The sequence below is a fragment of the Arachis stenosperma genome, chromosome 2, assembly GCF_014773155.1.
Source record: "Arachis stenosperma cultivar V10309 chromosome 2, arast.V10309.gnm1.PFL2, whole genome shotgun sequence".
Lineage (NCBI taxonomy): Eukaryota > Viridiplantae > Streptophyta > Magnoliopsida > Fabales > Fabaceae > Arachis > Arachis stenosperma.
Genome location: NC_080378.1, coordinates 119,393,729 through 119,455,186, shown reverse-complemented (window position 1 = coordinate 119,455,186; position 61,458 = coordinate 119,393,729). Strand labels below are relative to the sequence as shown.

The following is a 61,458-nucleotide window of genomic DNA, read 5'->3' as shown; positions in this document are numbered from 1 at the left end:
AAATTGAGTTGTTCGAGTGATCAGCTCATTTGCTCACTTAAATAAATTTAAAGGTATAAATTTTGCGTTGTGTATGCAGCAATTCTAATCATAAAATATTGATTAGATCCTTAAATATAGTTCAGATTTGCGACACTAATTTTTAATCTGTCGAATTAAAAAATAACATAAGAAAACAAATAAATAAAAGCCTAAATTCTAATCCTAAAACTAATGATAAATAAATAAATAAAGGGTATGCAAAAGAAGAAAATTTTAATACGGAATTAATCTAATCCAAATATCACGGTAAATCCGTTTGATTATGAAAAATGTATATACAGTGGTAGACACCATAGCAAAAATGAGGATAAGATTATAATTTCATTATGTGAAGCTTTTTTTTCTTGAAAGGAAATTAAGAATAATGTTAAATAGAATTATAGATTATTCCTCTTTTTAAGCAGTTTTTTTGTTTTTTTATTTTTATTTATTTATTTTATTTAAGCTAAAAAAAATCTAATCCAAAACAGTTATATGGTTTCATTATGTGAAGCTTTTTTTCTTGAAAGGAAATTAAGAATAATGTTAAATAGAATTATAGATTATTCCTCTTTTTAAGCAGTTTTTTTGTTTTTTTATTTTTATTTATTTATTTTATTTAAGCTAAAAAAAATCTAATCCAAAACAGTTATATGGTATACGTAGATCCTTTTCAGTTTTTGTTTTTGGTAACGATGGTTTCCTTCACGATGGAGTGTACTTATTGGGCCGATAAGCTAAGGCTTGGTCCATAACTGAATGGCCCAATAACCATGAGGGTGACATAAAGAAATTATAGGGGTCCATTTTAGTTTATATTTTAGCTTTGTTAAAAAATAAAAAATAAAAATACAAACTAAACAAATTAATAGTGCTACGGCATTCTATCTGATAGTTACTTTAATTTACTTTAAGTTAATCAACTTTTATATGCTTCTTTTAACATAATTGCTCCGAAAGAGGATAAAGATATCATTTTCTAAGATTTTAAATATTATAAAGAAAAAAAGGACTCACAAAGACTTATAGTCAATAGTGATGACAATGAGAGATGTGATTGATTAATTGTTGTGTTCTACTCTTACGTGTGGAAAGGTTTATCTAAGGTAGCTGAATTCGGGTGCTTATAGCATAAATGTTCATCATGCTATGAGTTTTTAACATCAAATTCAATAATAGATATTTAGACCACAAAATTTACAAAATTAAGATGATGTAAATTTCTTGATAGTAATTCATAGAATATAATCTCTAATATGTAATTTTACCTTAAAAATTTAGACTAAAATATTTAGATATAGATATAAATTTAAATTTTTTTTAAAAATAAAATAAAAAAATTCATATTTCTTCAAACACTATTTTTTAATTTTAATTCTCCCCGGCGAACTCTATAAAAATTATATAGTTTGCTTTACTCCCCGCAAACATCCTTTAACTTTTTTGAATTCCACGCTTTTAATCTATTATCATCATCTCTAAATAGTATAGACATCTACAAACAGTATATATAGAAATACACAAAAATATACAGACAATAAGTATGATTTTTTCAAATATTTTTTTAATTATAAATTAAAAAAATAAATCATATTTAACAATGACAATAATTATCATCGTCTCCAAAAATATACAGGTAAACAGATTTTTTTGTATTTTACAAAAAACAGATAATTTATACCGTTGTAAAATTCTCCAAATTTTATTATATTTTAAATTAATTTTTGAAAATTTTATTCATTGAAGAAGAATTTGCTCACCCTAATTAGTAATATCATTGAATTTGAGTGTGTGTGTAGAAAAAAATGAATTAAAGAAGGTTCTGTTTACTTTTGCCAAATCATGACGGTGCTCAACACTGCCAAGCAAAGCCACATGATCCTAATAACTATGTGCTGATGAATTGGGTCATCATCATATCATAATAGACATAATTTTGATTTTGATTAGAGAATAGGAGATAAAGATAAGGACCATTCATGTACACACATAATGCTACGAAAGCAATTTATTAATTATTTCTTTATTTCCACCAATATTTTCAATTTATTAATTATTATTAATTGGCAAAGTAGGTGAGCCTATTTTGAAAAGGACTACCACCACTATATGCCATGTGGATCAACATAACACTATATGTTATTTCAAAAGAAGCCCACAACTTCCTTCAATAATTCATATCCATTCTTATACAGATAGAAATTAACTACTTGTGCTAGTTTCTAGAGGCTTCAATAATAATGTATTTGATGCAACTTTTTATAAATCTTAATAAAATATATAAATTTTCTAAATTTTTTTATCCAACGATTATTCAATAAAAATAATTTCTAATTATTCTAATTGATATATAACTAATTAATCCTAATTTATTATTAATAATAATAGATCTATCTAACCCTAATGGGCTAACTTGGCTTAAATTGTATCAACTAGAATAAAATTAGTAATGATTAAGAAAATTCAAAAAATACATCCATATTAGGTTTTAAAAAAAATTAGATGAGACACTTTAGTTTTTAATAATTTTGTATTATTTTAAAAATATTTGAGACAAATTGATTATTTCACAAAAGATATTAATTTATCTTATATGATAATTTTTTCAGATTTAACTATTTTGTGATAAGATTTTTTACTAATTTATTTATCCAACACATATTAAAAATTTTATTGAAAAACGATAAAAGACTAATCTATGTCTGATGAAATAATTCTTTTAGACTTTTAAAATAATAAAAAATATTAAAATCTAAAATATACACTAACCTAAAATTTAGTGAAAATTAATTTGAGTGGTTAGTTATTACTTTAAAAATTGTTTTTCATTTCATTATATATGTTGATAATAACATGATACAACTACCTTTTCTACTATGTATTTATAAATGTGGAACATCCCTACAAAGTGCCATTTTTATAACATTAGGGTTAGCATGTACATCAAGTATTCAAATGGAACATGTATAGCAGCTACATGGATCTATAAAGGAAGAAAATTCAAAGAAGATAACAAAAGTGGTCCTTGCTATAAAGTGTGGATAAAATAAAACATACCAAGAGGAATATAAACATGTGAATATACACATGTATATACCAATATAAACAAAATAACAGAAAAACCAAAAAATAATAAGCCAAATAAACAAGAATAAAATGTGAGAAATTGAGAATTACTGAGAAAACGAAAGAAAAAGACTCCGAGTGCTCCATCTCACACTCATTTGTTATCCAAATTAATTAACCAAAAATAAATAAAATTGCTATGTAATTATATATATATATTTTTTAATTTTCTACATGATTAAGCTAATAATATAAAACACTTAAATAAACAATAATGTATCAAAAAAGTTATTTCCATTGTAGCTCATTATTATTATATATTGCATGTAATTAAATTATTATTTATTACAACTTGGTAATTTTGCTATTTCATATAGCTATTTCACCTTCCTATAGCAAAATGTACAGTTCGATTTATACCTAACAATTCATACACAAAAGTGACACATTAAATACAACCATACAAAGGTAGAAAAATACATTAAAATAAAAATGTACGTACCACATTAACAAAAAATTTACTAATTAAAAATTGGATTAAATTAAAGGTTTAAACGCTAACGGCACAACGTTGAATCATCATGTATTTCATGGCGCCGTTCTGGCCAATTCTAACGCCGTTGCCCTGCGAACCGAAATTAATGTACGCGGGGCAACGGACATGGATGTGGTAGTGGCCGGAGACGAACACGCCGACCTTCCAACGGACCTTGCCGTCAACTCTGAGGGTGACAAGGATGACATCATTTTCTTCTTGACTGAGACTCTGAAAGTTGAACGGAGCAATCGGAATATTCGTTCCGTAAACAAACGGTGACCATACGTTGACTTCTTTATGTCCCTGTTTGGTTTTAACATATAATTATTATTTACTTGAAAATAAAATTAAGAGTTTATTTAATAGGAAGATTAAAAATTAAAGTTAATTAATTATATGAGTTTATTTTTCTTTTATTCATAATGTAAGAAATTTAATTAAATGATAGTTACAAAATGAAAAATAACTGTCATTCAAAAATTAATAAAAACTTTTTGGGTTTGAAGGACCACTTAATATTATTACACATAAAAAATAGCTACTTTTTTTCATATCAATATATCAGTATAAAATACTTTTATATCGAAAATACATACAACGCCGCCGAAAAAATTAATTACAAAATATTAAAAATATCTCAACAATAAAAAGAATTTAATTTTAATGTATTTTTCGTATAAAATAATTTTGCATGTATATCTAACGTTACTCCAATAAAACAAATATAATTGTATGATGGTATAAAATGTGAATGTATCAAAATTAAACTCATAATAAAATATTTAAAATTCTTCTTAATTTAAAATTTCAACTAACTTAAAATAATATATAATTTACTTTTTAGATATTATTATTTATTAGCAAAAAAAATTAACTAACAATAAATTTATAATTTAAAAATATCTATATAATTAAATAATGGTGTAAAATTTGTATATATTTTTTTCAATTTACTATTATAAAGAGATGAAAATTTAGGTGAGTACGACTTCACTTAGATAAAAATTTAGTTAAATTAGTCAAATTATTTAACGACTCTTAAGCATTAACTTAAAGTTATAAAGTCTTCCATAACCCAAAACGGAAAGTATTAGTTACCTGATAGGTGGGGGGGATGGCGGTCCGGTAAGTAACTTGCTGATTCCGGTAACTAATATAGGCGGCGAGGTGGTCGTAGTAGACGCCGATGTGGTCGTTAGGATTGCGAGAAGTCAAGGTGACCTGAAAATTGGAGGTTAAGAAGTTGGCGACGGTGGCGTTGAAGGCATAAACCGTTATGTCTTGGAGTATGAAGGTCGGTTTCGTCGGTCTTAGTACTGCCCATATTATTAATATTACTAGCAACACCAAGAACACGAATATTAAGATTCCACCGCATATTCTCCTTATTATTACTTGCCTCCTCTTCCTGTGGTGATCGCACTCCTTCACCGACATCGAGGTTGTTACTTCGGAAGATATTTGGAAGAAGAAGAAGCAAAGAGAGTGGTGTGGTTGATGGTTTTAATTTTGAAGAATTGGGGGTGGGGCGTCTTTGGGTTTTCATTTATTTATATTTATAAAGTGGGAATGAATTTCTTGTATTTATTTTTTATTATTAAAGATATGATAAGATCATGGTATATGGTTTGTGTTGGTATGTATGTTATTGAATATGAATGGTGGAGGCTATACTTTGCTAGATATATAGATAGGATTTATAGTTTTATGTACACACACACACTAGCTAGTAGATTATTAGTAGTACTAATTGGAAAATACTGATGAATTATTAGAGATTATATATATACACACACTCTTCATTTATTATTAAAAGAAACAAGTATATATAAACAATGAAAATACTAAACAATATGAATAATAGATATATTAGATGTTCAATTTATTAGGTATGCGAATAATTATTTTAATTTTAATATTAATATTTAAGTAAATAATTTAAGAATGTAATGTATTTTTATTTTATTAGACAAATTTTAAAATTTATTATTCACATTGTTCACAAAAATCATTGTCTACTTAATTATCAAACTCGTTATTAAAAATATGCATTCGTCATTTTTGGAGGAGGTAGATCATGCAAAATAAGAGTTTGGTGACTGCCACCACAGGTTTACCTAACTAAAAGTAAAAGAAGATGAAAACTACTATTACTACTACCATATGGATTATGTGCGAATAGTTTACGTCTCAAACAAAATAAATAAATGTTTTTGTAAGGTAGAAAAAATTAAAATTTTTCGTAAAATTGAAAAAATAAATTATATAAAACATAAAATTAAAAAAAATTTAAATTGTAAAATTATCAGATTTAATATAAATTTTATAAAATTGATTTACTCATTTAAAATCATAATATAAAAAAAATTTAAAAGTTAAATCGAAATTTTAATTACTTTAATTTTTTCAAATCATTTTTAAACATTAAAGGTGATAAAATTACACTATATGATTATATTGTTTTCAAATTATTCTTTTTTGTTAAAGTCATCACACATTTAAAAAATATTATAAAATTTATTATTTTTTTATATTTTTAATACTACATTGAATATATCAAAATTAAAACTTAAAAAAGACTTATACAAGGAAGAGTGCTATATAGTAACAAACATATTATTCCTTTTCATCGGTTTGGTGAGATTTTCATTTTGCCACTACTAGTAATACCAATACGTAGTAAGAGTAAAGTGTATAGAGTAATATAATGTATAATACTTTAATTTATTTATATTTATATGTTAATAGAGCTAGCTATTTGTCACCACTCACCAAACTTAACATCCCACTAACGCTCGTGCATTAATTTCAATGATGGCTTGATTTTCATTGAGGTTATTGCTTTCTAAGTCAAAAAAGGTGTGCTTTACTTTTCGCTAATTAAAGAGACATATAAAGGGCCAAGAAAATATCATCTTAAATAAAGTTGAATCAACATCGTTCATAAATTAGAAACAAGATTCAGTTTGTAAGAGTTTAATTTTAATTTTAATTTATTGATGCTATATTTTAAAATAGTTTACATTGTTGTCTACTAAAATTTATTTATTTATAGATAATTACTCCAGTTGTAGTGTGTAAAAACTAATTTATTATTTTTGCTAATATTATTATGTAATTAAACTATTAAAGTAACCTTTTATATTCATATATTAAGGTTGACCTTTACTTTAAATTTAGAAAAATAATAGTAATTAACATGAGATGTAATTTATTAAAAGAGTAATTATTTCGATATTTTGATAATAATTTTACATTTGAATTTCGAAATTTAAGAATAAAATTCGAATGCTGATAATAACTTAATCAAACGAAAAAACTATTTATGAAAGTTTGTCACTGATTTAAGTGCCTTATTATTAGTGACACGTTTGGGTGCATATTATAGCTAGGCCCCATGTATTAAAAACAAATTACACCAACTTTGTGTGTCTCTTTTTTGTTAATGGAGTTCAAGATTATACTTGGCAGCACCAACCATTTAATAATGGAACAGAGTAAAGGATCAATAAATCACAACTTTTTAATTAAAAAAGAAAAAAGGAAAAGAAAATTTCATTTTCATGAAGCAAACTCTCTTTATTTAACAAGTATGTCAGAGAGTAGAAAGCAAGGTAGAATAGAAAAATGAGAAAAAAAATATAATTGAAATATGAACATTTTCTTAATTTTACTTGAATATTGAAAATATATATATATTTTTAATTAATTTTTGTATTCTGATTATTATTATTATATTGAGTTTGGCCTAACTCGACTGAATTTATAGTTTCACGTTTAGACCCATTTTTATCTTATTCGATCATTATTGTCAACAAACACCATTTAAAACTAATAAAGAAAAGCACAAAAAGATTAAAAAAAGTTACACTTTATTAAGATAAAAGAAACTTAGTATATTCACAAAATTAGAACAAGAATATAACTTATATTATTAACAGAATTATCAATTTATTCTTCGATTTAAATAAATATGTGTAAGAATTTAAATTTTATTTTCATATATATAATAATTTATTAGTCGTTTAAATTTATAGCAAATTAATCTTTAATTTATTTAGTTAAAAGATACCGATAAAAAATTCACACCATTATTATATATGAGAACAAAGATTTTAGAATATTATAAGTTTTCTCTTTATCTTATATATTTTAGTACATATAGGTAAAAAACAAAATAGTATGATGACTTTCATTAATCTTCTCTGTTCATTCAATAAACAATGTAATTATACATAATATTTACATTGGAAACACTTCCCCTTATTTTCTTTCTCAATTCGCTTTCCCTCTAAAGGAACAAATTAAAGGAAACTGAACTCTCACGCAAGAAAGTCTCAATTTTAACCCTTTTCTTTTTTGTTCTCAAATTTCAATTCACAAATTAAAGAAAGAAATTGGTCCAAGAAAATGTATACATTGCATCTTTACCTCTCTTACATTGCTTTCATAATTGACACTTCAACTACTGTCGCCCTGTCTCCAATCTTAGGTTAATTAATTGACAGCTACAACTAAAAATAAACCTTCAATTTATCATTGAGTTATGAGTATATACTTTCTTTAATTCATACTAATATTTGTTAATATCTTACAATATTTTTTTTATAATTATTGACACAATTATTATTCATTAATAAAAATACTAAAAGATTTTAATGATTGAATTCATCTTATAAATACAATAATTTATTAGTCAATAATAAATTTTTAATTAAATAGAGGTTTAATTACATTAATGAACTAATTTTTGAAAATATCATAGAAAATTAAAAAAATTAATGATTAATAATAAATTAAAATATATTCTATTAAAATAAATATTTTTAATAACCATAAAATACAATTTTTTTTCTTGTTATATAGTGAGTAAATTAAGCAAGAGTAGTCAACAAGGTTTAATCTTAGTCTAAAATGAATCACACAGAAAACAAGACAATTGACATCATACCTCATCACAAGTATATTCTCACTTTCACACTAGCTAGGAATGAAGGACCCCATCTTCTATTCACCGCTAGAAAATTCAAAGTCTAGACGCAAATGTAAACAATAATGTCTATCTTCTCTCGACCAATTAAACTTTTTATATATATAATTTTTTTCTTTACTTTTAGTATATTTAATATCGATTATGTTACGTGTACACAAAAATATATATTAAAATATAAATATATATTAAAAATAAATTAAATTATATATATATTTATACATTAATAACTAATTTTAGTAATTAATTTTAGTGTAGCCTGATTTAAAATGGATGTTTGAGTATAATACTTAATTAGATCAATGTTTTTTGGTTATGATGATTAGGCAATATATTAGTATATATTCAATTAATTTAATATAAATCATTAACAACATAATACAATATGCAAAAGAAGAAAAAAAAAGAAAGGAGAGAGAGACAATGACCTAATTAAGGTAGTGTACATATAATTTTCTTAATGTAAGTTAGGTTTTCTATATATACTTACAATCTACATGTATGTGTGGAACGTTTTGATAAGGCCAACAAGATAAACAATAAAACATATAATTAAGGAAATACCCTCTTTTGGGACCTACTTACTTCAATTGCTCTTACCACACGCATTAAAATTTCTTAATTTTTCATTTTATTTTTTTTAATGATAAAAAAAATGGGCGCCGACAGTACCCAATTGAACAGCAAAGTAGGAAAAAGGCAACAAATTGAAATGAAGAAAATTCTGTGGCTATTAGAAACTGAGGTTTGAGGACTTCATAAACACCATTGATTGAGATGAGCCTATAGCTATCTAGACAAAGGAAAATAGGAGTGATATTTTTTTAAAAATATTTAATTTGAAGAAAAATAATATATAGATATTTGATTGGACCTCTTTAGTTCATTATTTCAATAATTTAGAGTTGCTTACTCACCTAGCTAGCTAGGCTAGGTATGTATTAATAAATATAATCAAAAGAATTTTACATAATGAGTTGGTAGAAAATTTTTATTTTTCATAAGAAATTTTTTTATTTTTCATAAGAAAAAAAGTTATACACAATTAAGAATCTTGGCAAAAAGAACACCCTACTCTACAAACACAGCTCTAATAAGAGGAGCCCCACAAATGAAAGCTACTTTTATTACACTTTCCTAACCGAATAATAAAGAGGGGAATAAAAAAGATATTGTGCTTTCTCTTATATGAATAATGACCATATTGATTCCTAAAAATTGAACACTATTTTTTTAACTTTTTGTTATTTTGCATTTTAGTAATCTATTATTTGATTTATTTTTACCTTGTGTGTGTGTGTATATATATATATTATATATATATATATATATATATATATAATATATATATATATATATATATATATATATATATATTCAATTAACATAGTATTATTGGATGGGTTTAGTTATAATAAAGTAGACATTGCTTTCCATCTTATATATATCTATCATGCCTAAGATGTAGCTAGGGTTCTAAATTTATGAACTTCTGATATATTGTTGAATATGTTTGTTAATAACTTAACAGAAATATTTGATAATTAAAAAAATTAATTAAAATCAATTAGAATTTATTTTATTTAATATTTATTAATTATTACAGTAATTAATGAATATTAAATAAAATAAATTTTGAATTAATTTTTTATCTCTCTAATGTTATCGATAACTTAATATATACGTGAATGAAAGAATTAATAACAATTGACTCTTTTTTGAAAAAATAACAAGACACAAATTAAACATCTTAAGCAAAAGTGAACAAAATGTAGTTTTCGTGTAAGTGTCTAAATAGAAATCAAATGCTTTTATTTTTATTTTTATTTTTATTTTGTTGTCAAAAAGATAAAATGTATTGAAGAACCATAAAAAGAGGTGAATTGAGAATTTGAGATCAATATATAAGAGGCTCTGTGCTTTAGTGGCGTGGTGTGCCAAGCAAACAATAAGAGACGTACATGTCTAGAATAACGAAGGTTCAATAATGGTGACTCTCTCCAAAAATAAAATAAAACAAAACAAAACAAAAATAAATAAAATAAAAGCAATGGCACATAGATCAAAAAAGGTATATGTGTTGATGCACTTGCACTGACACCCAGGATGATTCAATGTAGCTTCTTATATCCCTAAATATAGATATACAAGACCCTACACAAATTCTTCTAAGAATTATTGTAGAAACCTCTCACATATTCTTTTACTTTTTTTCACCAACTCCTTCTATATATATTTGTTTTTTTTTTTTTTTTTGGATAAATTCATTTGTGGATATGATCTTCACATGAGAACCTCGTTTGCATGTTAAGGTATAAGATTCAAAGTAAGTACAGAACAATAATATCAAAAAAGGTAAAATGTATGAAGTAGATGTCCAAGGATATATTATAAAATTATGCTTGTACCTTTAATTAATTTTTAGCCTAAATTTTTGAAAGTCAATATTTTTTCTAACCACATAATATTAACATTTAAAATTTAATTAACTTTTATTATTATTTTTTATTTTTCTAAGTAAATTAAACTGACACAAATAAAATAGGATGAGCATGTGCATTATCTTTATTTAAAAAAATAGAGAATTAATTTTAATTAGTTAATATTAATTAATTTTATTTTAAAATTATCTTTTCATTTTTATCTTTTAAAGGATTTAGAATTTAAGATTTACGATTATAATTTAAAACTTAAGATTTAAATTTTAAAATTTAGTTTAAAAAATAATTTTCAAAAAATAACTTATGTTATAATTAATAGGAAAAATCGATTCTTTAATTAAATTATATGTATGCAGAATATTATAAAACAATCATTTATAAAGTTTCATTAGGTTAATTTTTAAGAAAAATGATTTGATTATCTTTATTTATTTATTGGATAAAAATTTTAATTTATAATTTGTCGGCACATGATGTGATGCTATTAGAAAAAAAGAGACAAAATATGAAAAAGTAGAAAGGAAAACGTTAAGGAGCTACTAAGCTAGTGTGAGAGAGGTTTTAATATCATTATTATTGAAGACGTGGATGATAAGAAATTCTCGATTCAAGGAAAACTCCAAACTATAGTGCAGAAAAAAACAAGTAGAAGATAACGAAAGAAAATAGGTCGATTTTTTGGCTTCTTTTTAGTTTTGTATCTTCTTGATAATGATTTCTAATTTGACAAAATCACGTGTAGCAACTCATGAATTAGGCATAATAATAAACATGATGTTATCTTGGCAAAATATAAGAAAGAAGTAAGAACCCTAATAAGATGTTGTTTCAATCAGATTAATAAAGGTTCTATTATATATTTTTAGTAATTTTTTTCAAGTTTAATATAAAATAAAAATTAAATTTTAATTTTGATGCACTGATAATAAAATCGTACAATCACAATTATTTTTTTAAATAACTATTTTCATAATTAATATAAAAAGTAGTTATTTTTATTAATGTAGCGGTATATGATTTGATACACGTATAGAGTAAAACGGTTTTATACTGAGGGTATGTCTAAAATCAGTTCAACTATTTTATGTGCATTAGATGTACCATTTTTTATGAACCATTAGATTTTATTAAATGAAAATCAAAGATATTATGAAAGAAGAGTATTAATAAACTTTATAAATATAGAATATATTAGTATATACATACATAAATACATTTCAATATAGAATATTTTAAAAATGACAAGCATAATCTTTTACTTCAAAATAAATATATATAAAAATATTTTTATTTATTAAAATTAATTATTATACAATACTATTTTTAATTACATAATATAAAATAATTAAATTATTTTAAATTAAATTATTTTATATTACTTGAAAATAATTAAATTATTCTATATTATTAAAAAATAATTTAATAAAAAATATTTATTAATAGTTAACTTTATTAAAAATATATTATTATATAACAATTTTTTATTCAAATTTTTGTAAACATACAATTTACCCAAAATAGTATATATAATATTATTTTAACAAAATTAATTATTATATAATATTTAAAAAAATATGTAATATTTCCATGTGCAATGAAAGGTAGCTGTTCGAAGAAGTAACCTTTAAAGCCAAGCTATTTTGTTGGATTAGCCATTTTTTATATGCATGAAAGAAATTTTTTTTAGTAATCACAAAATACATAAAAAGAATCTTATTTATGATAATTTAATAGAAATATCACTTATCACTCTCTCAGTGTTTATATAATGTTAAAATTAGCAAATTTTGCCCTAATATAAATAAATAAAAATAAAAAATATTTTAAAAATAAAATATGACAATTTTATTAATAAAAAATAATTATTTATCTTTTTATAAAAAAAAAACCAGATGAGACTAATAATGCAAATTTGATTTTAATCTAAATTAGATTTTATTCATATAATTTTATTTTTTTTTTGTTTCTAAAATATATATTTAAATAATATATATTAGTAGTAATTTTTTTATAATGTCATATATGAATTTTTCTATTATATGTTTGCATAATTTGTAAAAAAATAAGAAAATAAAAGTGACAATATGCCTTTCTAATTTAATTTTTAATAATTTAACACATAAAAATTTATTAAAAAATAATTTAATAATTACCCATTAAAAAAATATTTCATCAATCATAATTATTTAAAAATTGTTATCCAAATTATATGTATCAATTTTTTTTAGTCCCTTCCTCTTTTATCTTTTTTTATTATTATTTTAGTCTTAATAGTTAGGCTTGATCTCTAATATTTTAAATACTTTATTTTAGTTCAAAACAATTTTAAACGAATTTAATATTATTTCACTCTTAAATTTGATATAAATTCTGCGTATTAGAAAAACATAATAACCAAAACTTTTTTGTAATATTTTTTTTCTGTACAAAATCTCTCAAACAATTAGCAATCAATAATCAATATTCCAAAATCAATTAAATTGTGATTACAAAATTTGTCAGATATGGAAATATACTTCAAAAACTATTTTCTTTTTGTTTATTTGTACAATTATTATATTTAAAAAATAGATAAGTATACTTTTTTCTCAATATTTTTATTTAGTCACAAATTATTCTAATATTATTTTTGTATTAAATTTGTATTTAGCCGTTTAATTATGTTTTCAATGGGTTAAATATATCAATACACTTGTATAATGATAGACACTTTGTCATGTTCCGTTTTTGGTCAGAAAATACTTGATAATTTTCCAAATATATAATGTGATAGACATATATTTAGATTTATATTATTTATTCTATTTTTTTAAAAAAAACTGAAAAAAATAAAAAAATTAATATTTTTATGTATTATATATTATATTTTGATAAAAAATTATATTATATAATAATATCTTTAACAAAAATAGTTAATTAATAAATTTTGAATATAATAATTTAATTATTTGTAAATATTTTATATTTTTATGTTACAGTTTAAAATATTATTTTAATATAATTTTTTGATATTATAAAACTTTTTGCATAATAATTAATTTTAATAAATAAAAAATACTCATTTTGTATTATATTTTATATTTAATTATTTAAAATAAAAAATTCTGTTACTATTTAAAATATTGTGTATTAAAATATTATTTGACAAAAATAACCAATAATTAAATTTAATATTCATTTTATTAAATATTTAATAAAATTTTTAAAATACCCTTTCTTTTCAATTTCTCCAACCCAATCTTTTACCCTAACAAAATCAACTAGTCCCACTTTAGCTCCTAGTTCTTTTTCACTCACCCGCAATATTCTAAAAAATCGGTTTAAACCACCGGTCGAATCGATTAGACCGCGAACTACCATCGGCTGCCTCCAAACTCTGTTGTCACGCCTCACTCCACTAGGGGTGGAAACAGGCCAGACCAGACTTTCCTCTTAACAAGCCAGGCTTGTAATAGAGTATATTGGCCTTAGCCTGTCCTGTTGTTAAATCTGGCCTAGCCTGAAGCCTGTCAATAGGCTCGTTTTTTTTTTTAAATAATAATTAAATTTAAGATATAATTTAATTTTTAAAATTATAAAATATAAAATAATAAATTTATGAATAATATCGATACAAAATACACATATATAATTAAAGAGACAAATAGCTGAATGGATAAAGTTATTATTATAAGATAAAAGACCCAAGTTCAAATCATTCTAATAGCATTTTTACTAGTATAATAAACTATATATATATATATATATATATATATATATATATATATATATATATATATATATATTTGCAGGCTCAGGTCTTTTAAAAGCCTAGTCTGGTCTTTTAAAGAATATAGACTTTTTTTTAATAGCCTGAGTTTGGGCCTATTTCCTATCAGGCCAGGCTAAGCCAGGCCAGGCTGCAGACCCCTAGCAAGCCGCCTGGCCTATTTCCACCCCTACACTCCACACAGTTTCGTCGTGCCATACTGCTTTAACTGCCTTTCTCCCTCATCGTCCATCTACAGCTAGGTGGAAAATGGAATATAACAATGGTGTTTAGGTTAATTTTGACACTTTGGCATATACTGATTCATCTCTAGTTTAAAACTGATTTTGTTATTTGGCTGATATTATTTGAACATAAATTTGACTGTAAATTGAGTTGTATTATAGTAGTTAATAATATGTTTTATATTTTTATTCTTTTTCTTTTCTTAAATATATTCAGATCTTCGATCCCTCAATTAAATATTCTGATTTTTTTTCTCAATAAAAACAAATTTTTAGTTATACTAGGATAAGTTTATGCATTCATTATAGTGTCACTTTTATGAAATTGCACAGTATTTATGGCATTTTCATTTGATTCCAAGATGTGATTTTGGAGGCAGTTGTTTCATTTACATGACATTCTTGAAAAATGTTCATATTTGTGGCAATCTTTTTGATTCATAAATATTGGCTGTTTATATCGTAAAAGTCAAGGGAGTTTTTGTTATATTTGAGTGCATACACAGTAAACTGTCACACTATTAGTTAAGTAGGAATAAAGGTAGGATTAAATAATAAAAATATAAAATAAGAAATAAAATGACAAATTTTATTAGTTTTGAACTCTCTGCTGTCCTCTTTTCTTGACAATCTCTTGTACTATTTCAAACAAGTAAAAATTCTCATTATTGTCCTCAAACCTCTTGATCACTTTCCAATAGAAAGAATTTTAATTTTTCAGACATTATTTTCTCTTTAGTTTTTGAACTCTACTCACTCTCAAGTGAATAGCTGAGTTTCTTATTTTATTGCTTCTTTGATACGGTCTTAATTTTCTTTTAGTTTTGCTTCGATATTATCTTTTTACTTCTTTTATTTCATTCTCTATCATTAAAGCAATACCATGATTAGTTATATTAAGTTACAATTTTATAAACTATTTTATTTATTTATTTTGTTGTCTACATCAGATGAGATAAGTTTTGCCGTACAAAGTAATACTTTATACAAGAAAGTAAACTCAAAAGACAATAAGTGGAGTTACAAAGTATTTAGTTTAACGGTAAAGTTAAGAGATCCATTAAAAGTAAAAGAAATTGTGAACGATTCTTCCATAAATCCTATTGAGATTAACGCATATCATTTTTCTTTCTAACCAGATAAAGATTTAGTACCGGAATATGAATTTTGTTCTATTCAGGTTATGAATTATTTTGTTTATGAAGATTTTGAATTTTTAAAATTAAAATAAAATAGTAAAAATTTAGATGAAAACAAATTAGGAGTCTATGTATTAGACTATATGACTGCCATCGAAGATTTTCATAATCCAAATATGTATATAGGAGAATTTAGATGAGATAATTTTGCCGTATATAATAATAGAAGCCATTTGTTGGATGTTGTGGAAAAAACATTAGAAGTCGACACTATAAGGGACGAGAAGAAACGATTTGATTTGTATTTTTCTGTTAAAGTCATTCAAAAGTGTGCACCTCCTAAAAGATTGAAATCTTTCCTTAAATACATCAACAGAAGAAAGTCATGGTAAATTTCTTTTTGTATTTTAATATTTTATTTCTATTTTTTTCGTTTAGAAGTCGACACTATAAGGGACGAGAAACGATTGATTTTTTTTTCTGTTAAAGTCATTCAAAAGTGTGCACCTCCTAAAAGATTGAAATCTTTCCTTAAATACATCAACAGAAGAAAGTCATGGTAAATTTCTTTTTGTATTTTAATATTTTATTTCTATTTTTTTCGTTTAATTGCTGTTTTATATATATATTTTTTAATTTTACAAGGATACACTTTAACATCATCCATATATATCAAATTATATGAAAAAATTAGAGTGTTTCATTTCTACATGGAATACTATGGAATATTTATCACAAGATATTTAACTGCTGTAATAACTATTGAATATTTGACAAATACTCCATAGTAGTTGAATATCTTGTGGCAAATACTCCATAACATTCCATGTAGAAAAAAAACACTCTAATTTTTTCATATAATTTGATACATATGGATGATACTAAAATTTTTTTCCTGTAAAATGAAAATATATATATGAAACAAAAAATAAAAATAAAATATTAAAATACAGAAAAAAATTACATGACTTTCTTCTGTCGATGTATCCAAAAAAAGATTACAATCTTTTAGAAGGTCGATTAACACATTTTTGAATGGCTTGAGCAGTAAAATATAGATCAAATCGCTTCTTTATTGCCTTTTGTCTTATAATACCGGCCTCTAACGATTTTCCCACGACCCCCAACAAATAGCTTCTATCATTATATATGACAAAATTATTCTATCTAAGTTCTCCTATATACATATTTGCATTATGAAAATCTTCGATAGTAGCCATATAGTCTAATACATTGACTCATATTTTGTTTTCATCTAAATTTTTACTATCCCATTTTAATTTTAAAAATTCAAAATCTTGGTAAACAAAATAATTCATATCCCGAATGGAACAAAATCCTGTCTTATTACTAAATCTTTATCCGATTGGAGAGAGAAAAATTATATGCGTCAACTTCAATAGCATTTATGGGAGAATCATTCGCAATTTCTTTTACTTTTAATGGACTTCTTGACTTTACGGTTAAATTAAATACTTTATAACTCCACCCGTTGTCTTCTGAATTTACCTCTTTGTATAAAATATTATATTATACAACAAGAATTATCTCATCTGACGTAGACAATAAAATAAATAAATAAATAAATAAAACAGTTCATAATATTATAACTTAATATAACTAATCAAAGTAAATTTACATCCATGGTAATGCTTTTATGATAGAGAATGAAATAAAGAAAGTAACAATTCAATCCATTAGAATTTTAAGGTTACCAAATTAACCCAGGTAAAAAGATAATATCGAAGCAAAATTAAAAAAAAATTAAGACCATATCAAAGAAGCAATAAAATAAAAAACTTAGCTATTCACTTGAAAGTGAGTAGAGTGCAAAAGCTAAAGAGAAAATAATGGCTGAAAAATTAGAATTCGTTCGGTTGGGTTTGAGGACAATAATGAGAATTTTTACTTATTTGAAATAGTACAAGATGTTGTCAAGAAAAGAGGAATACAGAGTGGAAGGTGATCCTTTGGGATTAAGAGTTCAAAAATAATAAAAATTGTCATTTAATTTCTTATTTTCTGTTTGGGATTAAGAGTTCAAAAATAATAAAAATTGTCATTTAATTTCTTATTTTCTGTTTTTATTATTTAATCTTACACTTATTCCTTTCATAGCTTGAGTTTACAAGAACCGTTCACAGGACCGTTCACTGTATATGCACTCAAATATAACAAAAATCCTAACATAATCAATACTTGACTTACTAAGTTTACAATGTAAACAACCAATATTTATCAATCAAAGCCACAAAGATGAACATTTTTAAATGATGTCATGTAAACAAAACAACTGCCTCCAAAATCACATCTTATAATCAAAGAAAAATGCCATAAATACTATGCAGTTACATGAAAATGACACTACAGTGAATGCATAAACTTGCCCTAGTATAACTAGAAATTTGCTTTTATTTGAAAAAAATCAGAATATTTAATTGAGGGACCAAATATCACTGAATATATCTAAGAAAAGAAAAAGAACAAAAATATAATACAACTCAAATTACAGTCAAATTTATGTCCAAACAATAGTAAATATCAGCCAAATAGCAAAATCAATTTTTAAAAATCAGTGAAATAAACTAAAACTGAATCAGAATATAAACAGCCAAACAGCCAAAGTATCAAAATATCCAAATCATTGTCAAAAAATAAACCTAAACACCAATATTATATTCCATTTTCCATCCAAAAAAATAACAAGAAAAAGAAGAAATAACCTACCTGTAGATGGACGGTGAGGGAGGGAGGCAGTTAGAACAGAATGGCACGACGAGACTGTGTGCAGTGAGGCGTGACGGCAGAGTTTAGAAGCGGCGGGTGGCAGTGGCGAGGAGGCACTGCCAAACTAATGGAGGCCAGAGACAGAGCGAGTGAAAGCTGCCGGCGGAAGCAGACTGGCGGGGGATAAAGTGAGCCAAATATGTATCATGACTTGAAACAAAATCATATATTCAAATTTTAAACCGACGGGATGATTTGAGAGTGGTGACTGGTGAGCAAGGTTCTAAAAATCGAACCGGTCATCGAACCGCTTTAACTACTGATTCACTGATTTATTGATCCAACCGATTCAATCGAAAAACTGTTTTATAAGAAAAAATAAATTATAAATAACCACCATAAAACATAAATATAGTCTATATAAACCTTAAAATGTCTTTCAAATTAAAAGCATTATATGAATATCATCAACCAGAGTATTATAATCTTATCAATATACAAACTCAAAAGTTAAATAACAAAAAAAATATGCTAATTTATAAAGAACAAATATGCTAATAATCACATATCCTAGAGAGATACCCACCAACATACATAAGAATTTAATTTACAAAGAATAAATATGCTAATAATCACATTCTATTTGATCTACACAATTTCATTTATGCAAGTGTTTTTAATAAGAAAGCAATAATAATCCATCATATGTAAGTCCAAACAAGCAGCAAATCAAAAGAGTAAATAAATGAAAAAAATATAAAAGCAAGTATATATACCTCAAAAAACCCCTCATGTAAACAATGGGAACCATGTTTATTTAGGATAAGTTGCTTGCAAGAAATTAAAATGTGCAGATACACAGATAGAGTAGGTAGAAAGAGATATAGAGAGTAGACTAAAAAAAGTCTAATTTGGTGATTAAACTGCAGCATTCAACAAAGTAACAAGACCTCTTCTGCAATTAAACTCAACCTAATCACTGAGCCAAACCTTCTCAAAACATAACAATTATCAAAATTTGTCACAATCTAAACTCATATCTAACAAACAGCTCAAAATTTCAGGCCATTAACAATACAGGCAACAAAGATCAAACAAATCATCAAGTGTAATAATAACAATGCATGTTGCAATTGCTCAGATACATTCTTTTAATTTTAACAAAAACTTCATTCAACCCAAGAGAGGGATACTGAATCTTGAATCTTCCTTAGCAAATCCAAATCAGCCATAATACTATATTGTACCTTCTGATTCGGCAACTAATAAAAAATAAGAAATAATCAGCAACAGGACAAATAAATTAGAAAAAATTCATTGAATTCACCATAAACACCACGAATTCACCATAAACTCTTCTGTCTTGCTTAGCAACAGAAATGAACTACAACAATTTCTACTAAATACGATAGATTCCATGACAAATAGATCCTACTACATGAACATGCAGAACCAAATAGATTCACTAAAATAGAAAGGAAACAGTGAGGCTATACGCTATGCAACAAATTCACAAAATTAGACAGTTAAACCTGGATCAACCAATGCCAAATTTTATTGAAAAAAAAGAACCACGAAAAAATAAATGGAAGATGCAATGAGTTTAGAAAGCAACAACAGAACAAAGATAAAGGAGAAGGGGAAAATTGAAAGGAAGTAGAAGAACCAACCTGACTTAGGCTCCATTCTTGGTGCTGTCCAGAGGCAGGCCGGCAGCAATGGCGGAGGCGCGGAGCAGAGGGAGGACGAGGAAGGGAGAGGGAGAGCAAAAGGCGCTGAGAGTTGAGATGATTGGAGGCAAAGGGGCAAGAAGAGTTAGGGGCTGAGAGGGGCTGCTGGGAGGGGCTAGGAGACACTGTTCGGCGGGGCTGGAAGGGGTGGGAGGTGCTGCTGGGAGGGTTAGGGTAATGGGATTTCTTTGAGGGTTTTGGCTGCGTGGGAACGTGGGGGTGGGGTAATGGGGAAGCTAGGTTTTCTCATGGAGGTGGGGAGGTGGGCCGTGGGGTAATGGGCTGCCTAATGGGTTGGGTTAACTGAAGGGTTTTTTAGGATTTTTTATTTACTGATTCGGTTTGGTTCGGTTAAGATTTTTAGTGTTAGTACTAAAAACTGAACCGAACCGCATAAAAAAATAAAACATAAATTTTTCGATTTTTAATTTATTCGGTTCTTAATTTTTCTGGTTCGATTGATCGATTTTATTTGATCCAAATCAATAAAACATAAATTTTACACGTTTTTTCAAATTTTATATAATAATTAATTTTGTTAAAATAATATTATATATACTATTTTGAATAAAAAATTATGTTATATAATAATATATTTTTAATAAAGTTAACTATTAATAAATATTTTTTAATAAATAATCTAATTATTTTTTAATAATATAAAATAATTTAATTATTTTTAAGTAATATAAAATAATTTAATTTTTTATATTATGTAATTAAGAATGGTACTGTATAATAATTAATTTTAATAAATAAAAATATTTTTATTTATATTTATATGTTTCATATTTATTTTAAAGTAAAAAATTATACTTGTCATTTTTAAAATATTCTGTATTAAAATGTATTTATGTATGTATATATTAATATATTCTATATTTATAAAATCTATCAATACTCCTCTTTTATAATATCCTTTGATTTTTATTTAATAAAATCTAATGATTCATAAAAGATAGTACATTTAATGCATACAAAATGGTTGAGCTAATTTTAGATATATCCTTATACTGATAGTATATCAAAATTAAATTTATAAATTATTAATCAAAAGATTAGCAATATGATAATTTGAGAATATTCTAAAACATTTAATAATCTAAAATTTTTTTTATTATATTCTTTAATCTAATAAATTAAGCATTAATTTATCATAAATCTAAATTTTATTTAAAAAATTTATTTAAATAAACAAATAAATTAACTATTTAATTATCTGTTAGTATTTAATATAGTAGGATGATACTTTTCGGTTTTCTATTTTCAACATCCATTATTTCATTTAAAAAGATTCCCTTGTTTTTTTTTTTTTTTTTGCTTTTGAATATCCACTAGTTTGGTTGAATTAAAAGGAACCAATCAACCAAGACTACAACATTAGAAGATAATGATTCTGATGTGATGAAAAAGAAAGGATGAATTTAATTTTTCCAATGACCATTATATTTTCCTTGTATTGAAAGACAGACATTAACGAAAGGAAGCACTAAACCTCAACCAACTAACCATACCTAACGATTTATATTGGACAATGACCTTAAATGTTGTTCCAACATTAGTCTCTCTTCTCATTATTAATTCCCCTTGTCGTGGGTATGTCCGCCAAATTAGTTAACGAATTATGAAAATAGGGATGAAAGAAGTTTTTTAATGAATAATTATTGTGTTATTTATTTATATGAGGATGTAGCTTTGCTAAGCAATTTTATTTCATACTTAAACATGATTGTAAAGGAACCTTATTAGGAAGCTAATGTTTTGTTTTTGAAGGATAAATGATCTAATACATTAATGTCAAAATGTGAAATCATTTGTTTATGACTTGTACCGGGTGGACCGTCTAATGGATTTGGATCTTCTAAATTTTGAATTTCACGTTAAAGAGTAAAGTGTGATCACTCACTATTTATTTCATAAATAGGACCAAAAATAAATATGAGAGAGAAACCATTTAAGAATAGAAGATCACATTTTACCTTCTAAAGTTCAAATTCAAAATTTAAAGGATCCAAATTTCCGTCTAATTGGTTCAGAATTACAGGATATAAACTAAATTATGGCAAATATTAGTTCAACCGTTCACCAATAAAAAATATTTTAGTGCACAAACATCTCGTATTAACGCATAATTAGAAGAAGACTGGATCTAGAGGTATAATATTTATGGTGAATAAAGTATCATTTTTATTCTCAATGTTTGGAGTAAATTTTTTGTGTGTTCGTCCTATTTGTATTTTTAACGTTTGTAAAGACGATTCAAGGTTATCATGTCGTCAATTATATATTATGAGCTTTAGTTGGAGTTTTGGAAATCTTTTTTGAAGTTAGAATATAAATGTTTGGGATAAAATCGTCCTAATAATAACTCATCAAAAGTTGAAACTAATTATTACAACATTTACATAATTCACTTTTTTAGGAACATAATTGAACCCGAATACAAATAGTGGATATAATATTAAAATTTTACATATTCAAGTGAGATCGAATTGAGAATGAATACATTTAAGTGAGAACAATTGAAAATATAATATGATCTGTTGGTATAATTGATTGCAGGATAACATCAAATCACTTTTATAAACATTAAGGATATAAATAGGACGATTTAAAGGTTAAAAACACAAATAAAACTTACCCAAAATATTGGGGATAAAAACATACTTTACTCTATATGCAGTCTAACTTGATAATTATATCAGTGCATAAACAACTCAATATTTGCTAAAATACTTTTTTTTTATTTCAACCGTTCAACAATATACACAAATAAAAGAATACTTATAAAAATTTAATTATTTTAGTAAAATATTCTTTCTACTTATCAAAGTAACATATTTAGAAGTATTCTTTACTATAAAAAAATAACATTCAGAGTATTTTTTGTGACCATTAATGTTCGATTGATTAGTGTGGCTTTTTTTTTTTTTTTTTTTACATTAGCTAAAAAAGAAAACAGCAAAAAAAGAAAGGGAAAAAATACAAGGATAAAAAGATATTCTCTAATCTAGTTCTCTAACATTCAAAATCTCTTTCTAACAAAACTCTCTGTGTCCTCTTAATAACACCAATGATTAATCAAGAAAAAAAATTTATTGAATCAGTCTCACAGATCACACAATTAGCTCTAACCTCTAAGGTCATCATCAATCCACGCCAAATCGTCCAAATTTCTGCGCGCAATACACTCATCCCAGGAACTTTACCGGAGCTACTATGAATCCACTTTTCATCAGTTTGATCACGTGTGACACATCCAAAACCAACTAACTTTTCCTCTTTAAAGATGCTTCCATCACAATTCAACTTTAAAAACCCCGATTCCGGACAGGCCCAAGAGCTGCAAGATAGTTAAATTATGTTAGGTAGCGTTTGTAGCGTTTATTTTGAGGTACTCAAATAGAGACTAAGAGACTGAGACTCAGTATCATGTTTGTTGGTGGTACTAAAATTTCTGTTTTTTTTTTTTTTTCCAAAATTTCAATATTTCAGTATATTCAAAAAATGGGGACACAAATGACTAAAATTTTTAGAGATGAAAATTAAAATTTTAATAATATTTTATATCTAAAATATCTTTATTTCAATTAATTAATTCCAAATTTATTCTTTATACAAATTAAATTAAAATTTTATTTTTATTTCAATTTCTATATCCCACTTTACACCAAATAGAATACTAAAATTTATTTCAATCTCTGTCTCTTAATCTCTTAGTCTCGATCTTTCTCTGTCTCTCCACCATATGTTTGATAGCTTAGCCTCTTAGAGTTTTCGTCATTACACGAGCTTTGTATTCAACTGATTGAGTCGAAGAACTCTCTTGAGTGTTTCAACATTCATTTAGTTATGTATAAATTGTGTGAAAAAATTTTTTGGAAAGAATTTTGCCTCTTTAAAATATATAAATGGTCGAAATACAGCTTAGATACTAATTAAGGACTTAAATAAAAATAATACTGATTTAATTATAACATTGACTCATTTCTTAATCCGTAACACATGCCCAAAGCCAGAAAAAAATTGAAATCTTTTTTTTTTCTTGTAGTTGTTTTTATTTTTGAGTCTTTCCAAATTGGTATCTGGTTAACATTGATTATCATGCATCCCATCCATAGGGATTAAGTCTGAGTTGTCAAAGAATTTTATATATGCCACAGGGGAATTGATTGTCAAAAATAAAAATTCTATACGAACTCTGTTATATATTCATTCACTATTGAAAAAGAAGAAATTGTAACAAATAAAGTCATGTAAAAATTTCACATAGGCTTCATTTTTATTAAAGATTCGATGCATATTACAAAGAATTTAATTTTGTGCATTGACAGTATAAAGCATAAAGCATTTTACACAGTCGAACAATCACACTCGTTCTTTTGAATAATATAAACGGTAGTTATTTTTACTAATTTGATATTGCGTAATTAGATATACGTGTAAAACTACTTTATACTGACAATATATCAAAATTAAATTCTATTATAAAATGAAAAATGAGTAAAAGTACTAAACAATCCTTCTAATTGTTTACTTTAATTATTGTTAGACATGTTATTAGGACTTCAGATGATTCTCTCTTGTGAAATGACTTGAATCTAAAGTAAATACTCAAAACCATACTTCTATTATGTAAATCAGGACTTCAATTATATACCTCTATGCTTCAAGTGAAGCAAATTTTCCATGATAAGGAGCCCTTGGATTGCCATTTCATTTTCATTGGTTTCTATTGTAAGGATTTTGTAGGGAAAAAACATTAAAAATAATAGAATTTTGTTTTCTATTTTAACTTTTACAGAATTATAAAAAATGAAAATATTAAAAATAAAAATATAAAGCAAACACATGCTAAAAATTTCACTCTTATACATTCTCAAAGACAGCAAAAACTATGAAAAAGAAAAATCACCACAACCATGCATTTGTGAAGTCAAATGTGAACTTATAATATGAAATGTGGCAACAAAAACTGAGAGTCAACTAAACTTGCATTTTCGAGATCTTTCAAACCGCATACTCACCGGAGCATCCTTCTCAATCGATGCACCCCACCGCCGGTAACCTGTTACCTGAACCAACTAATTTCTTGTAGATCAAGGCACATAACATATATGACAGTATCATTAACCTTCAATCATAAAAGTCAATCAATAATCAAATAAGACCATTTGGGAAACATTTTCCACTGTGGAGAAGAAACAGTGACTTCTATCACACACGCCATGACGACATGGGAGACCATAATAACTCAGAAAATGCATGGTGTATCGAAAAAAATGGTAAACTTACCCGACCAAAGATGTTGTTACCGTGATTTGGATCCACGATCTCTGAGTCAGTAAGCGACAACCTTACAATTGCAACAAGGCTCATCTACTAAGAAAATAAATTAACAAGAAGATATCTCAAATTGAATGAAGTTTACTACAAACATTGAAGATTATTCAACAACCACCTAAGTTACAAAGACGTAAAATAGCCTCGCATCACAACAGCATGCGTCAAATAGTTCGACATGAAGATTATTCTGACAAGCTGACAAAATAGCATCAAATTGTTTGATAATCCTATCAGTTAACTCATGCAGATATGAACAAATTGATTTCAAGGAACAAGAGGAAATACTCGAATCTCCCAGAGATTATTGTTGTAAGCAGAGATCCAAGCAAAGTAGCAGTTTTATGCACTGAACATCAGAATTTTTTATATTGCTTAGCATTAAACTTAAAGGGAATGAACCGACCGTGTACCACAAACTTTATGATAAATAGAGAAGGTACGAATTGTTTAAGACATTAACTGTATGGAAAGTACAAAATATAAGGCTGCATTTACCAAGTGTTTTTTTAAGACACAAAATACAGAGATACGGTGGCTATAAAATCGAGTTACAAAACAGCAGAATAGACAGCACGCCGTAAAATGAGTACTTCCAGATTAGCCAGCATTCTGGAATCCCCCAAACTACTACATCTACATCAAATTTCAAATAAATTGATGAGTTATGGTCAAGCATTGACCTGAGAAAGAATACAACTGCTGCTCTTGAGTAGTCAAGAATTTAAAGTGAGACAGAACTGTCATTAGATTTGCACAAAATTTCTTCATCTGAATTCTGCAAAGAACAAGGTAAGACAGAAAATGCAATCAAAACTCACTAATAACCAAAGAAAACAAGATTTTGAAGACACATTGTAAAAGTAATTTCCTCAATTGATTACTTACCACTCTGCAGTGCGTTCTCCAATGCCGACTTCTTTTACAAGTCTCTGTCAAACTCCGTGGCCATGGACTATGACGCACTCATAATCAATCGCATATCTGTCAAAAATACACATACTATACAACACTACAGCTACCATAGTTTAGGCACAGTGCAAAAAGTATAAGATAGTTAGATGAATTTTCTGTAGTCTTTTCCATAGCAAAGTTATTGATACAAGGGGGAAGTATTATGAATGATCATGAGTTACTGCATTAGGAAAGATCATGAATCATGAACCATTATTAAAATATGAAAATATAAATTTTCCGTACACAATCCATACGGCTTTTAAAACTTGGCCGTATCGATAACATCACATTGCATACGTACTTGAACCAGCCTCCGAGATCTCCGAAGCATTTTAATATGTGTGCTAAAAAGTAGCCAACTTGTCGCGATGTTTGATACACATTAATTTTCATTCTTGCCAAAGTTTGTCGCGACTTGTGAAGGATCCAACCTAAATATTAAATGTAAATTGACTGGATTTCAAGTCAACCCAGCACATTGAATCTTATTTAGATTCCGCAGACAATAATTGATCCGAATGCCGGAGTTTACGCACTAGGGTTTTGGCCAAGACCAGCAAAACACATGCAGATACATTTCAAGTCAATTCACTTCTTACATTCTCATTGATATTAAAATCTGCTGAGAACAACACAAGAGAGAGTGCAACACAGCAAGATTATGCAACTTAACAAATTCAGTTGTTAAGAACAACACATTACAATACAAAAATTTCGAAATAAAGCACATAAACAAAATGCATAGTATGCATACAGCATTACCATAATTGCCAAAGTAGCTGCAAAAATGTACTGCAATGATGCAGAAAACATCACCCTACACTCCCACATCAACCTAAATTCTCCAACAGAGCACCCCAAAATCACATTAGTTCTTAATGCAGATCCATCGCAGGGTAACAGCTCATAGCAGCAATACAACAAACAAAACACAAACACATTCCAAAAAGCTAAAACTAGAGTTTTGATGTACCACCCATCAGAGACCACCATCATATATCAACATATCAGCTTGTATTATATGATTCAAGTACCATAAAAAATTTTAATTCTATTGCTAAAGCATTGGCATAGTAAGCAACTGCTAGATCAAACACTTAGCTATCTTTTCTTCCTGAATGAACCACCAACATCAAGACCCTGTTATAAGGAATTTGACCATCTCAGCTCAACCCAATGATGCGGCATGCACCTTCCAATTAGTAATCTTTTAGCACCTGCCACCTTAATCAACCCCACAGTGAAATATGAATATCTAATTGCAATGGCATGATTTTAGCATTAGAAAATTAGCACACACACTGACACACGCACCCCAATTAAAAAATAACAAAAAGTACAGCACAATTGTCTCAATATATCATGAACTTTTTTTTTTTGTATTATATCATTTCTTATTATTGTTATTCAGTTATTCATATCATGAACAAGGGTGAATAACATATATTACTACACTGGAAGATCACTCCTTTTCCATTATATCATTTTTTCAATATAACAAACTATCATCAAACAGAGCACCAATCCGAAGGATCATGCATGACAGCAGTTACATTTCCAGTTCCATTGTTATTGTTATTATTATTATTACGAGCACCAAACACAACCTTCAAAGGGTAACACGCAGCTTTCAACTCACGATGCCCAGCACGGAAAACCCCATAATTAAACTTCACCGAAGTAATCAACTTTATACCAAATTCCAGTGACCCGTTATTACTAACATTGTTATTTATAACAAAGGTTCCATCTTGACCCAGATCGAACTGCGCGGTGACACGTGTCCACTCGCGCCTCGACTGAGAGAACGGTGGAAGGCTCGTCATGGCCACGTCACCGTCAGAACTGTTACGGAGGAACGCGTCGATGACAGAGTAAGAGACAGACACCTTGGTGTTAGGGTTCACGAAGAGGAACGTAAGCGAGAACTGAGTCGGAGACGAGTTTGACTCCATGAGTACAGCTGAGTCGACTCGGAGAGTTGGGAGTTTGGGGTGGAGAATGAGGAAGAGAATGAGGGCGACGAGTGAGCAGACGAGGATGGATATGGCGGCGGCGGTGAAGAGGCGGCAGAGGAAGACGGTTATTGCGGCGGAGGAAGGGGAGTCGGGGACGGTGTTGGCGGCAGTGATTGGAGGGTTGCTATAGAAGAGAACCGGGTAACCGGCTGAAGAGGTGACTCGGTGGAGAGAATGGGAGGATGGTGAACCGGTTTTGTAGGGTAAGGCCATGGGCATTGCCGGTGAAAGAAAAACAAAGAAGAGAGAAAAGTTGGAAGTGAGAAGAGTGAAGAAAGAAGAAGCAGAAATAGAGAAGTGTTGGCGACTTTTATGGAGGGAAATGAGGAATGTGTGCTGTCGTTATCAAAGATTTTTATTCAAAGTGTTGTATGAAATTTATGAACTTCAACTGCGTAGTACGTTGTACTTGTGTATGCATCCATTTAGATTGAGATTGAGATTGATACAAGTATGATTATGATTGGGGGTGTGTTTGTGTTTCAAAATGTTAACAGATTAAATTTTATTTGGTGATGCTACATCGTCAAATAAATCCACATCAAGTAAATTAATTCAATCACTTATTACCACAATAAAAATTAGTTAAAAAAATACATAAAAAATATTTAATTAATTATGTATAAAAATAATTTGCTTATTAGGTATTTTTCTTTCGAGTTATACTATACATATAAGTCTTTTTATCTTACAAATTTTACAAGTTGGATCCAACCCATTTGATTTGTAACATTATATTTTTTTTTCTTCTTTGTTTGATTTTTTCCTTCCAAAAAGAATTATGAGAATATGAAATAAGAAGATGAAAAAAAAGAAACAGCATAAAATAAGGAGGATGAAGATGAAGAGTTCTGAATTATGCAGAACTTATCAGAATAAAAATACATTCAAATATCTTCGTTTTACACCCAAATATCTTTGTTTTACACTCAAATTTGGTGCAAATACAGAAATGAGTTATGCTACGTGTACACTAAAATCAGCCACCAAAATATACTGGAATATAAATATACATTGAAAATAAATCAAAGTACACATGTATTTATACACAAATACATTAGTGGCTGATTTTAGTAGCTGATTTTAGTGTACAAATAGTATTTTTGTATAGAAAAATATTTCCCTAATACTGCATTTTTTCCTTCTTCTTCTTTCCTTATTTCTTTCTTTCTTTTAGTTAAATGAATGTGCGTTCATCTTCTTCCAAGTAATTTTGCAGCATTATGTATTTCTTCTTCTTTATTGATTTTTTTTGTTTTTATTTTTGTTAAAAGAATAAAACAAGAAGAAACTTGAGAAGGTAAAACAAAAAGAGAAAGATGAATAAGAAAAGAAGAAGAAGAAGAAGATGCTAATGATGATGATGGAAAAACAAAGAAGCAGTAGAAGATGAGTAGGAGGAAGATGAAGAGTTATGAATTATGCAGAATAAAAATACACCCAAATATCTTTGTGTTACACCCAAATATCTTCGTTTTACACCTAAATTTGCTGCAAATACAGAAATGAGTTATGCTACGTTTACACTAAAATCAGCCACCAAAGTCATCCATCGGTATAAAATTTTAAAATACATACTAGAATACAAATATACATTGAAAATAAATTAAAGCACACATGTATTTATACAAAAATACATTACTGCTGATTTTAGTGGTTGATTTTAGTGTACAGATAGCATTTTTATACAAACAAATATTTCCTCTAATGCTGTATTTTTTCTTCTTCTTCTTTTCCTTATTTCTTTTTTTCTTTTAGTTAAATAAATGTAAATTCATCATCTTTCGAGTATTTTGCAGCATTATGTGTTTCTTCTTCTTCTTTGTTTGATTTTTTTGTTTTTATTCTTGTTAAGAGAGTAAAACAAGAAGAAATTTGAGAAGGTAAAAGAAAAAGAAAAAGATGAATAAGAAAAAAAGAAGAAGAAGATGGTGATGATAATGAAAAAAAGAAGCAGCATCAAAAGATGAGAAGGATGAAGAGGAAGAGTTCTGAATTATGTAAAACTTATCAGAATAAAAATACACCCAAATATCTTCATTTTACACCCAAATTTGCTGCAAATACAGAAATGAGTTATGCTACTGTACAGTAAAATCAGCCACCAGTATAAAATACATACTTGAATACAAATATACATTGAAAATAAATTAAAGCTACATGTATTTATACACAAATATATTAGTGGCTGATTTTTGTAACTGATTTTAGTGTACAAATAGCATTTTTATACAGAAAAATATTTTCTCTAATGTTGTATTTTTTTCTTCTTCTTCTTTTCCTTATTTCTTTCTTTCTTTTAGTTAAATGAATGTAAGTTTATCCTCTTATAAGTAATTTTACAGCATTATGTGTTTCTTCTTCTTCTTTGTTTGATTTTTTTGTTTTTATTCTTGTTAAGAGAGTAAAACAAGAATAAATTTGAGAAAGTAAAATAAAAAGGAAAAGATGAATAAAAGAAGAAGAAGATAGTGATGATGATGAAAAAAAAAGAAACAAAAGATGAATAAGAGGAGACGAGTTTTAAGTTATGCAGAATTTATCAGAATAAAAATACACCCAAAATTCTTACAAATACACCCAAATATCTTCGTCTTACACCCAAATTTGCTGTAAATACAGAAAAATGTTTCCTCTAATACTACATTTTTTTCTTCTGAATTGAACCACATCTCAATCACTTGATTGGATTCAAAACAATAAAAAAAATTTCGATTTCCCTACTTCAAATTCAGCTGAGGGATTTGTCTTCTCGGTCGGAGATATTTTCAATTTCCATTTTCCCTATATGCTAGATGTAATCAATTGATTATTAATTTCGTTTCCCTTTTTATTTGTGCTCCGAACTCTTGTAGAAAAATCTGCAGCTTTCGCATAATCTTTGTAGAATTTTGCAACATCTTCAAAGGTGTTAAAGGCCATCCCAACCTTGGATACAAAATGCTCATCAACACCACAGATTTACTGTAAAATACACCCAAAATATACCATATTAAAACAAGTATAAACTATAGAATGCAAATACAACTATAAAATCATCATAAAAAATAACAAAAATCAGATTCATAAATCATTAATAAACAGAAACTAAAACAATAAGACAATTCACCCTCAGTGAGATGAAAAGTTATAAAATGTAAATACACCCAAACTTTTCTGAAATACACCTAAATATTATTGATTTACACCCCTGATATAAAATGCAGAAAATTTATTAGAACTAGTACATTAGATTCAATTCAAACAAAAAACAATGAACAACAAATTTCACAGGCAATGTTCACGCATTATTCAGCTACACAATCATAAACTACTAACTGAATTCAAATTCAGATTCAATTATTAACTGGAATTAAACCACACCTCAGGAACTTCATTAAATTCAAATTTAAAATCCATTTCGCTCTGATTCAGCTAATAATCTGAAGTTGAATCATCCATTATCTTCAAAACGATTTTAGAACTTGATTTCAGAAACAATGAAAAACGAGAAAAACGAAGAAAGAGAATAGAGAGAGAAACTTACATAAATAGCGAAGTAGAAGGGAGAGAGAAACGCACAAAAGAGATTGAAGAGAGAAGGCAAGAAAATGCAGAAGGAATTCAAAAAAGGAAACAAAATTCTTTCGAAAAAGGAAGTTATATATTCGCGCGTTGAATGATTGGAAAATTTGTTAAGGAGGCGTGTGAAATATAAGTGCCATAAGAAATGCATTTTAGAGATTAGAAATTTTCAAGACTTGTATGTCTTATATAGTGAAAATGCTTGTATATAGAGATTAATTCTTTTTCTTATTTTAATAATTTTTATTTGTATAATTAATTAATATTTAGAATTTAGATACTTTAATTAAAATATAAGAGTTAACTATTAATTCGTTATCCAAAATATTAGATACTAATAAATAAAATTTTAAAAGACGTTATCTGACAAAAAAAAGTTTTGATTAATTTTATAATTTAACAAAGCGTATATATTATTTTGTTGAAGGTTATTTTTTATTAGCATAATGCTTAAGTGACCACCCAAATTGGATGACCGGATTAATTTTAAAGATAAATTACTAATCTTATCATTAGAATTGGATATTGATTAAGTTAATTCAAAATGTCTTTTACTTTTAGAATTAGTTAGATTATCAAATTTTGGTGACCACATAAGGATTATAATTATTAAAAATAGACTCTGACAAAATAATAAACATACTTATCAAAAGTTAAAAATGATTTAAAACTTTTTGTTGATAATATTTTTTAAAATTTTTTTATCAGCATTTAAATTTTTTTTATATTAAATTAATAGTTAACTCTAAAATAAAATTTTAATATTTGAATTTAAATAAATAAATTCGTTACTATTAAAAAATATAATAATCTTTTTCTTATAATCATAAATGTCAAAACATTACTTTTTTTCATTCATATTATTTGTCATTTTGAATCAATATAATTTATTATTTTTTATTAGTATTTTTAATTATTAGTCTAATTTTTTAGTTTAATAATTCAATAATATATTTTTAGTTTATATTTTTTAAAATTATTAATTAAATAATAGCTAAAAAAATAAATTTTATTAGTCATTTAACATTTTTTTTGAATAAAGGAAAAAGTTATTCTCTTTTCATCTTTTTAATTAATGATTAATTTATAAAATATAATATTTTTATAGATAGTTATTCCATTAGTAAATTTGTTCAATATTAATTTTCTTTAGTCGTATTTCTCGTTTAAATATTCTGATCAATATTGATAATAATTTCTTACCATTATTGATAAAGAAGAATGATAAATGCTAGTATCAATGTATTAGTTGTTGACTTTTGTACGTTTGATATACTCTAATAATAAAGTTAACCCAAAATGGTTTCTGAAATTGGCATCGTGCATTAAAATTATTTATGAGATTTTAATTGTACTAATTATGTTCTGAGATTGAGAAAAATGCACCATATTAGTTCCTGACCCATTTTTCATTAACGACGTGATGACATGGCTTGATGACGTGGACGGTAAGAGACACGTGTCACTTTATGATTTAGCCACATATAATGATACGATGATGTGGTGACCAGTGACACGTGGCATGCTTATGCGGATAGTTGTGTCACGTGTCACAATGTTATTTGGCCACGTGTCCGTTTGTGCCACGTGTCGCAACAGTATTTATCCACGTGTCATCCATTATGTCATCGTCAAGGTTCTGAAAACCGAACCAATCATCAAACCGTTTTAACTACTGGTTCACTGGTTTATAGGTTCAACCGATTCGACCGTGGTTGAACCGAAAAAACCGTTTTATAATACAATAATAAACAAAATATAAATAAACACATTAAAACATAATTATATTCTAATATAAACTTAAAAATATCATCCAACATTCAACTGATCAAGTTTGTCATTTAATCTTATTAGTTATTTGGGATTTTCATGAGATCAGCTTGACTTATTCCGTTGGATAACTTTTAGTAAGGTATAAATCCAAGTCAATATATGGAAATGCAAACCAAAAACTGAATGTTTGGAAAACATTTCATTGATCAAATCTGAAATGCGGTGAGATCAAATAACAACCAGCAAGCATCACAAAGCAAAACAATCGCATTCATCTTGGAACGACACAACACAACCCTACCCTAATCAATTAATCAATCAATGCTTTAAAAATTAATCATGCTTCAAGCAATCAACAAGAAGATTTAGAACCAACAATTAATCAATGTTTCAACAATTATTATTACAAAAAACAAGATTCATACCTAGGGTTGAAGAATCACAAGAACTTGAGGTTAAATCTAAACAACTTGAAAATGTGCAAAGGCAAAAGGATGAAAAGGATCACGCATTATCAAAGCAAATTCAGGTTTATAGGATTGAAATTAAGAAGCTGATGATAGAAAAGCACGCATTTTCTAAAGCAAAGCCAATAGAGCAAATGATCGAGGTGGTATTGCAAGGGAACCAAGATGTGGATAAGATACTTGGTACCCTGATGACAGAAGTGGAAATCTTGAAGAACCATCACAATGAATTGACAAATATCCTGCAGAAAGAACATGCTGAGAAAGAAAATATGTGCAAAACAATATCTCAACTAGAAGGAGAGCTTAAGAAGAAAGAAGCAGAATTAAGCATTATGGAAAAGAAGCAGACGAATAACAAAAGACAACCATCAGCAAAGCAACCCAATAATCTCAAGTGCAAGAATGACAACAACTATTTAACGAACTAACAAGTCCAAAATCAGCAGGTTCACAAGAACCCACAGCAAATTACTCCAACCCAATAATCTCATAAGTCAAAATTATTCGATAGTAATTCAACCTAGTAACAAGTTACAACAACAAAATTCACAACTTAACTAACAATAATTATTCATAATTATTCAACAATCATTCACCATAGTTCCCAGTTCAGTTTACAGTTCACATAAAAACAAAAAAGCTAAATCATAGACATAGCTCACAGTTCATGGTTCACAATTCACATAACTTCACAGTAACAACAAATTATTCAATTATAGTTAAAAAAATTACCTAGAAGCTAGAAGCCTTGAACAAAGCACGCAAGAGGCTAGAATGGTTCAGTAAATCAATTCACACTTCAGTGACTTCACAGTTCACAGAGCTTCACAGAATCAAACAATGGTTCAATCATAGTTAATAAAAAAATTTACCTAGAAGCTAGAAGAAGCCTTCAACAGAGCATGCAAGAGGGAGACAGAAACACCAAGTGACCAAGACAAGGAAGCGTGGCTTCGAACGGGCTTCGAACGTTGCAGAGGAACAGAGCTAGTGCCGGCGGTAGGGTGGCTGCGCGACGGAGGAAGGTTGCGATGGCTGTGCGATGGGAGGGTGAGCAACCAGACGGTGGCTGCTCGAAGGAACGACGGCGGCGAAACGAGGCGGTGGCTGGATGCAGGTGAGGGACGGCCAGGAGCTCGATTGAGAAGAGCCATGCCTTGGACTGAGTGTGAGAGAGGCAGAGCGTTTTGGAATCTGGATGTAGTTAGGGCATTTGGCACGAATGAGAGGATGGAGTTAGGAAAAGCTAAGTGCTGAAACGGCGACGTTTGGCTCCCCGCTCAAAAAACCGGCCGGGTCACGGTTCGGTTCGACCGACCGGTTCCCGGCCGGTTCACCGGTTCATCTCCGATTTTTAAAATTCTCGGTTTTGCTATTTGTCCGAACCGTATTTCTTCACGGTTCACAGTTCAACCGGTTCGACCGGCCGGTCCGAACCGGTTTTCAGAACCTTGGTCATCGTTGTAGATGCACCAAATTAGTCCCTCACTTTACATTAAATGACTCATTTTAGTCCCTGAAATTGAAATTGAATGTCGTGTACCAAACTAGTCCCTTTATCATTTTTTTCTCATTTTTTTAAATTTAAAATTTTTAATATCTTAGATGCACTAATTTCAATTCTATTTTTTCATATATCGTTTAAATACAAGTGCTTTGATAAAAAATTTTAAGATTTTAGATTTAATCATATAATTTTTTTTAATAATTTAATATTAGTAAATTTTGTAATATATAAGTATGTTATTATAAAAAAATAATTATATGATTGATTAGACATATTTTTTTATAAAAAAACATGTGCTTTTAACAAGAAATCAATAATTAAAATATATATTTTTTATTCTTATGAAATACACGTTTTTGTTATGTGTAAATGAGTTAGGTTGAAGGTACTTCAAATATTTTCACTATCATTTTCGACCTCTGCAGTCTAGACGAAAGAGGTCGGAGATGGTAATGAGGGAAGCTTGAAATGCCTACACGTCAACTCCAAGACGGCAGTCAGAGGTATCCGCAAGAGAAAAAAATATTTTATAAAAGCACTGAAAGAGGTCGGAGATAGTAGTGAAGGTGCTTGAAATGCCTTCACGCCAACTCCAAGTCGGCGGTTAGAGTATTCGCAAGAGAAAAAATATTTTATAAAAGCACTTTTATTTGAATAACATGTGAAAAAATAGAATTGAAATTAATACATTAAAAAATATTGAGAATTTTGAATTTATAGAAAAAAATGAGAAAAAATTTGTGAAGGGACTAGTTTGGTGCACGACATTCAATTTTAGGGACAAAAATGAGTCACTTAATGCGAAGTGAGGGACTAATGTAACACCCTACCACGCTAAGCTTTACGCTTAAGCCGTAAAACAGAGGTGGTGTGGTATTACGACCTCTAAAATAAAATATATATTTATAATAGCAGAAGAATTATAATATGCTAGGAGCCGTGAAGAAAAGAGGAAACAAAATCGCAAAATAAAAGCGCAACGCTCAAGGAACGGGTTAACCTGCGTGCTAAGGAAGCCATAACTATTAAACATATGATAACAGAAGTAGGAATAGAGTGCCAAAGATACAAAATAACAAGCTCCTAACTCAGCCTGCGAAGTCAAGACTGGCCGGAGAATATTTATATATATATACATACATATCCATAACCCAAAAGTGCATATACAATCCTACCTCTCCCAAACCTCTAGGAGGATCAAAAGAACAAGTTATGCGGAGAGAAAACCAAGTATATATATACACATCATAGCATAACAAAATAACCCTGTAACCACTCCGTTTCAAGGGTCCAGATGCCTAACGAGATGCCTCTCGACCTGCATCTGAAAAATAACAACATAGTATGAAATGAGAACCGGAGGTTCTCAGTATGGTAAAGGTGCCACACACATAATATATAAGGTCCTGGGAATGCCAGAGGCAATCCTAGAACGCCGACACTCAGATTATAGAGCTTAAAGTATTAAATAGAAGCCATAAAAGGTGGTTTACTAAGGATATTTAAACCTAACTTAACTTAACCTTAAATCTAAATCCCATTCTGCCATTCCTCCTTACCTCCAACCATCATCATATTTTTACAGACAACTAAACAGACAAAGGCAAACACAAGAAGGTTACAAGTACTGCAAATAACAAATATACATTTAACATGGCAAGTACATTTAAGCACACCCAGTTAATACACAAGCAAGTAATTCAAGTAATATGCATATGATGCATGCCTGTCCTATGGCTGATGAGGCTCATCTGTCGGTTATCCAGCCAACCCGACAAGTCTGAATTGTATCCAGCCAACCCGACAAGTCTGAATTGTACTTAGACTGTCCCCCGACGTGCATCCCCAAGAGTCTATGCATAGTTTTTCTCAAATAATCAATAATACTCAATGGGGGTAACATTCCGGAATTTATATAGGCCCGGTCACACACTTACGTCGTAGGGTCAACAGAGTATCGAGTTTTCAACCTGGTACGTGGTGGCAAGCCACGACACTTAATCCAGGAATCTCGTATCTCAGATTATTCAAATTCATAAGCCATATAAATAATTCAATTATAATTCACCAACATCAACATCATTCTCAATCGCATTTCATTCATCATCATACATCAATCATATTCAATCCTTTCCTTCACTATCGCACTCCCATTCCGTCCTCAATAGTTCCAATTCAAAACATAATTCATTCTTTTCTAAATGAATCAAACTTAAAACATGCTCATTTTCTTAATAACTCTAAATCAACCATATACCCTTTGAATCTAAATCTTTTTAGATATCATATAAACAAATCTCTAATTTCTATAAAATTTCGGCAGCATCTCCTCTAAAACTCGGATTTTGCCACCCTTTTCGGGTCCAACCTGCATTCTTTCAATTCAACATACCCTTCCTTATCATCATAACAATCACCACAATAAATCTACCTCAGAACAATTAACTCATACAATATTCGAATCCAACAACCAAAAATTCAATTAAGGATCATAGTCACTAATCCTAGGCTTCTAACACAAGATACCTCAAATCAATAATTCACCAAATTATTAATTAATCAACAAGCACCAAACTAACCATGTTCATCAATAAAACATTCACCATCCAAAATTAATAACTAATTATCCATAAACTTCAACTAAATATATTCATCGAAAATTACCAAACATTAAACATACACCGCATTCCAACTTATCCTATGGTCATCTAGCCTAAGTTTCACAGAACATTATATATTAAATGCAAGAAACCTAAACCACACCTTAGCCGATTCCCAAGTATTATTCCAAGAAATTTTCCTAAAAGAACACAGCCCTCAAACCTCAAATAATCCGCTTCCTCCAAGTTCCAGTATTCACAATTTCAAGCTCCAATTATCTATTTTCAACCTAATACACATTCATAACACATATATACCCAATTAATACTCAAAGCTCAAATTTAATGAAAATAAAATAATTATCGTATCCTCACCTTACCCAAGCTTCACATAAGCAAGAGTGAACGTTTTCCTCAAGCTAATTGGATCCTAAAACATCAAAAATCAAAGAAATTCACACCCTTTCTCAAAACTCAAAAATTGGGGAAATGAGAGACTGAGTGGAATATCAAGTACCTATGAAATTGTTCCGTAGAAATGTAGAGCTCAACGCGATGAACGCGTGGCCACAAACGGTGCGGCGATCGGAGCTCAAACGAGGAAGTTACGGGAAATTGAATTCACCGTAAACGAATTCTCTCTTCTCTTTCCCTGGGAGGCTGCTGCATCGTTGAGGGAAATGAGAGAATAAGAGCCCGTGGCTCTTTTTAATTGTTGGACTAATTGGGCCCACAGCCCGGTTTAACCGGTTCGGTCTGTTCGGTCCAATCTTGGACCGTTTTCTTCGAAATTGGTGTCAAAATTCTCGTTTCGATGAGCTCTATCCTAATTTAATATAATATTCACATTTCTAATCTTCCTTATTAAAAATTAATTTATTGACTAATTATCTACTAATTTAACCGGGGTTTACATCCTACCCACCTAATAAAGAATTTTGCCCTCAAAATTCAAATCTAGTTACCTGAAAAGAGATGTGGATAGTCCTTTCGCATATCTGATTCGAGCTCCCAGGTATGTTCCTCGATACCAGCTCGACTCCAAGCCACTTTTACCAATGATACTTCCCTTCCTCGTAATCGTTTAACACTGGTGTCATCAATCCTCACCGGAATTACTGGGAGTGTTAGATCTTCTCTCACTTGGATTGGTTCTGGTTCTAAAACATGACTTGCGTCAGGGGTGTACTTCCTAAGCTGAGACACATGAAACACGTCGTGCAAATTCGAAAGATATGGCGGTAAGGCAATTCTATAAGCCACTGGCCCAATCCTCTTCAGAATCTCAAAGGGTCCAATATAACGGGGATTCAGTTTCTTAGTCTTAATAGTTCTTCCCACTCCAGTGGTTGGTGTAACTTTCAAAAAGACATGTTCTCCTTCTTCAAACTCAAGGCTTTCGCCTCTGATCAGCATAGCTCTTCTGGCGGCTTTGGGCTATAAGCATTCGACTACGAATCTTCTTTATCAGTTCAGTTGTTTCAGCTATCATTTCAGGCCCTAATAAACTTCTTTCTCCAGTTTCATACCAACATAGTGGAGACTGACATTTCTGCCATACAGAGCCTCATATGGAGCCATTCCGATGCTCGCATGATAGTTATTATAAGCAAATTCTATTATTGGCATATACCGATCCCAGCTCGTCGGCTGGTCTAAAAACAAGCCCTTAACATATCCTCCAAGGTCTGAATAGTTCTTTCTGACTGACCATCTGTCTGAGGGTGATACGCAGTACTCAAGCTTAACTGAGTCCCAAATGCACGCTGAAAAGCTTCCCAGAACCTTGATGTGAAACGAGGATCTCTATCAGATATGATAGTAGAAGGCACGCCATGCAACCTGACAATCTCTTTAATATACATTCGAGCCAATTCCTCCATTGTGCAACTTATTCGGATAGGAAGAAAGTGAGCTGATTTTGTTAGTCGATCCACAACCACCCAAATAGCGTCACAACCAGATCGGGTTTTAGGCAAACCTATCACAAAATCCATTGCGATACTCTCCCATTTCCACTGTGGAATCTCCAAAGGCTGAAGGGTTCCTGATGGTCTCTGATGCTCAATCTTAACCTTCTGACACGTTAAACATTTAGATACATGCAATGCCACATCATTCTTCATCCCTGGCCACCAGAACATCGCTTTCAGATCCTGATACATTTTAGTACTCCCTGGATGAATTGAGAACCCACTCTTATGAGCTTCCTTCAAGATACTTTGTCGCAGGTCTCCAACATTAGGCACAATAATCCGGTTCTTGAACCTCCATAAACCATCCTAACCTTCTGACACTCTCCACTGTTTTCCCTGTTCAACTGCTGGTAATACCTTACGTAACGCTTCACTATCTCGATGGGCCTTCAGAAGTTCTAATTTAAAATCACTTGAAATCTGCAACTGACTCAAACACAGGATTCCATATTCTTCTCTAATTCCCAAATTCAAACCTTGAAATGCCCTTAGTAATTCTTCCTCCCGTAGCATCATCCAAGCTGCATATAAAGACTTCCGACTCAAAGCGTCCGCCACAACGTTCGCTTTTCCTGGATGATAATTCAATTCAAAATCATAATCTTTTAGAAGCTCCATCCATCTCCTCTGACGCATATTCAACTCTTTCTGCTAAAAAAGATACTTCAAACTCTTATGGTCTGAGAAAACATGAAACTTAACACCATAGAGATAATGCCTCCAAATCTTTAAAGCAAACACAACAGCAGCAAGTTCCAAATCGTGTGTCAGATAGTTCATTTCATGCGGCCTTAACTGCCGTGAGGCGTATGCCACAACATTCTGGTGCTGCATCATAACGCACCCTAAACCTTTCAGAGATGCATCACAACCACAACATTCTGGTGCTGCATCATAACGCACCCTAAACCTTCAGAGATGCATCACAATACACTTCAAACGGTTCACTTGGTTCAGGTAATACCAATACAGGTGCAGTAGTCAACCTGTGCTTCAATGCTTGGAAACTCTCTTCACATCCGGAGTCCAGATAAAAGGGTATCCTTTCCTAGTCAACTTAGTTAAAGGTAAGGCGAGCTGTGAAAATCCTTAATGAATCTGCGATAATACCCCCGCCAAACCTAAGAAACTCCTAATCTCTGTCACTGAAGTTGGTCGCTCCCAATTCATCACTGCCTCCACCTTAGCAGGATCCACAGCTATTCCCTGCTTACTCACCACGTGGCCGAGAAACTTCACTTCACTCTTCCAGAACTCACATTTAGATAACTTAGCTATAACTTTATGTCTCTCAAATTTGCAGCACAGTTCGCAGTGTTCAGCAGTTCTCTTCAGTCTTAGAATAAACAGAATGTCATCAATGAAGACAATAACAAACTTATCCAGATACGGTCGAAAATCCTGTATAAATCCATAAATACTGCCGGGCATTAGTTAACCCAAAAGACATTACTGTGTATTCATAATGACCATAACCGTCTGAAAGCAGTCTTCGAAATATCCTCATCTCTAACCCTTATCTGATGATATCCGGATCGCAGATCAATCTTAGAAAACACACCGGCTCCCTGTAATTGATCCATTAGATCATCGATTCTAGGCAACGGATATTGTTCTTCACAATGATCTTATTCAACTGCCGATAGTCGATACACAAACGCATACTCCCATCCTTCTCTTTACTAGTAACACTGGTGCTCCCCACGGGAGAAACACTTGGTCGGATGAAATGCTTACCCAACAAATCTTCCAGCTGAGCTTTCAGTTCAGCCATTCTAAAGGTGACATCCTATAAGGAGTAATTGAAATGGACCGGATGGTACCAACTCAATTGCAAATTCAACCTCTCGGTTAGGTGGGAATTCATTAATATCATCGGAAACACATCTGGAAATTCACATATACCGGAATTTGCTCTAAACTCTGATCATCACCTGATACTCCCGCAGTTAATAACATAATACCCTGACATTCAGTTCCAGAACAGGTTACTATCATAGAATTTAAATAGTAACTATTCACCACAACCGGTGCTTCTGACCCTTCCGGCATAAACTGTACTGACTTCTCAGAACAATCAAGCAAAACATGATTCTTGGATAACCAATCCAATCCCAAAATGAGATCAAGACCAGTCATAGGCAAACAAATCAAATCATGCACAAATTCACGCTGTTGTACTCGAAAGGAAACTTGTGGACATCCTATCTTAGTCACCATAGCTTCATGAGTAGCATTATATACTTTCAAATCATAACCTAAAACCACCATTCTCAATCCTAATTCATGGGCCTTTTCACATGCAATAAATGAATGACTTGCTCCTGAATCAAATAAAGCATTTAAGATTTTACCAGCCATTTCACAATTACCTCTAATCAGTGTCTCAGATCCCTCAGCACCTATGGTAGAAGTGGTGTTACTCTCCCTGCTGCTGCACCCTACCAGTCTCATACTTCTTCTTCTCGGACAATTGGTGGCCATATGCCCGGGCTGTCCACAAGAATAGCATACTCCAAGTCCGAATGCACGGAACTCCAGGATGATACTTTCCGCACCTCTGACAATTCAGATCCTGCTGTGGCTGCTTCCCAAATCTTCTTCCCTGATTAACATTGGTATTCAGCCTTCTGTAATTACCTTGACCCTGAGTCTGCTGCGGAATAGAGCCTCCACGCTTGAAATTCCTACCTCTCGGATCAGCCACCCTACTCTTATTCACCAATTCAGAAAACACCCTGATCTCCATTGGGGCAACGAAGCTCAGAATATCACTCCGAAGACCTCCTTCATATTTAATACACTTCCATTCAGCAAAATCTTCAGGCGCACCTTGACAGATACGAGAAAAGTGACACAACTCCTCAAACTTACTAGTACTCAGCAACAGTCATCTGTCCTTGTTTAACTGCATTAATTCAAGTTCCTTGGCATTTCTGACTGAATTAGGAAAGTATTCTTATAGAACTCTGTCCGAAAAACCTCCCAAGGAATCGCAGCACCATCAGGCTGCAGGATACGTCGTGTCCCCTGCCAATACTGAGCTTCACCTTGCAACTGATAGGTTCCAAATTCAACCCATTGCTCTTCAGGAACCTGTTGGGCCTGTAACGCCCTTTCCATAGCCTGAATCCAATTATCTGCATCAGGGATTTGAGGTTCCCCTGAAGGTTGGAGGATGAAATTTTAGAATGTAGCAAGTGTCATAGGACCATCTCATCATTATTTCCATGATAGCCCTGATTATCTGATTACCCAGTGCCTCAGCTGTCGCCTGCATAGCTGCAGCCATATTTCCCAGGGCAGCCATAAAGTCTACTGGATCAGTCCCTATGGGGGTAGGAGTAACGGTGCCTGTCCTACCTCTACCTCGCCCGCGACCGCGTCCGCGAGTTGACATCTGGTCCCTATATACACCAAACAAGTGATATTAAGTTGATCAGTCTCAATATCGCAGGTCTAATGCTTTAAGTTCCAAATGCATGCTCACAAACGTTTATGCCATATATATCAGTTAGATATCCTAATAGCACATAAACACATATACAGAGAATGCACTGAAGTACAATCAGTCCGTCTTTCAGGCTCTATCGAAACGAACTGCTCTGATACCATAATGTAACACCCTACCACGCTAAGCTTTACGCTTAAGCCGTAAAACAGAGGTGGTGTGGTATACGACCTCTAAAATAAATATATATTTAATAGCAGAAGAATTATAATATGCTAGGAGCCGTGAAGAAAAGAGGAAACAAAATCGCAAAATAAAAGCGCAACGCTCAAGGAACGGGTTAACCTGCGTGCTAAGGAAGCCATAACTATTAAACATATGATAACAGAAGTAGGAATAGAGTGCCAAAGATACAAAATAACAAGCTCCTAACTCAGCCTGCGAAGTCAAGACTGGCCGGAGAATATTTATATATATATATACATACATATCCATAACCTAAAAGTGCATATACACAATCCTACCTCTCCATAAACCTCTAGGAGGATCAAAAGAACAAGTTATCGGAGAGAAAACCAAGTATATATACACCATAGCATAACAAAATAACCCTATAACCACTCCGCTTCAAGGGTCCAGATGCCTAACGAGATGCTCTCGACCTGCATCTGAAAAACAACAACATAGTATGGAATGAGAACCGGAGGTTCTCAGTATGGTAAAGGTGCCACACACATATAAGGTCCTGGGAATGCAGAGGCAATCCTAGACGCCGACACTCAGATTATAGAGCTTAAAGTATTAAATAGAAGCCATAAAAGTGTTTACTAAGGATATTTAAACCTAACTTAACTTAACCTTAAATCTAAATCCCATTCTGCCATTCCTCCTTACCCTCCAACTCCATCATGTATTTTCACAGACAACTAAACAGACAAAGGCAAACACAAGAAGGTTACAAGTACTGCAAATAACAAATATACATTTAACATGGCAAGTACATTAAGCACACCCAGTTAATACACAAGCAAGTAATTCAAGTATATACATATGATGCATGCCTGTCCTATGGCTGATGAGGCTCATCTGTCGGTTATCCAGCCAACCCGACAAGTCTGAATTGTACTTAGACTGTCCCCGACGTGCATCCCCAAGAGTCTATGCATAGTTTTTTCTCAAATAATCAATAATACTCAATGGGGGTAACATTCCCGGGAATTTATATAGTGCCCGGTCACACACTTACGTCGTAGGGTCAACAGAGTATCGAGTTTTCAACCTGGTACACGTGGTGGCAAGCCACGACACTTAATCCAGGAATCTCGTATCTCAGATTATTCAAATTCATAAGCCATATAAATAATTCAATTATAATTCACCAACATCACATCATTCTCAATCGCATTTCATTCATCATCATACATCAATCATATTCAATCCTTATCCTTCACTATCGCACCTCCCATTCCGTCCATCAATAGTTCCAATTCAAAACATAATTCATTCTTTTCTAAATGAATCAAACTTAAAACATGCTCATTTCTTAATAACTCTAAATCAAACCATATACCCTTTGAATCTAAATCTTTTTAGATAATCATATAAACAAACTCTAATTTCTATAAAATTTCGGCAGCATCTCCTCTAAAACTCGGATTTTGCCACCCTTTTCGGGTCCAAACCTGCATTCTTTCATTCAACATACCCTTCCTTATCATCATAACAATCACCACAATAAATCTACCTCAGATCAACAATTAAACTCATACAATATTCGAATCCAACAACCAAAAATTCAATTAAGGATCATAGTTCACTAATCCTAGGCTTCTAACACAAGATACCTCAAATCAATAATTCACCAAATTATTAATTAATCAACAAGCACCAACCATGTTCATCAATAATAACATTCACCATCCAAAATTAATAACTAATTATCCAATAAACTTCAACTAAATATATTCATCGAAAAATTACCAAACATTAAACATACACCCGCATTCCAACTTATCCTATGGTCATCTAGCCTAAGTTTTCACAGAACATTATATATTAAATGCAAGAAACCTAAACCACACCTTAGCCGATTCCCAAGTATTATTCCAAGAAAATTTTCCTAAAAGAACACAGCCCTCAAAACCTCAACTAATCCGCTTCCTCCAAGTTCCAGTATTCACAATTTCAAGCTCCAATTATCTATTTCAACCTAATACACATTCAAACACATATATACCCAATTAATACTCAAAGCTCAAATTTAATGAAAATAAAATATAATTATCGTATCCTCACCTTACCCAAGCTTCACATAAGCAAGAGTGAACGTTTTTCTCAAGCTAATTGGATCCTAAAACATCAAAAATCAAAGAAATTCAACACCCTTTCTCAAAACTCAAAAATTGGGGGAAATGAGAGACTGAAGTGGAATATCAAGTTACCTATAAAATTGTTCCGGTAGAAATGTAGAGCTCAACGCGGTGAACGCGTGGCCACAAACGGTGCGGCGATCGGAGCTCAAACGAGGAAGTTACGGGAAATTGAATTCACCGTAAACGAATTTCTCTTCTTCTCTTCCCTGGGAGGCTGCTGCATCGTTGAGGGAAATGAAGAGAATAAGAGCCCGTGGCTCTTTTTAATTGTTGGACTAATTGGGCCCACAGCCCGGTTTAACCGGTTCGGCCCGGTTTATCCAGTTCGGCCCGGTTTAACCGGTTCGGTCTGTTCGGTCCAATCTTAGACCGTTTTTTTCGAAATTGGTGTCAAAATTCTCGTTTCGATGAGCTCTATCCTAATTTAATATAATATTCACATTTCTAATCTTCCTTATTAAAAATTAATTTATTGACTAATTATCTACTAATTTAACCGGGGTTTACAACTAATTTGGTGCATCTACAACGATGACATAATGGATGACACGTGGACGAATACTATTGCGACACGTGGCACAAACGAACATGTGCGGAAATAACATTGTGACACGTGACACAACCATCCATGTCAGCATGCCACGTGTCATTGGTCACCACATCATCATATCATTACACGTGGCCAAATTATGGAGTGACTCGTGTCACTTACCATCCACGTCATCCAGCCATGTCATCACGCCGTTAAAGAAAAATGGGTCACGGATTAATATGGTGCACTTTTCTCAATCTCAGGGACGTAATTGGTGCAATTGAAATCTCAGGGACGATTTTAGTGTACGACGTCAATCTCAAAAACTATTTTGGGGTTTAACTCCTAATAATATTATTAATATATGTAAATAATTAAAATTGATCGGTCTATTTTATTAAAAAAAGATAAAATATTTATTGTTTTTATATGTTAATGTAATATATTATAATGGGAAATATAATAAACAATAAAGTATTTATATAAAACAAGTGGAATAAAAATGTAATGATAAAATTATATTCGTCATAAACAAAATGAAATAATAAAATTGTGTATGTGAAAATATTAATAATTTTTCAATTGATATAACTTTTGTGATAACATTATGAAATACTAATATCAGTTACTTTGAATAATATTTTTTATTTTTTACAGTATCTTATATAATCTAATATGTCAAAAACTAATGATTAATATATTATAGATTTAAGTTCTATTTACTATTTATCACAATTTTATGAGATTAATTGTTATTTTATATACAAGATAAAATTTAATTTTTTAACATATATTTAAGCGGATAAATAAGTTAATTAATCTACCAATCTAACATGGTTATTTTGAATAATATTATAACGCTATGGATATTTCAATTTGGGATAGATAAATGGGTTTCACTAACATGTATTTATATTTGTAGGACACATGATAAAACTACTATTAGTAAAATATTTTAAATATTTTTATTTAATAAATATAAAATAAATATATTAAAAATTTAAAAATTTTTATATTTTTAATAAAAAAATTTTTCCATTTATAATTTTAATATTTGCCTTTAAAACATAACATGTTATTCAATAGAAGATGACAATGAATCTAACGTAATTTTTGTTCTTATTTGACTTTCTCGAAAATCTTACGGAGTGATTCAACCTTTGTAGTTAATGATACAATTCAATTCTCTCGCTCTATTTAATATACTCCTTTCATTTTAAAATATAGCAAATTTAGTCAAATTGTACTCAAGTGAGCAAACCAACCACTCATTCAATAATAAAAATGAGGATGGCTAGGGCAGTAATTTTTGTAATTTGTAGTCATTAAAATAACTATAATGATATTTTTAATGGTATGAAATTTCATCCAATAGTGTAAAATTACTCATTTTTCTTTTGTTGGTTACATGCTGACCAGAATTTAATAAAATTGCTAATCTCCTAAACTTTTTCAATAAAAATAATAGTGTATCAAAACGAAAATATTTGATAACCAACAAAATTTAGTCAAAATCAACAAAAACTTACTTTATTTAGTATTAGATAAATTCTAACTTTTTTTTTTGTTTAACACTTAATAAAATTGAAGATAATAATGGAGGTTGAGTTTATGCCATTGGAGATGGTCAATTGCGCATTACAACTTCCAAGTGGCTGAAAAATTGCATGATTTTGAAGTACCATATGAATTAGTTTGCAATGTAGCGCGCTGAAGTTTACGTGCTTGTCAAAAATTGTGGAATTGAGAACATAACTTGTGATGCTATATTCTGATAATGTTTGCATTCTTATATATGTTCTTCTCTATGCTGTACTTGTTCAATCTCTCTATGCTATACTCTAGTGCCAAAACTTTCATCTTCAACATTATCAATCAGAACAGATGAACAAATATATATTACACGTTAACTTTTATCATTAATGAAATCCACAAAAACATGCATGGAGCATGCATTAACTCTTCAATAATGGAATTATATTGTATTCATGTTAGTGGAGTGACTAATAAGTTTCTATAACTATTTTTCTAATCACCGCTTCTGATCATTCCACGACTTGCTCTCGAAAAAGCCATTCAACATTTCTTCAATTTGTTCTGGTGTGTATCTTATGTACTTCTGAGGATTTTTCCCATTCTCAAGCATGGGCCTAAGAGATTCAAATTTTTTATAAATACATGAAAAGGATGTATATACATATATAGAGTTAGATAATTAAAGAGAAAAGCAAAAAAGGGTTAAAATTTGCTTACCCAAAACGTTTGAGGAAAGATCTATAAGCAGGTAAAAGTACTTCGATTATAGCCAGTTTGAGAGATTCACGCAACTCACTGTCAGGAACAGTCCATTGAGATTGCCTCCAATAAAGCTCCTCAATTTGAGAGTTGAAACTCTTGAACCTATCTTTAATCATATTTCTTGAAACTCCAGCGGTGCTGTCAGCCCCGCCTGATGATTGCACAGTGAGGCACTGAGCAATCTGCACCATCATATATCGCACCATTAGTTAATACAAACAAGAACAGACGGAGACTCACACGACATATTTGACTAAATTGTCGTCTAACTGTTTTTAACTATCAACTTATATGAACACAACTTAAAGTAGATACCTTTAATTTGTGTTCTTATTTGAATTCAAAGACAAACCTTTGCCCATGAGATCCTTTTATACTGATTTGCATGCTGTTGCACAACTCTTCTATGTATTTGCACCCAGTCCTCTCCCAACATATCCTTTGCATCTGACCTGTGAGAGATAAACAATGCGTAAATCTTCCATCAATGAATCCATATAAAATGGTAAGTTCACGATAACCAACCTTCTCACGGATCTCACTATGTAATGGATATTATTCATAAGGAACAATTGGGTTAAAGCTGGATCTTTATATTGTTTTGATTTTCCATCCAGGTTATTCTGGAGAGCCTGCATAATCCTTGTTGTCAGGTTTGCTAACTGACCTTCTGGGTCATTGGGATCAAACTCGCGAAAAATTTGCTTCAATGTTGATTGATAACTGTCCACATTCAGCACCAACAATGAAACAGAGATTAACTGAATTGGGAGTAGTAGCATAGAATGTGAATGGTATATAAGTGATGAATACTTATTCATGTAGTTTTATTTATATTTTGTGAAAAGGGATACACGAAAGGTAGAAGAACACTTACTCAAAGAGAAACTTAACATAATTGATCACATAGCTAGTTAGTGGATGGACAGTTCCATCAAGCACAGCAGTTTTAGTAGCATCATTTTCAATAAGTTCCTCAAAGTCACAGAAGGTTTCCATGGCTGTCTGACCTAGTCTCTTGGTCAAGGACAGAGAAGCTTCGCGCAATTCCGTGCAGGCTTTACCTTCAAAAATTGTCTCAAGCTGCATCATATACACCCCCAAGGTGATAAGAAGAAAACAATACATAAAGAATATAGAAAGGAAAGAAAAGTGCTGTCTGAAATATAAACTTGAACAATACCTCAGGTTGAAGTTCTCTCATTGTCTCATACATGTCTAGAGTAACAAATAGTTTTTCAGATGACCTCTTGCTTTTGGCAACAGCCTCTCCGAAACTAAGAAGCATGACAAAACTGCTAGCAGTGACTTCAGAAAAGCATTGAGTTCTCATATTTTCAAAACCATCAAATATTTGATCACATATTTGCTTTTCCACAGTCAGCAACAATTTAACCTGTCAAAGAAAATTTAGAAAGATGCATGCAAGGGACATAAATAGTACAGATCAGAAAGAGATTTGATATTCATATCTTACAGCAATCCTCATGAAATGAGTCCAGTTCCCAATCTTAGACTCCAAAACCTCCCACTGCATTTTTTGAACATCATCTTTACTCAGCCTCTCTACACCTAACTTCCTAAGACTCTGTTCCAAGACAGGGGCACGAGTGTCTCTACAAATTTGCAACATACAGTTAAATTCGATCTGAAGTTGAAAGAAGTTTTCTGTGCAGACATGTTCCTTAAACAGAAAGAAACACAGCTACCTGTAGAGTCGAAAGAGCTGTTGTTGATGGCCAGCTTCGACCATTTGTTGTGCTAAGTCATGTAGCAAAGGAATAACTCTGGGTGGTATCAGGGTTGGAAGTGTGTAAACAGCCGGTTCTGTTTGCTTCTCAGACTCGCTTTGCTTATCAAGATCGAGTTTGCTTGCATCACTTTGCCTTCCAGAAGTTGACGATCGTCGACGGTGTGGTATGCAGTCAAATAGGCGGTCAGGTTCCACCGGTTTGCTGAAATTGAAATCAGTTTGGTAAAATTTAGATCATCAAGAATGATATAAATGTGTGGAATCAGGTTAGCTTTCACTAAGTTGCATGTGAAAAAATGATAATCTTTTCCCATCACGAAATCATAGAATTCACCTTCAATGCTTACTGAACAAACTAAATCAACAAGAAACAAAACACTAAGATATGCTCCTCCTTTAAGAACATGGACAGAGAGAATAACAACAATCAAGCTAGCAAATATGGTTAAAAAAAATCAGATTATGAGAGGACCAACCTGTAATTTGTTAACAGAAGTCTGAACTCGTCTTCCAGCTTTGCGATAGCTTTGGCAAGCAAGCCGTTGGTATGGTTGATGATACCATCACTGCCTTTGAAACTCTTTTTGCTGTTGAAGAATTTCAAATTGTTTCTCAATTGATCAACTGCTTCTAAATAGCTTTCCAGATCCTCTTGAGGCCCTCTGAGTATTTTAGCCTCCGCCTAATAATAATTAACTTTGAACATTAAAAGTGCCTTGGGATTTCAGTTATAGACATAATTTAAAGAAGACCAACATGATAGAAAGTAGAAACATTAGTTGTAAATCAATGTGTATCAATTTTAATCACTGAACACAATCAAATTACAACTTAGTCTTTGGGGGTTAACATCTAAATTATGAATTGACCAATTTTCAATCAAGAAACTCATCTACCCTGCTACATGGTCTTGCCTGAATGAACTGAAAACAAAGGCAAAATAGTGAGACCTACCTTGCGAGTTTGCTCGAATTGCACCAAAAACACCTCTGCTGCCTTCAGAGTCTTGTCAATGTTATCATGTGCGCTTCGAATTGAATGCGTTTTAATCTAACAAACAAATAATCAAACAAGAAAAAAAAAACATATGATTAAAAGATCCTGAACAATACTTTATCAAGCTATAAAAAAAGGAAAAAGAAAATAATCACATTCACTTCTCAACAAATGTAAAAAAAAAAAAGTTAGCAATAAACCTATGCAAAAATTAAAAAAAAAAAGAAAAAAAAAACCTAAGCATCACTTCATCAAGCTAAGAAAAAAAGCTCCAGCTGAAGAATCACGTTTGCACCAACACAAAAAAATAAATAAATAAAATAAGAAATTAAAAGAAAAGAAAAAACACTGAAGCTGAATAAAAATCACGAAAAATTGGAGCTAATAATCCAATATCGCATTGTTTCCGTGAACTTCTAGATTGAGATTTCAGCTGCATTGCAATTTGAATTCAGCGATAGCAGATGAAAACAAGAAAGCGGTTACCTGAGTGGGACGCATGGCGGTTTCGAGGGCGGAGAGGCGGTGGTCGAAGGAGCCGAGGATGGAGACCATGTTGTCGGTGATGATCTGGCTCTTGTGGAGAGATTCCTTGACGAGCGTGGCTCTCTGGCGTAGAGCCTCCATTGTTTGAGGTATCGTCGTCATTGTTACGTAGCAATTTTATTTGACACACGACGCAGCAGAGAGAATGCATCAAAGAAAAATTTGTTACGTACAGAGAGTGAAACAAATAAAGAAAGAAAGAGAAAAAATGAAGAACGCGAGATAGAATGCGTTTGATCCAAAAATTGGAAATGGAAATGCGGCAGTTGTTGTTGTTAGTTCGTTATTGTTATTGTGATTTGCATCTCTTTCGTTCTCTAGTCTCTTTTGTTGATTTTTTTTAAACTCTTATTTATTTATTTTTAATCATTTTCATGTATGTTGCATGTGTATACATATTTTCTTTTTATACCATAAAAAATGTATACAAGTAGAATGAGCTAAATCAAGAAGCAATAGTGTATATATATACCTGAGCATAATTCTGGTTGCCATGATGCTTTTTCTTGAGTTAAGCGCTACTTTAATTTTTTAGATTTGCGCGTTATACTAATTTAATTTCTGACTTTTTAATTATTATATATAATTTAATTTTAAATTTAAAAAAGTATATTAATGTAATTTTTTGTGCATTGTCTGTTGTCAAAATTTAACGCTGTTAATAACGTGATTCAAGTCTTATCATGCTGAATATATTAAAATAACGTTATATACGTTTTGACGTTTAAAAAATCCTAAATGACGTTTTAGAATTTGAACAATACTAAAAAGTTATGCTCTTTCTTTTTAAATAAGAGCAATGTTAGGGGGCCAACAATTTTTGTGATTGTTAGTCATCAACTAGCCATCAATGATGATTTGATGGTATGAGATTGGTATAAAATTTCATCCAATGGCTCACCTTCCTCTGCTGATTACATGCTGGCCAAAATTCAATAAAACTACTGGCCCCTAGACTTTTCCTTTAAATAATACTAATTGTTCAAACTCTCAAACAACACAGTTTAGTACATTTTTTTTAGCACAAAAGTGCTTAGGACGTCATTTTAATAACGTTACTAACGACGTTGAGCTCTGACAACAGAAAATATACAAGAGACTATATTAATGTATTTTTTTAATCTAAAAGATTAAATTTTAACAATTAAAAAATTAAAAATTAAATGAGTACAACTTGTTAATATTAAAGACTAAAGTGGGCTTAACTCACCTTTTTTTTTCCTTCTTCGTTCTTTATTCTTCTACCTTTTATTTAAATTAAGATTTATTTTATAGTTGATGATTTTACTCCGTAATGTTGAGTTTGATAAATGCTGATTCCATATAAAAGATTTTACAAATGATAATTTGAAAATTAGCTAGTCACAAAAAAGAATTTGAAAATTAGTTTATTTCGTCGATGTGACGTACGTAAAATTCTTTTATATTAATAGTGTATAAAAATTAATTTTTTATTAATAATAATAAATCATTGCAAAAATTCTATTATTAAGAATATAGTTCGATAAACTTATTTTCTCCTACAAAAATCTTTGGTCATTTTTATTTTTATTTTTATTTTTATTTTTGATAAGAATAAAAATAAAAATAAAATACAAAAATAAATTTGATTGAATATTTTAATAATATTTTCAATAAAAATATTTTTAAAAAGTAATACAAACTTAAAAATAATATTTTTAATTTTTAATTTTTTCAATTAAATAAAAATGATAAAAATATTTTTAATCTCTTTAATTTCAAACTTTCTTTTGCTGTTTGTTTAAAAATTTTTGTTATTTTTTTTAATTGATTTTGAATATTAAATGTGTTACGGTGGGTAACCGGAGATTAATAAGATGGATGGCTTTGGTTGGCCCAATCGTCCGCGGATGGTGGCTTCCGAGCTGGTTTGCACGTTGGAGCCTCCTCCCGACTTGTGTTCGTGAGTGAATGGGGGGTGGTACCTGCAAAGACACTCCGATGCCTAAGTTAGCAAGGGTGTGAGCAAGTCTAGAGAGTATTGGGCTTAGAGATACCTGAGGGGTGTCAGGGTATTTGTAGTGGTGAGCCAATAACCACCGTTGGAGTAGTGCCATATTTTTAGGGTGTTAACCGTCCCATTATCTTAGGGAGGTTAAGATATGGCTTGACTAAAGTAGTTGGAGAGATTTTAGGGGCAGTTACATTTGAATGAGTGCTTATCTGCCAGCTATTTTCCGTCCCGACTTCTTGGGAGTAAGTCGGGTTTGGCACCGACTTCTAAGTGTGAAGGTTGGCGTTTAGTAAGGCTCGATCCTCTGGACTGGACCTCTTATTTGGACCTGGGCCCTTATTATTGGGCCAGGGGGAACAGTGCCCCTACTTGAGCCCAAGATCTTTATAGGACTTGGGTTCAAGTATTTTACTCGGGATCGTAGTCGACTTGTTGGAGGACCGACGTGATTTTCTGAAACCGACGTGACTTTCCGTGTCTCTTTAGTTCTGACGGTTACATCTAATCAAGCGTCGTCCGTTAGGAATGTGCGTAGACTTTGGTAACGGTGCATTCTCATTAATGATGCCCGCTTTACCATTATGCCCCTTAGTATTTATAAATACTTTCCCTCTCTTTCATTTTTTCGTTTCTGCAATTTTTCAAATTTCTTCTTGCTTTATTCGTGCTTCCTTCTTGCATTCGGAGACCTCTGCTTTTTCGACCTTTGGTTTCGGATAAAGGTTAGCGTTTACTTTTATGACATGCTTGTGATTGCATGCTTTTATTTTCTTTGGAGAGGGAGAAGTGACGTTGTAGGCTTTCGTATCCCCTTAGGGACTTTCGTTTTTGATTTCTTTTCCTTTTTCCTTTGTAGGTTTTCGTCGTGTTTTTAGAAAATGTCTTCTGTAGAGGCTCTTTCTCAATGGGTTGATGTCACAGTCCTAGGAGAGGAACCTTTGGTTGATGCGGATTTATTACTCATCTTCGTACTCACCACAGGATTTGTGTTTCTGAGGATGACGAGCCGAAGTATGAGTTGGTAGTCCCGGGTCCAGAAGACCGGGTTTGCTTTGGGAGGGCTAATGAGACGTCTTCTCATTTCTTCTTTATGTATGAATGTATGATCACCCGTCTGGGTGTCCTCCTTCCTTTTTCGGATTTTGAAATGTCTGTTTTGCACCACTGTCGAGTTGCCCCTACCCAACTTCACCCCAACTCTTGGGGTTTTCTGAAAATTTATCAATTTATTAGTCAAGCTTTGGACTTCCCGACTTCTTTGAGGATTTTCTTTTTTCTTTTCCACATGACTAAGCCCTTTAGTGGGCTAAACAACAAACAGCAATGGGTGTCCTTCCGAGCCATACAAGGTCGGAGGATTTTCACCCTCTTGATGAATTCCATGACTTCAAAAATTATTTTTTCAAAGTGCAAGCTGTAGAGGGTCACCACCCCTTTTTTCTGGATGATAATTCTTCTCCTCGCTTTCCCTTATATTGGCTGGAGGCCCCCCTTGTGAGAAATATGGTCTGGACGACCTGGATGAAGTAGAGTTGCCATTGTGGGGTTCCTCCGAGAAGTGTGGGGGAGGGCCCCATATTTGGATACTAAGAAGTTTCTCCAAGGTCTCCGACCTTTGTCCAGGCGCAGTAGGTAGCTTTTTCTTGTTTTTTAAATTTCCGACTTATCAACTGATCATTCCGACTTGTTTGATTCTTTAGCTATTGTTTTTCTTTTTTCAGAAATGGCTAAAACAAATGCTCAAGAATCTTTTCAAGAGTCCAGGAGGCCAAGGCCAAGTCTCGCGCTCGGGGCGTGGTGTGCCAGGGTTATCTCTCCTCCTCCTCCTCCTCCTCCTCGGAATGTTGGAACTCTTTCCAAGCCTATCGTAATCTCTTCTTCAGCTCCCCCTCAGTCGCTCCCCGTCGTCCGACCTTCCCCTGATCCAAAGAAGCGCAAGACTTTAGAGTCTGGTGCTTCTGGTGAGGTTAAGGCGGATGCTATTGAGTTTGTCCGAAAGAATATCTATCCCCATGTTCGTATAGGCATGGATGATATGTCTATTCGGAGCCACCTTACCACTATGGTCGAGGAGAGTCTTAAGGCGGCGGGGGTTTGTGGCAAGCTCTTGGATATCTTTGAGAAGGCTCTCCTCAGCTCTTTAGGAACGACCTCGAAGGTCGAGGAGCTAGAGGGAAGGCTTCGCTCGTATCAGGAGCATGAGGGAGAGTTGAAGAAGGAGATTGCTAAGCTGAGGGAGGAGAGAGATACCTTCCGGGAGAAAGGGAAGGCTTTGCAGGCCCAGTACAACATGGAGATGGAGTTGAGGAAAACGGCGCAGGCCAGCTATCAAAGCTTATTCAAGGATCTTGTGTCCGTGAAGGATGATCTGCTGAATTCTCGGAAGGCATATGATGAGTTGGAGGACTCAATCGCTGATGGTGCCGAGGAGTCTTGGAGGATTTTCTTGGAGCAAGTCAGGGTGATTGCTCCCGACTTGGATCTTTCTCCTTTACATCCTGATAAAGTTGTTATTGATGGTGCCATCGTGGATCCTCCTGCCCCCGTAATTGTTTCCGAGTCAGAATTGAAGACTCGGGGGCAGAGGATTATTGAGTCTCCTCCTCATTCCAAAGATGCTCCGGGTTCTTCAGCAGTTCCTCCTATTTCTTCCTCTCCCATGGATACCTCTGGTGGCGCTCCTCCTGATTCCGGTGGTGGTGATCTTCCTAAAAAATGACTTGTGGCTATTTGGGGTCCGGCCTGTGGGCCCCCGTTTTTTAAACTCTTTATTTATTTCTGGTTTGAACAATTTTCTTTGGCCCTTTGAGGCCGTAAACAAAATATTTTATGCGTGCCCTTTTTTTATAAGGGTTTTAACTTAACAAAATAAATACCCTTTTTTGGATAAGGGTTTAAGTTACCTTATGCGTGTATTTCCGAATTCCCTTGACCTTTTCTTGAAAAACCTTTCTTTTTGCTTGTTTGTTTTTCTGAGCTTTTTTGTTTAAGGGCTTTTGGGACAGCCTTTAAACTTCTTCCTAGGTTTTCCTATCTCTTTTCGTTATCCCTCATACTCAACTTAGTTTTGGTGAGTTCTTATGACTTAGGTTATTTTTGCGATGCGTTTTTCTTCTACTCGGTCCTTCATTCCGATTTATGGATCGAAGTATTTCCGAGCTTTTCTACTCGGGATCTCGTTTCGACTTATGAGTCGGGTTTGTTCCCGAGTTTCTACGATCGACTTCTTATAACCTCTTTACATCGACTTGTACCTCGTCGTTTTATCCTGACGACCTTTTAGGTCGGTTTATGGGATTTTCACGTTTTGTCGAGCTTAAGTCGGCGCGTTTCGTAGAAAGACTTAAAAAATAAAAAATGAAAAGGATTTCATAAGAGATATCGTAGATGAAAAAGATCTTTATTAATCGGGGAGGTACCTTTTTTGCTACTAAGGATTTTGATAATCTATTTCCCTTAGTCTCTACTATGATGCCTCGTTAAAAACCCTTCTCCAGAAAAAACCCTTTTGGGAAAAAATCATGAAGTTGGGAAAAGAGTACATCAGGGAGTAGAGTTCGCTTTTAGCTATAGTACCTTTTCATGTTACAAGCATGCCACGACCTCAGGAGCTCAGTGCCGTTCAGGTCGATTATTTTATAATAACCTTTTCCTAAAACTTCATTGACTTTGTATGGTCCCTTCCAATTTGCGGCGAGCTTTCCTTCTCCTGATTTGTTGACTCCAATGTCGTTTCTGATTAGGACCAAATCATCTGGAGTAAATATTCTTCGAATGACTTTTTTGTTGTACCTTGTAGTCATCCTCTGCTTTAACGCTGCTTCTCTTATCTGGGCATCTTCTCAGACTTCAGGGAGCAGGTCGAGCTCCTCTTTGTGCCCCTGTATGTTTCCGATCTCGTCGTGGAGAATTACCCTTGGGCTTTGCTCACTGATTTCTATTGGTATCATTGCCTCCACACCATAGACTAGTCGGAAGGGTGTTTCTCTAGTGGCGGATTGGGGTGTTGTCCTGTAAGCCCATAGCACTTGAGGGAGCTCTTCAACCCAAGCCCCTTTTGCTTCTTGCAGTCTCTTCTTTAGTCCTGCCAGTATGATTTTGTTGGCTGCCTCGGCTTGCCCATTGGCTTGTGGGTGCTCCACCGAGGTAAACTGATATTTGATTTTCATACTGGCCACTAAGCTTCTGAAGGTAGCATCGGTGAACTGGGTTCCATTATCCGTAGTGATGGAATAGGGTATCCCATATCTTGTGATGATATTTTTGTAGAGGAACCTCCGACTTCTTTGAGCGGTGATGGTGGCCAATGTTTCTGCTTCTATCCACTTTGTGAAATAATATTCCCACGATCAGGTATTTGACTTGTCCAGGCGCTTGGGGAAAAGGACCTAACAAATCCATTCCCCATTTTGCAAAAGGCCATGGAGAAGTGATACTGATAAGCTCTTCTGGTGGAGCCACGTGGAAATTTGCATGTATTTGACATGGTTTACATTTTTTCACAAATTCTGTGGCATCTTTCTGCAAGGTCGGCCAATAGAATCCAGCTCGGATTACTTTCCTGGCTAGTGACCTTGCTCCGAGATGGTTTCCGCAGATTCCACTATGTACTTCCTCCAATACCTCGGTGGTTCTCGAGGTCGGTACACACTTTAACAATGGTGTTGATATCCCCCTTTTGTAGAGGATATTTCTCACCAAGGTGTAGTGTTGTGCTTCCCTTCGGATCTTTTTAGCTTCTTTCTCCTCGTTAGGGAGGATGTCGAATTTCATGTATTCAACTAAGGGGTTCATCCATCCGAGGTTTAAACCGACTACCTCAAGTACTTCTTGTTTATCTTTTATTACTGAGGGTTCTTGGAGGGTTTCCTGGATCAGACTTCTGTTGTTCCCTCCTGGTTTGGTACTTGCTAACTTGGATAGGGCGTCTGCTCTGCAGTTCAGATCCCGAGTTATGTGTTTGATCTCGGTTTCTGCAAAGCGCCCAAGGTATTCCAAAGTTTTTTTCAAGTACCTCTTCATATTTGGGTCCTTTGCCTGATACTCTCCACTTATTTGGGAGGTCACCACTTGCGAGTCGCTATATATCATCACCTTTGTAGCACCGACTTCTTCTGCTAGTTTTAGCCCAGCAATCAAGGCTTCATATTCTGCCTGATTATTTGAGGCTGGGAATTCAAACTTTAGAGAAACCTCTATCTGGGTTCCTCTTTCGTCTACCAATATTATGCCTGCGCCGCTTCCCGTTTTGTTGGAGGATCCATCTACATAGAGTTCCCATGTAGTTGGTTTTTCCTCTTGTTCCCCTGCGTATTCTGCAACGAAGTCGGCGAGGCATTGGGCTTTGATCGCTGTCCGAGTTTCATATCTTAAGTCGAACTCGGAGAGCTCTATTGCCCATTGAACCATTCTCCCTGCAACATCCGTTTTTTGGAGGATTTGCTTCATGGGTTGGTTCGTACGGACTCTTATGGTGTGAGCTTGAAAGTAAGGCCGTAACCTTCGCGAGGCTACTACTAAGGAGTAAGCAAACTTTTCTAGTTTGTGGTACCTTAGTTCGGGGCCTTGTAGAACTTTACTGATGAAGTAGACTGGATGTTGTCCGACCTCGTCTTCTTTTATCAGGGCTGACGAGACAGCCTTGTTTGCTACGGACAAGTATAGGACAAGGTCTCTCCCAGGTACGGGTCGGGTTAGAATAGGAGGTTGGCTTAAAAACTTTTTGAACTCCTGGAATGCCTCCTCGCATTCAGGAGTCCATTCGAACTGGCATCCTTTCCTTAATAAGGAAAATAGTGGAAGGGATTTCAGTGCCGATCCTGACAGAAATCTGGAGAGGGCTGCAAGTCGGCCATTTAGCTGCTGGACTTCTCTTAAACAAGTCGGACTTTTCATTTCTAGGATGGCTCTACACTTGTCGGGATTGACTTCGATCCCTCTTTGTGTTAGCGTAAATCCTAGGAATTTCCCTGCTTCCATTGTGAAGGCGCACTTTGCGGGATTTAGTCTCATCCCGTGCAGCCTTATAGTGTCGAAGACTTGCGAGAGGTCTGTCAAGAGGTCGTCTTCTTTCTTTGTTTTTACCAGCATGTCGTCGACGTATACTTCCATTAGACTCCCAGGTGAGGGGAAAACACTTTATTCATCAACCTTTGATATGTGGCCCCTGCATTCTTTAATCCGAATGGCATGACCACGTAGCAGAAATTAGCTCTGGGTGTGATGAATGATGTTTTCTCCTGGTCGAGTTCGTGCATCGGGATTTGATTGTATCCCGAGTAGGCGTCCATAAATGATAAGTATTGGTACCCGGAGCTAGAGTCTACTAGGGTATCAATACTTGGTAAGGGATAAGGGTCCTTAGGACATGCCTTATTTAAGTCGGTGTAGTCGACACACATTCTCCATTTGCCGTTCTGTTTTTTGACTAGCACTACATTGGCTAGCCATGTTGGGTACTTGACTTCTCTGATGAAGCCAGCTTCCAGGAGCGCCTGTACTTGTTCTTCCACTATTAGGGCTCGTTCTGGGTCGAGCTTGCGTCTGGCTCCTATATGAGTGTTCTTCCCTTCCTCTTTACCAACCTGTATCTCCTCGGTTTTTCCTCCTGGTTGTGGTCGTAGCTCTTCTCTGGCCCTTGCGCCACCGAGTTCTATTGTGTTAACTTCTCTGCCCTTTCCCC

At 31.8% G+C, this 61,458-nt stretch overlaps 7 protein-coding genes across 7 annotated transcripts; 1 reads left to right on the top strand and 6 right to left on the bottom strand.

The window, feature by feature from the left end:
- Positions 1-3,364: 3,364 nt before the first annotated feature.
- On the bottom strand, positions 3,365-5,274 carry LOC130962112 (NDR1/HIN1-like protein 1). The gene is made up of 2 exons (XM_057888204.1): positions 4,724-5,274; positions 3,365-3,928 (listed from the first exon to the last, which is right to left on the bottom strand). Exons 1-2 carry the CDS (start codon positions 5,060-5,062, stop codon positions 3,638-3,640), a joined length of 630 nt encoding a protein of 209 aa, XP_057744187.1. The 5' UTR covers positions 5,063-5,274; the 3' UTR covers positions 3,365-3,637.
- A 14,418-nt stretch (positions 5,275-19,692) lies between these two features.
- On the bottom strand, positions 19,693-26,024 carry LOC130963620 (uncharacterized). Its single transcript, XM_057889723.1, has 4 exons — positions 25,941-26,024; positions 25,673-25,720; positions 20,586-20,846; positions 19,693-20,177 (listed from the first exon to the last, which is right to left on the bottom strand). The coding sequence occupies exons 1-4, from the start codon at positions 26,022-26,024 to the stop codon at positions 20,085-20,087; spliced, it is 486 nt and encodes a 161-aa protein (XP_057745706.1). The 3' UTR covers positions 19,693-20,084.
- Positions 26,025-28,453: 2,429 nt separating this feature from the next.
- On the bottom strand, positions 28,454-29,182 carry LOC130963618 (NDR1/HIN1-like protein 1). Its single transcript, XM_057889722.1, has one exon. The coding sequence runs from the start codon at positions 29,180-29,182 to the stop codon at positions 28,454-28,456; it is 729 nt and encodes a 242-aa protein (XP_057745705.1).
- Positions 29,183-39,834: 10,652 nt separating this feature from the next.
- LOC130963617 (uncharacterized) lies at positions 39,835-40,458 on the bottom strand. Its single transcript, XM_057889721.1, has 2 exons — positions 40,426-40,458; positions 39,835-40,314 (listed from the first exon to the last, which is right to left on the bottom strand). Exons 1-2 carry the CDS (start codon positions 40,456-40,458, stop codon positions 39,835-39,837), a joined length of 513 nt encoding a protein of 170 aa, XP_057745704.1.
- Positions 40,459-42,435: 1,977 nt separating this feature from the next.
- Positions 42,436-43,602, bottom strand: LOC130963616 (uncharacterized). The gene is made up of 4 exons (XM_057889720.1): positions 43,299-43,602; positions 42,876-43,177; positions 42,759-42,818; positions 42,436-42,642 (listed from the first exon to the last, which is right to left on the bottom strand). The coding sequence occupies exons 1-4, from the start codon at positions 43,600-43,602 to the stop codon at positions 42,436-42,438; spliced, it is 873 nt and encodes a 290-aa protein (XP_057745703.1).
- Positions 43,603-49,240: 5,638 nt separating this feature from the next.
- LOC130963677 (exocyst complex component EXO70A1) lies at positions 49,241-52,882 on the bottom strand. The gene is made up of 11 exons (XM_057889777.1): positions 52,742-52,882; positions 52,214-52,309; positions 51,736-51,941; positions 51,216-51,461; positions 50,984-51,122; positions 50,690-50,902; positions 50,384-50,589; positions 50,032-50,229; positions 49,859-49,958; positions 49,462-49,688; positions 49,241-49,358 (listed from the first exon to the last, which is right to left on the bottom strand). Exons 1-11 carry the CDS (start codon positions 52,880-52,882, stop codon positions 49,241-49,243), a joined length of 1,890 nt encoding a protein of 629 aa, XP_057745760.1.
- Positions 52,883-56,499: 3,617 nt separating this feature from the next.
- On the top strand, positions 56,500-57,495 carry LOC130963615 (uncharacterized). The gene is made up of 2 exons (XM_057889719.1): positions 56,500-57,162; positions 57,361-57,495. The coding sequence occupies exons 1-2, from the start codon at positions 56,500-56,502 to the stop codon at positions 57,493-57,495; spliced, it is 798 nt and encodes a 265-aa protein (XP_057745702.1).
- The last annotated feature ends 3,963 nt before the right edge of the window (positions 57,496-61,458 follow it).

Bases quoted from the DNA above. Each gene is read 5' to 3' on its own strand.
- LOC130963620 (XM_057889723.1), bottom strand. From the start codon at position 26,024: ATGAGCCTTGTTGCAATTGTAAGGTTGTCGCTTACTGACTCAGAGATC. The intron at 20,847-25,672 runs GTGAGTATGCGG...GTTCCCACGCAG, and splicing joins CGATTGAGAAGGATGCTCCG to CCAAAACCCTCAAAGAAATC. The intron at 20,178-20,585 runs GTTGGTTCTTCT...ATTTTTTATTAG, and splicing joins AAGAATGGAGCCTAAGTCAG to TTGCCGAATCAGAAGGTACA.
- LOC130963618 (XM_057889722.1), bottom strand. From the start codon at position 29,182: ATGCCCATGGCCTTACCCTACAAAACCGGTTCACCATCCTCCCATTCT.
- LOC130963617 (XM_057889721.1), bottom strand. From the start codon at position 40,458: ATGGCTCCATATGAGGCTCTGTATGGCAGAAAT. The intron at 40,315-40,425 runs GTCAGTCTCCAC...GAATGCTTATAG, and splicing joins AGGCTCTGTATGGCAGAAAT to CCCAAAGCCGCCAGAAGAGC.
- LOC130963677 (XM_057889777.1), bottom strand. From the start codon at position 52,882: ATGGAGGCTCTACGCCAGAGAGCCACGCTCGTCAAGGAATCTCTCCAC. The intron at 51,462-51,735 runs GTTGGTCCTCTC...TTTCAATTTCAG, and splicing joins CTTCTGTTAACAAATTACAG to CAAACCGGTGGAACCTGACC. The intron at 49,959-50,031 runs GTTGGTTATCGT...TATCTCTCACAG, and splicing joins ATAGTGAGATCCGTGAGAAG to GTCAGATGCAAAGGATATGT.
- LOC130963616 (XM_057889720.1), bottom strand. From the start codon at position 43,602: ATGGAGATCAGGGTGTTTTCTGAATTGGTGAATAAGAGTAGGGTGGCT. The intron at 42,819-42,875 runs GTGAATAGTTAC...ACTGAATGTCAG, and splicing joins GGTCAGAAGCACCGGTTGTG to GGTATTATGTTATTAACTGC. The intron at 42,643-42,758 runs GTATATGTGAAT...TACTCCTTATAG, and splicing joins AGAGTTTAGAGCAAATTCCG to GATGTCACCTTTAGAATGGC.
- LOC130962112 (XM_057888204.1), bottom strand. From the start codon at position 5,062: ATGTCGGTGAAGGAGTGCGATCACCACAGGAAGAGGAGGCAAGTAATA. The intron at 3,929-4,723 runs GTAACTAATACT...AAAACCAAACAG, and splicing joins CCATCCCCCCCACCTATCAG to GGACATAAAGAAGTCAACGT.
- LOC130963615 (XM_057889719.1), top strand. From the start codon at position 56,500: ATGGCTAAAACAAATGCTCAAGAATCTTTTCAAGAGTCCAGGAGGCCA. The intron at 57,163-57,360 runs GCATATGATGAG...ACTCGGGGGCAG, and splicing joins ATCTGCTGAATTCTCGGAAG to AGGATTATTGAGTCTCCTCC.